The sequence below is a fragment of the Euleptes europaea genome, chromosome 10 (assembly GCF_029931775.1).
Source record: "Euleptes europaea isolate rEulEur1 chromosome 10, rEulEur1.hap1, whole genome shotgun sequence".
Classification (NCBI taxonomy): Eukaryota; Metazoa; Chordata; class Lepidosauria; order Squamata; family Sphaerodactylidae; genus Euleptes; species Euleptes europaea.
Genome location: NC_079321.1, coordinates 72,915,398 through 72,987,486, shown reverse-complemented (window position 1 = coordinate 72,987,486; position 72,089 = coordinate 72,915,398).

Genomic DNA, 72,089 nt, shown 5'->3' with positions numbered 1-72,089 from the left:
CCTTACTGAAATCAAGATAAACTATGTCTACAGCATTCTCCTGATCCAGCAATGTAGTAACTTTCTCAAAAAAGGAGATAAAATTAGTCAGACATTACTTGTTCTTGAGAAACCTGTGCTGGCTCTTAGTAATCAAATCCATCCTTTCTAAATACTCAAGGACTGATTTTGATGATTTGTTCAAAAACTTTTCCCAGTATAGACGTCAAGCTGATGAGTTGGTAGTTACCTGGTTACTCCTTTTTCCCCTTCTTGAGGATGGGGACAACATTTGTCCACCTCCAATCTTCTGGCAGCTCACCTGTTCTTCAAGAATTCTCAAAAATAATGGCTGAGAAATTACATCTGCATGTTCTTTAAGTACCCTTGGATACAATTCATCTGGCCCTGAATACTTTGTTTCATGTAAAAAAACCTAGGTGTTTGTGCATTACTCCAATGCCAATCCTACACTGCAACTCCCTTCCCTCATCATGTGTTCTGTTTATGCCATGTAGAGCACCATTTACCTCGCAAGAAAAGACTGAGGAAAGGTAGGAATTCAGCAGTTCTTCCTTCTCTTCATCTCCTGTTACAATTTCACTTTCCAGTCCCTGCAATGGGCTTAGCATGTCCTTCATCTTATTCTTACTCTGTACGTAGGAAGAGAAACCTTTTTTGTTGTGTTTAGCATCTCTCACTAACCTAAGTTCATACTGAGCTTTAGCTTTCCTAACGCTCTCCCTACAAGCACTATGTAGCCTAACGGGTTGCCAATCTCCTGGACTGGCCATGACAACCCTGGCAGATGTGTGCAGCAGCCTCTCCAGACCAAGCGGCAAGCCTGTGCCGCCATGGAAAGGACTCCTCTTAATCCCATGAAACTGGCAGTCAAAGAGCAGCAGCCAAAGTAGTCCCTCCAGTGAACCAGAAGGCATCCATGTTCCTGTGTATCCTGCTCCAGTGGAAGCCACATTGCAGGGAATACGTCCAGGCATGTAGCCTGCACCAACCGCCCCCCTTGCAACATTGGACTAGTTCAGCAAAGCCATTCAGCAGACATTGAGATAACAATGACTCGCTCTTCAGCAACCATCTCCAGACATTAGCAGCGATCGCACCTTTTGTTTCAAGCCATTAAGCCAATCAGTGAGACTCCTGACTTCTCCTGGGGTTGCACAAGCCATTGGAATCAGAATAGATTTCCAAATTCTCCTCACCCCACCCAGGTAGCAGACCATTAAGGTTTTTTGTCACCCTTTTGTCACCTGGGAACCTAGCAGGGTTAATCCAATCATCCTGCCCCCAGAGAAACAGTATAACTGGGGTAGCCCACACCCATAACTCTACCTTAGGGCTTCCCATTTCATACAGCCTACCACTCTGCCGGAGTGAGCAGCCATGCTAGAGTACGCAGGGGGCTACCCCTGCCCTCTATTTATTCCCCATGCCCCCCCCCTATTTATTCATCTTGATCCTATGGAACTCTGGACTACAGGAAGGTATCATATACCTGCGTAAAAATATTCCCATCTGCCTTACGGCAAATGTCTCTGTACTTCTCTCTCTTATTTCTTAGATTTCTCTGTATGTCTGTGTATGCAACATTGATCTGAATGAAAAGGACATAAACATTATTTAATTTGGAATCCATTGTCTGTCTTTATTCAAGGTCTCATTAAACCGATTCTGGTATAGCTGAGTGTGACCCTGCTATAAAAATACATAGTTACCGATTGCTCAGCTAATTTCCCCATATTAAAGGAGCAATTCGGGTAACAATTAGTTAAGTGTTTATATTCCTCTTTGGTTATAAGGCCCTCCTTCCACTTCCTAAATGAGTTTTTTTTATTTCTCAACTCTTTAAAAAGCTGTTTATGGAGCCACCGTGGCCTCTTTAGGCTCCTCCCATTTTTCCTTCTTATAGGAATGGTTTGTGATTGTGCCTTCAGTATTTTATTTTTAAGAAACTCCCACCCTTCTTGAACTCCCTTCTTCTTAAGTATTTCTGACCATGGGATTCTACCCAGGATAAGTTTAAGATTGTTAAAATTTGCTTTCCTAAAGTCCAACCTATATGTCTGACTACGTACAGTTTTTCCATTCCCCAAGATTGTAAATTCCAAGATTACATGGTCACTTTAACCTCATCAATCAGTTCTTCTCTGCTGGTGAGAATCAAGTCTAAGATAGAAGATCCCCTTGTTTCCCTGTCCACTTTCAGGAATCGGAAGTTGTCAGCAAGACAAGTCAGGAAGTTATTGGACCTTGCATTTTTAGCAGAGTTGAACTTACAACAGATATCTGCGTAATTAAAATCTCCCATGACCACAGTGTCCCATCTCTTTGAGAACTTTGTAATCTGGTCTAGGACTGTCTCATCCAAGTCCTCTGCATGGTTTGGTGGTCGATAGCAGACCCCCCACCATAATATCACTATCATTTCCTTTTTATCCAGAAACTCTCGACTGGAGTTTCATGCTCAACGGGACTTCTATGTATACACATCTTGAACATATAATGCTACTCCTCCCCCCTTCCTTATCTGTCTATCCCTTTTAAACAAGTTGTACCCTTCAATCTTAATATTCCAATCATAAGTGATATCCCACCAAGTTTCAGTAATGCCTATTAGGTCAAAATCCCCTTCTTGTATTAGGACTTCAAGTTCTTCCTGCTTGTTTCCCATACTCTTGTGCATTAGTATACATACACCGGAATCCATGGTTTATGTGCCCCAAAGTTTTCATTTCTGTACTTACCTGCGAGTTTATGTTTCCTTGCATAAATGCCTCTCCCTGCAAATGTTCTCATCTCCAGTTGTTGTCATCATACTAGCCTTTAAGTTTTTGTCTCGCTCCCCCATAGGATTTAATTTAAAGCCCTCCTTATCAGGTTTGCAAGGCTCTCACCAAGCACATTTTATCTTACCCTCGTGAGGTGCAAACCATCTCCTGATAGAAAAGCTTAATCTCGAAAGCATAAGGCATGGTCCAAAAATCCAAACCTTTCTTGATGACACCATCTACGCATCCAGTTATTAATTTGTAGTATTCTTCTTTCTCTTCCTAAGACATGACCTTCAACAGGAAGAACTGACAAAAATACAACTTGCACCCCCAGGTCTTTCACTTTCTTACCCAGAGCCGCATAGTCTCTTTTAATACATTCTGGGCTGTGTTGGGCAATATCATTTGTTCCCACATGAATGAGCAATAAAGGGTAATAATCTGTGAGCTTGATGAGTCTTTGTACCCTTTCTGTCACATCCTGGATCCTGGTAGACAGCACACCTCTCGAGATGACAAGTCTGGTCGACACACTTCAGACTCTACCCCTCTCAGTAGGAAATTCCCAATTACCAGAACACTCCTCTTCCTAAACTGGGGAGCTTAAGTGCAATTCCTCTCATTCACAGGAGCCTGAGAAATTTCTTTCAAACTTGGGGGGGGGGGAGTAGCTAGTGGTCCAGAATCAATATCTATGGGTAGATCCTGTAACCGATTGCTGAGCAACAGAAGATCAGAATGACTTCAGATTTTCCTGCTCCTGTGGGTCACATTCTTCCATGCAGCCTCCCCCTGTGTAGGTTGTGCCTACATTTGTTGAGGTTCCTTTCTCTCCTCCTCCTGTTGCCCCCTAAAGAGTGCTTCATGTGTTCTGTCCATGAACCCTTCACATTCCTTTATAAAATGGAGTGGGGACAAGCATGCCTCAAGTCCCAGTACCTTCTCCTCCAGCAGGGCTACCAACTTACACTTGCTGCATGTGTAATTATTGTTACCCTCAGGTAAGAATACAAACATGCCACAGACATTGCATGTTACTGCTTAAGTTCCCTCACTAGCCATGCTGCTGCGATACATTGCTGTATTTTCCAAAGCAAGCAGAATATGTACTGTGATGCTGAATGTATGTGACAGGACACTGACATTTTGTCAGAAAATCATAACCTTACTGTGTAAATTGGCTGTAAGCATCCATGTGCAGTGCTCTGCTTTATTAGACCTCTCTCTTAAAACAATATTAAGTGACATATCACATAGATCCTACAAATAATGTCTGAGAAAAGTCATTGCAAGGAAGACTAGTTCCAGTGAATGCTGATTCAGTGCCCTAAGGAACTCCATGGAGATAAAACTCACATTGTGGTCACTGTTCCCAGTTGGTGCAACAATAGCTACATCTTGCACAAGGTCTAAAGCCAGGGCAAGACCTGGCAATCAGCAGAAATAAAGGTTCCTCCATGTAGTGTTATAAAAAATAGGAAAAGATTGTGCGGAAAACTGGAGCACACCTCAACTGATAAAAGACTCCTTTGGTTGTGTTAGCCAAAATGCTCGGTTATGAATATTATGGGGAAATTAGCGTTCAGTAACCGGCAAGGGCATAACCTAGGGATCTTAACCAGTGTTTACGGGAGTCCAATCTGAGACCCAATAAATGAGACGAAGGCAAATGGATTTTAGTTTCAAGCATTTACTTATCAATAAAATATGTGCACAAGCACTCAAATGTCATACACACACCAACGTACAGAGTCTAGGAGCAAAAGAGAGGAGTAGAGAGACAGTTGCCAATGTGGCAGGCCCCGATGATGGGTTATACAGCACCTGTCCTGAAGCGGAGATGTCCTGAGTTCCATAGGCTAAAATACTGGGAAAGCGGGGCAAGGAAGAGGGGTTCCCGGGGACTTGACCAGCGAGGCGGGAGGGGCTGTGACCAGGCTGCGCAAAACCCAAATCACAGAGTGATGGCAAGGAAACCAAAGGAAGACCTAAGGTATCCTATAGACGGTGGGGACCCCAGATATACCTTTTTCGTGGGGCTGGGTAATGGGATTACCCTCGTGGTTCCATTTGTGAAACAAAAGGTGGCAAAGGGATTAATGATCGGCTGCCAGGGTGGGGAAATGGGGCAATTGAGTAAACTATGCTGTTTCCATTGATTTGTGCAATTCCAGGAGGATCGGGAGTCGCTTGTAGATGGGATTACTGCTCATACACAAAGATGCACATCGCTGTCTCCGGGGCGCGTTATTTTGCATAGCCGGAGGAATGGTGTTTCACTGTTATCTCAACGTCTCTCGATGACTCGCTAATCAAGTTGATGAGGCAAGGGGGGTGTTGATGGTGGCTGCATGCTGACAGCTCCCTGCAAGATGGCTTTCACTGGAACAGGGGGCACACAGGAAAAATGGATTCTCTCTGGTTCACTCAAGGGGTTGACCTGGCCGTTTGTTCCTTGACTGCCGGTTCGCGTGATGACGGGGTGCCCTTTCCCAGGCAGCTTCAGGCTTGCCACTTGCTCTGGAGGGGTAGAGGCACGCATCAGCTGGGGTTACCATGACCAGTCAGGGAGACTGGCAACCCATTTCGTAACAGTTGATTAAAAATATATATTTGTTTTTCTTATGTGGCCCAAGTGCGTTGTGGCAATAAGGGTGAACTTTCAGAGAGTTCTGCCTGGATAGAGGAGTGAAACAAGGTTGCCTTTTGGCAATCTATATCTGAACGAACTTTCAGTTAATAGAACTTTCAGTCTCCTTAGTAGAGTTTCACCCTCCATATCTATTTTCAAAAGCACTAACTTTACTCCTTTATGCAGATGATGCCACTCTTAATGTCTCGCACTCAGGTAGGCTTGAAAAGACTTTAACATCGGTTTTCAAAGTATTGTAAATCAGAGGAACTTAAGATCAATTACTCAAAGTCCAAAGTTATGGTGTTTTCAAAAGCTAAGAAAGTCAGCTCCATAACTTGGAGAATTGATAGTATTCAATTAGAACAAGTCTCCAAATTTCCATACTTGGGTGTGATTTTTAATTGGAACCTTAACTGGAAAACCCATCTTAAATTTATAACAAAAAATAATAATCAAACGTTCAGTGACAGCGATAGAACATTTTTTCTTCCATAAGGGAGGTAAATACATTCAAGAGGGATTGCAAGTGTTTAACATGAAAATTATCCCACAGCTTTTATATGGTGCTTCAATACGTATTCTTCAGATCAATGAGAAAATTGACCTCCCATTGTGTCAGTTTTTGCAGTGAATTTCCAGATCCCCAAAATGTGTAGCTAGAGTAAGTTTAGGTTAGAATTTGGCCAATGTTCTACTGAACCTAAAGCATGGCTACAAGCCATCAAACATAGACTAAAGGTCATGTTTTCAACTGGCCTTATCTGCAAATTAAATCAAGACCAGTTCCACTCCTGCTGGATGCAAGAAACTGACAAGAAATTATCATACCTAGGCCTATTTAAGGATACCTTACTAAATATGGGGAAAAGAGAATCTATATTAACCATCAAGAATTATATTAAAAAATTCAATTATTCTAACTCTATAACGAGTGCTCAGGGAGTATGCTCTACCCAATTTTTGGTTATCCTTCCATTTTGTCGTCCCCCCCACCCAATAGTCAACAGAGCCAATGCTGGTGTAGCATGGATGGTTTGTCATTTCTAGAAATATTTTCTCAAAACTGTGACACTACAGGACATGAACACAGCATATGGTTATATTCACCTTGCTGGTTGCAATTTCTCCAACATTTTGTATTATTTGTTTTGCTTATTCTTGCAAGACACACCAGAGTAATATACCATTAGTGTAGTAGTTTTAAAGAATTTTCCCTAAGGACTTTTGATATATTGGTTCTTGTAGGTTATCCGGGCTGTGTGACTGTGGTCTTGGTATTTTCTTTCCTGACGTTTCGCCAGCAGCTGTGGCAGGCATCTTCAGAGGAGTAACATTGAAGGGCAGTGTCTCTCAGTTTCAAGTGTGTAGGAAGAGTAATATATAGTCAGAAGGGAGTTGGGTTTGAGCTGAGTCATTGTCCTGCAAAAAGTATCAAAGGTAATGTGCTAATCATTGTCCTGTAAGTATCAAGATAATGTGCTAATGAGGGTGTGGTATGTTAATGTGGAACCATTGTAACCTGAAGTGATTTGTTAACATGTGGAATCCAAAGCTAATCCGCATGGCTATTGTGGACTGTAGTCTTTGTTAGTCTGGAGGTTAGTCTGATATAGTTTTCCTTATTTGAGTCATCCATAATGTATTCCATATATTTGGTTCTATTTCTATCCTGATATCTTCCCATATTATTTTCAGTCCGTTTGACACACTTGTATCTATTTCGATTAAATGAGGATGTATTTTAGAATATATAGAAATTAACCCTTTTGCGCTTTTCATATGTTCCATTAGGATCTGTTCAAATTTCATCATCTTTCTGGTCACACTTTGCCTACTGGTGTTATCTTCAAGGCTCAAGGACTCAGATCCCACACTGCAATGGTAGCATGAGGAGGGAGCCTCATTGTGTAACTTGCAGAAAGGCTTTACATTGAAAAGATCCCCCCCCCAAAAAAAAGACAGAACTGGGATGCTGAAGGGACAAACAACTAATATATGTACAGAATTCATTTGTATAATTCAGATAATGACAACATTATCTTCAAAAGTACTTTTTCTAAATTATTTCCCTCTTTGAAAACAGGAGGCAATTCAGTTTTGACCGTTATCCAGCACTCTTACTGACAAAATGGTTACTGGTTACTAATATGTATGTGTTACCAGTGCAATGGTGATATAGCATGAAACCTCTCAAGTGCTGGATCTGTTGAAGACTGTAGCATCGGGGTAAGGCTCCTTGTTCCAGACATCACTGGAACAGACCCACTGCATCCAATCCAATGTGCCTAAATGGCTATTCAAATCAACATCTGTGAGAAATGGAGCGTAACATTTTTTTCATAAAAAAGTATAAAACCAGAGCATAACCATTTGCTTAGAGGGTTGGATCATGCTATCTCCAAAATAGTGAATTAATGGAAGTGGATCTTTCCTACATTCACCTCCTGCTGAAACTTGAGGACTTTCCAGAACAGTGTGCTTTGCAACATAGGGAAGCTGCAGCAACAAGGGGGAATTGGCCAAAATCACCCTGTTAAATGTGCTGTATAGTAGTGACTATGGGGAGGGGCATGCCCCAATCTAGAAATTGTTAGTAAATGAATTGAAAATAAAATGTCCAATTTTGTAGTGCCTTTGTATAAAGTTATGGTGTGGCCATATTTGCAGTACTGTGTACAATTTTGGTAACCTTAGCTCTAAGGACACTGCAGAGCTGGAAAAAGTACAGAAGAGGAAAAACAAGATAATTAAGGGTTGAAACACCTTTCCTATGAGGAAAGGCTGAAGAGTCTGGGACTTTCAGTTTAGAACAAAGTACCTAGGCAGGGGGCACAACAGAGCTTTATAAAATTATGCATGGTGTGGAGAAAGTGGGTACCGTGAACTCTTTCTGCCTCTCCCAGAGTACTAGAATTTAAAGGTAAAGGTCCCCTGTGCAAGCACCGGGTCATTCCTGACCCATGGGGTGACGTCACATCCTGACAATTTCTAGGCAGACTTTGTTTACTGGGTGGTTTGCCAGTGCCTTCCCCAGCCTTCTTCCCTTTACCCCCAGCAAGCTGGGTACTCATTTTACCGACCTCGGAAGGATGGAAGGTTGAGTCAACCTTGAGCCGGCTACCTGAAACCAACTTCCATTGGGATCGAACTCAGGTTGTGAGCAGAACTTGGACTGCAGTACTGCAGCTTACCACTCTGCGCCACGGGGGTACTAGAACTAATGGGCACCAAATGAAATTGTTAGGAAATAGGTTCAAAACTGGCAAAAGGAAATACTTCTTTAATTAACAAGTAACTAAACTGTGGAATTCACTGCCAGTGGAGGTAGATGGCTACAAGCATAGATTGCTTTGGAAGGGGCTAGAGAGATTCATATAGATTCATGAAGGAGAGGTCCATCAATGGCTACTAGCCATGGTGTCTGAAGGGAGCCTCCATATCCAGAGGCAGCAAACATCTAAATCCTAGTGCTGGTAGGATTTAGCCTCTATGCCCTGTTTGCCTCCAGGACAATTGGTTTGCAGCTTGTGAAACTGGTCTGATCCAGCAGGCTCTTCTTATATTTGCTGTGGAAAGGGAGAGCAGGGTAATCCAACCCTGCATCAATATTTTAAATAGTATCTTTTGAGGATGTGGAATGATATAGTAAAGTCTGATCTTATCAGGTCTCAGAAGCTAAGCAAGGTCGCTACTTGGATGGGAGACCACCAAAGAAGACTCAGCAGAGGAAGGCAATAGCAAACCAACTCTGCTTCATTACTTGCTTTGAAAACCCGATGGGGTCACCATAAGTCTGCTGAGACTTGACAGCCCTTTACCACACATAGGACCTTTCACCAAGTAGAATCTATATTTCATCTGCGTGGCTTCTATGCAGTCCCACATTGGGATTGCGCTGGCGCAGACCAGCCATGGATAAGATTTGTCAGCTTCTAGCAAAATCTAAGAGACTGCTCCCCCTCCCCTTGGGGCATGCAATCTTCCCGCCCCTCGGTCACATGACCCAAGGGGGAGGGAGCACTCTTTCCTCCAGTTCTCTTTCTGCCGCCACGGAGAGAGAACGTGTTAGCTTTGTCTCTAGCCATGGAGCCCAAGAAAGCTCCACTTTTCAAGAAATGTACCTCCTGTGGTACCAAGATGGTGAAGAATGATCCTCACCTTGAATGCCTCCTTTGTTTGGGGGAAGGCCATATTCCTGAAACTTGTAAAAGTTTCTCCAAACTCACCAACAAGGCCTTGAGGGTTCGGTCGACTCGCCTGCTCTCTCATCTTTATAAGGAGTCTCTTCGCCCACGAGGTCAATCTGCTGAGCCTGGTCCTTTGACCGGTAAGCTGCAATCCGAACCAGGTCCCCCAACAAAAAAATCCAAGCGGGGTGGCCCTTCTAAGAAGCCCTCGTCGGTCATTGTTCGTCCGGCAAAGTTTATTGCTCCGGGCTCACAAGATGGCCACGGCTCTTTGCGCCATGCGTCCCGCTCCAGATTACCTCGGCGCCGATCACCTTCGCATTCGCCGAAGTCTCTTCGACGCCGATCACCCTCGGCTTCTCCTCGACGGCGATCTCAAACCAAAGCATCTCACCCATCGGCGTCGCTCGCCTCCGAAGTAGCTGTGCAGCAGCCCATTACCATCAAGGACTCGCCTCCTCATTCCCTGGCTACCCCCTTGGTTCCGTGTACGAGCAGGGCCAGGAAGACTCGGCTGAGTTCAAACAGCACCTCCTTCATCTCTATAAAAGTGTGCCTCCGGTGCTTACAAAGTCCCCACGGCCTGATGATAAAGGGCCTCGGGCAGAACCTGCAGAGCTCCAGGTCGGTGCCGATCAACCACCCCCTCCTGTGAGCGCTCAACAGACTCCCAGCAGTCTGTCGAAAAGAACCAAGTGGAGTCTCCGAAAGGTTCGTCCCATCTCGAACCTGGCCAACGGCCTCGGTGTCGATCGACTTCTTGACGCCACTCTCGAACCCCAGCTTCGTCCAGATCCAGTCGGCATCGGTCGAACTCACACCATCGCCGCCCTGACCGTCGGAGCCGATCCTCTTCTCGACGTCGATCTGATCGTCGGAGTCAATCCGCTTCCCGCAGACGCCAGTCATCCTCTCGTCGGAGCCGATCTACTTGTCGGAGCCATTCTTCTCATCAGAGCTGATCCCGTCATCGGAGCTGTTCCTCTTGTCAGAGCCATTCGTCTCGTCGGAGCCGATCCATTTGTCAACGCCGCTCCCAATCTCATCGGTCTTCATCCAGACAGTCTTCTTCTGGTCATAGCCATTCATCCCGCTCACGTACTCCAGCTGGTCAGCAACACCGTTCATCATCTAAACAGTCAGTCACCGGACATAGCCATTCACTTCGTTCACATGGTCCAGATGTTCAACCTCGCCGTTCATCATCCAAACAGCCAAACACCGGACATAGCCATTCACTTCGTTCATGCAGTCTGACCATTCAGAGGCGCCGTTACTCCTCTAGGAGCCGGTCTCCCTCTCGTCGGCGCAGAGATATTTCTCGACGCCGATATCCTACTCCTTCTGTCCACTCGGGCTCTTCGGTCGACCGTCGTTGTCACCGACGCTCCCATTCACGTTCGCCTTCTGGAGGCTCTCGTCGGCGTCGACACATGCCGTCTCGCCATCCTGATGATAATTTCAATGATTCCATCTGTCCAAGGCAAACATCGCTTCCCAAGCCTCCTCTGTCCAGGTCTCCTTCTATGTCAAGGGACACTGATGCCTCCTTCTCCCCTGATGAGGATGAGGAATCCCGCGCTTCAGTTCCCTCACCCAAGGACACTGTTGAAGACTCTAAACCAGTTTCTCCTATGGGGGACGTTCGCTTATACGCGGAACAATTAATCCGCATGGCAAAAGCTCTTAAAATTTATTTTAAATCGGAGGATTCCGGTCCTATCGATGATATAATGGATATTCTCCATAACCCTGATGTAGGCCCTGTGGCCCTCCCTATGATAAAAAGCATTCTCAAAGTGCTCTGTACCAACTGGGCTAAGCCTACCTCAGTCCCCTCTTCCACCAAAAGAGTAGAGAATCTATATAAGATTGGCAGAGAAGGTGGAGAATTCCTCTACCAGCATCCCCTTCCTAATTCCGTTATAGTGGAGGCTTTGCCTGGTAAATATAGGTCAGGAGCACATTCCTCTCCACAGGATAGAGAGGGTCACAAGCTAGATCTCCCTGCTAGAAAAATTTATAGATCTAGTGTGGTAGGCCTCCGCATTTCCAACTTTCTTGCAGTCATGGCCAGATATCAGTACTCCCTTTGGGACCGTGTATCCCCTCAAATTTCCATCCTTCCTGTCGACCAATGCCCTTTGGCGATAGCCATTCAGTCCGAGGGTATGTCTTTAGCAAGGCAACAGCTCACAGCAGCACATAAAGCCATTGCTTCCACCATAGTCATCCGCAGACACGCTTGGTTGCGTCAATCTGCGCTCCTCTATGATACTAGGGCACGTATCAAAGACCTTCCATTTGAAGGGACGTCCCTATTTAGCGACCAAACAGATACCTTCCTGGATCGCTTGAAAAAGAATAAGACAAATGCAAAGTCTCTAGGGATTGCCCCTCAGGCACCTGATTTCAAGTGGCGTTATTTTGGCAGACAAACCAACCAACCTTCCCGCCCATACCGTTTTCCAGGGTCTTTCACACAACCTTCATTCCTCCCTTCCTTTCCTCGCCCTCAGAATGAAAGGAAGTTCCAAAACAAACCTAGGGTCCGCAAAGGCCCCAGAGGGTCTCCGGGCCGCTTCAACAAACCGAAACAGGCATGACTAGATGTGTCCGTTGTTTTTCGTGATCGCCTGTCTGATTTCTTCCATGTGTGGTTTGCAATTACCAGTGATGTATGGGTTCTGAAAATAATAAATGTTGGTTACTTCATAGAGTTTCTTACATTACCTCCACATAGGCCCTTGGCCCGCTCTCTGTCACCGGCCCCTGACCTACTTGTACAAGAGGTTGACAATCTCCTCTCTAAGGGGGCTATTTCAGAGGTTCCATCTGCCGACCAGAACCATGGGTTTTACTCCCACTTTTTTTCTTGTGGATAAAAAGGGGGGAAGCGCCCTATCCTGGATCTCCAGGACCTTAATGCCTTTATTAAGACCAGAAAATTTCGTATGCTCTCGCTCCCAGAAGTGCTTCCCCTCCTGGACAGGCACATGTGGTTCGCAGTGCTAGATCTCCGCAACGCTTACTTCCACACAGAGTGTCGCCAATACCTGAGGTTTGAATGTAACGGAAAATGTTACCAGATAACCCTTCGGGTTATCTACGGCCCCCAGGACCTTTACAAAGTGCCTTGCGGCTGTGGTAGCTCACCTTGCCCTGAAGGGTTGTGTAATATTTCCTTACCTCGACGATTGGTTAATCGTGGGTCCTTCTCAATCACAGTTGGCCACGCAAGTGGATTTAGTCCTTGCAGTCCTTAATAATCTGGGTCTTTTAGTAAACTTTTCCAAGTCCAAACTTGTCCCTGCACAGGTACAGACCTTCATTGGAGCACGCTTGGATGCCAAACAAGCCAAGGCCTTCCTCCATGTTCAAAGAGGTCGCACCGTCCAAAAATTGGTGGCCAAGTTCACTAAGAAACACTTTCAGACAGCCTACCACATTCAGCAGTTGTTAGGCCTCATGGCCTCCACCACGGCTGTAGTGGAGTTTGCACAACTTCGTATGTGCCTGCTCCAAAATTGGTTCCTCTGGGCGTTCAGACTCAATGTCAACTCCCAGTACAAACGCCTATCCATCCCCAGATATGTCATTGCTTCCCTGCAGTGGTGGGCATATGACATCAACATCCTCTCAGGTGTCCCCTTTCATTGTCCTTCCCCTGAGAGGTACCTGTTCACAGATGCTTCCCTTTCTGGATGGGGCACTCATTGTGGTAACCTTACGTCACGGGGTACATGGTCACATTTAGAATCCCGGTTGCACATAAATTTATTAGAGCGTCGTGCCATCCGTCACGCTCTGTCTTCATTTGCAGGGCACCTGGACGGACATCACATTCAGATCGCTATGGACAGCTCCACCGCCCAGTATTATATAAACAAGCAGGGTGGCACAGGGTCTGTTTCGCTCTCCAAAGAGGCCAGCAACATTTGGGAATGGGCCATAGCTCATCATGCTACTCTCGTAGCAATTCACATCGCAGGCAAGAGCAACACATTAGCGGAAGCTCTGAGTTGCCTTCCCAATCAAACACACGAGCTCACCTTAAGTGACAACTGTCTCCACCAAATATTCCGACAGTAGGGTTACCCGCAAGTGGACCTTTTTGCAATACACCTCAACTCCGTGTGTCGCAGGTTTTATTCAAGGGTGGGAGCCAGCCCGGGCTCATTGGGGGATGCCTTTCAGACGATTTGGAATGGGGCTCTCTTTTATCTCTTTCCCCCATTCCCTCTACTTCACAAGGTCCTAGCCAAGTTGAACCACGACAAGACAGATGCCATCATTGTCACTCCCTTTTGGCCCAGGAGGTTGTGGTTCGCAGTGCTCATGTCACTTGCGCAAGGGAACTACATCCTTCTCCCGAAGGATCCCTCCCACTTCCTCACAGACCTACAACTCGCTGCCTGGAGGGTGCGGCCCCAGGGCAGCGGTCTGACAGGGTAGCTAAGGTCTTATTGCACTCTTTAAAGTCCTCCACGAGATGATCTTATGATGCAAAATGGAGACATTTTTCTGATTGGGCTAAAGTCAAAGATGTTTGCCAATTACTTGCCCACTGTCTATTGTGTTTGATTATTTGCTAACCCTCAAAGATGATGGTTTATCTAATTCATCCATTAAAGTTTATTTAGCCGCAATTTCAGCTTTTCACCCAGATATCGACTCCTTTTCAGTCTTTTCTCATCCCCTTTCCAAAAAGTTTTTGAGAGGTCTCACTAATTTGTATCCTCCTGTCGTACTCAGGCAGGAATGTAGCGTGCAGGCAGTAACCAGGCCCGAGGCTTGGCCTCTGGTTTCAACAACAGCAATGGGAGTACTGCGTTGACCAGAGCCTGACGCAGGCTTTTCTCTTCCCGTGGACCGGGCTAGACCAAGGTAATTAGCAGGTAAAGGAGTAGAGGCATTTACCAATCCAATCTCCTTGTTTCTCAGATCAGGCGTCAGCTTGCACGCCGGGGTTGACTGGGATAGCTTCAGTTACTGGAGCTTCTGTTTGCTTCTCTCAGTCAGTGGCCTTCAACATGTGTTGAACCCACAAGAACTCTGGCAATCTGCCTGGCCTTTTATCAGCCTTGCGGTTCCAGCGTTTTCCACTCCTCCCTGATTAGGCTTGATTGTCTTTGCTCTATCTCTCAAGGCCCACCTGGCCTTTTGCCTTCGTTCCCTTAATTGAAGCCGGGCCCTGATGCTCTGCTTCTCAGCTGGCTTGGGAGAACTTGCAGGCGAGGAGTCCTGCTCTTCTTGCTGTTCTGTTTGCTGCCAGAATGAGCAGCCCTCATCCCCTGCCATGGGTCTTGGTGGCTCTGATGCCTGTTCCTGCTGTTCCAGTGCAGTCCTTGGAGGAACGGGCCCAGGTTCCCACTCCTCCTCTTCCTCAGAGGAGGAGGGCAGCTCAGGTTGGCCTACGACACCTCCCGTCACTCCGCCCGTTCCTCAGTGGAGTCTCTCCTTAGTACTTTCTCAACTCATGAGACCTCCCTTTGAGCCATTGGCCACCTGTGAAATGGCTCTGCTATCGTTCAAGGCGGCCTTTTTGGTTGCAATTACCTCAGCAAGGAGGGTGAGTGACTTATCAGCACTCTCACACTCCCCTCCTTATACTAAGTTCCACTCGGATAGGGTGGTGCTGAAGCCAAATATCTCTTTTTTACCCAAGGTAGTATCAGCCTTCCACCTTACCCAGGACATTGTCCTCCCGGTTTTTTCCCCTCACCCATCCTCAGATGCTGATAGGGCATTACACTCCCTCGATGTCCGAAGAGCCTTTTTTACATTAAGAGGTCTCAGAACGTTCGTCAGGATGGTAACCTTTTCGTTTGCTTTGGGAGACACCGTAAAGGCCGTCGTGCTTCTCCTCAGACTCTCTCGAGATGGATCATGTCTACCATCAAATTGGCCTACGATCGTGCTCACCAAGAATGCCCTCCTATGATTAAAGCACACTCTACCAGAGTGTATGCAGCCTCCATCGCCTTTTCTTCAAAGATAGATCTCCGGGACATCTCTAAGGCTGCCACCTGGTCCATGCCCTCCGCGTTTATGAAACACTACGCTGTGGATGTGGACTCTGCGAGAGATGCAGCCGTGGGACATGCCATACTGCAGTCTTTATTCCGGTGACTGTCCCACACCCACCGTTCTGGTAAGTGAGCTCGCTACTCTCCCAATGTGGGACTGCATAGAAGCCACGCAGATGAAAAACAGAGTTTCACTTACCTGTAACTGTTGTTCATCTGGTGGATCTTCTATGCAGGCACACATCCCTCCCTCCTTCCCCACTGTGGGACCTCTCCACTAGACCAGTGGTTGGTTCCGTGGTGGAAGGTTGAGGAACTAGAGGGAAGAGTGCTCCCTCCCCCTTGGGTCATGTAACCGAGGGGCGGGAAGATTGCAAGCCCCAAGGGGAGGGGGAGCACTCTCTTAGATTTTGCTAGAAGCTGACAAATCTTATCTGTGGCTGGCCTGCGCCTGCGCAGTCCCAATGTGTGCCTGCATAGAAGATCCACCAGATGAACAACAGTTACAGGTAAGTGAAACTCTGTTTTTCTTGCTTCTCCTTTACTACTCTACTCTAGATTTTGTGTTCACCTTACATTAAAACTGGTTTTGATGTTTGTGTTTTTATTATTTTTCCTTAAAGGAAAAAGTTAGAGTACTGTATTTTTTTTGCTCTACTTAAATATTGTCTGAAAAAGAAGCAGCAAAGGTATCAATCTTGAAGTCTCTTATTTTAATAGAAGTTGATTTCATTGGAATTTACTTATTTCAGTGTATGATTTCCAAAGCAGCATGTTTTAGGATTAGGAACTGAAAACTGGAAAACTCTTTAGATGGGTTTATGTGGCCAGTAGAAGTTATATATGGGTAGCACATGGAAAAGTAGTGGTCAGGAGGTACTTCATATGCTGGGTATCTTCCAATAACCCACAGTTTTATAGAGATCTCACTATATGGCAATCATAAAATTACCTGAGAGAAAATATGGCTATGCGAACGCAATCTCAATTTGATTTATTGATTTATTGACTGAGCCTCCAGTCTGATTATTTTCTAAATAACCTTGAATCAGAGACAAAAAACATTTGAATAATAGTATAAATAATTAGTCACACATAGGAAAAAAGCAAAATAAACTAATTAACAATGAATGTTGAATGGGAATTTTAAGTTAAAATGTTTTTATTCTTCTTTAACCTCGGAACCAGCCATAAAGAAAGAAGCAAGCCCAGCTAAAATAGGTAATGGGATGACTTTTTAATATCTGGTAGCAGAAAATACTTCATAGAAAGTATGATAGTCTTTTAAGTAAATTCTTCTCACATTATGCTGGTGCAATTAAAGGGCATACATGTTAGTTTGAAATGTCCATGCATCTTAATTATTCCTAGATTTCAATTAAAATATAGCTAAAACAATATCCAGTTCGTATTACCAATAATCTCTCTGTGTGTGTAAAGCCCTACTCTCATACAAGAGTATTACAGTGTCATCAGCATATAGAAGTAGCGGTACAGTAAGATCTCCTAGTTTGGGTGGGTGACAATTTACAGATTTAAAACTATGTAGCAAAACTATTTAGCAAATAAGTTAAATAATAGCAGGGCCAAAACACAGCCTTTTTTGACACCTTTCGCAATTGGAATTTTAGATGTCAAGGATCCTTTTGAAGAGTATTTAATTTTGCATGTTGTGTTGGAGTGAACTCTTTTTGTGAGCATCAGGAGTCTGTCTCTCACAGCTACAATAAACCTACCATTAAAATTATAAACTGGTCATTTCTTCGGCAGAGGGCAAACGGGCAAATTTAGCAGGGGATCAAATACTTTTTTCCCTCACTGTATAAAGTTGTTCATCTGATCTCAAACACATGATTCTCTTGCACAAGAGGGCCTTATTGCCATTTCAATGGAGGGATATTTCTCTGCACCTGTGGAACTGGTCTCTGCATAAACGTTAACAGGGCATCTCTTGCAGGTGCTGTCAGAGCTCCTCTAGCTGAATCCAGTTAATGGATTAGAGCAACTCCCTTTAAGATTATTCAATATGTAAAACTTTTGGAAGAGTGTAGTAAGGGAGACAAATAAAATGTTAAATATGAAGGTTAAAAAATCCCCAGAAATGTGTTTACTGGGACTATTCAAAGCAGAAGTAAAACGAGAGGACAAAGAAATTTGTCCATATGGTTATGCAGCAACAAGATTAACAATAGCTAAATCTTGGAAGGGAGATAAAGATTTATCTAAGACAGATTGGAGAGAAAAAAGTATTGATTATATACAGATGGCCAAATTGACTAATGGGATACAAGGTAAAAGTAATGAAGATTTTGAAAATAAATGGAAATTGGTATTTGCATATATACAGAGAAAGACAAAGATAGACTTCAAAATAGCAGCAAGGGGAGTATATTGTGTAAAAGACAACATAGGTAAACAAAGATAGACGAAGAAAGCCAGAAAGTACATCCCGGAAGTCACACAGGGGTGAAGGAGGGGGAGACACATGGGTAAGGAAAAGGGAACTTTTCCCTTTTTCCCCCTTTTTTTCTCTTTTTTTTTGGGGGGGTGTCTTGATTTGATTGATATGGTTGTTTGTTTTTGTTGTGTTTGTAGTTATTATTCTATAAATATTTGAATTTTTTTTAAAAAAATACACACACAAAGATTATTCAATATGTTCCAGAGTTTTGTAGTATTGGAATTAAAAACAAAAAACCCTGCATCTATCAGCAACTTAATGAGACCTAGCAAGAACTATGCCATCAGAGATCTAATTTATCTGTAATGTAGACTAATCATTGCAACATAGTTATTCTCAAATGAACTGTTCTAACTGTTCTTGTTGGTTTTACCTCTCTGCTTTCATTAATGACTAATGGATACACCCATGGCTTCCCATTATACTACTTCAGAAATAGGAAAGCACAGATAAAGTCATGGTAATGATTTTGATAGCATTAAAATTAAAATGCATTTTATAAGAAATGATGCACTTTTCTTTATACTACATGCACATGTGAATGTGAGCTTTAAAACTTACAGATCAAATAAACAATATAAACAGCAGTGTAACCTAACATGTCATATTTTTCATTTCAACGGAGTAAAATTAATGGCTGTACAATAATTGCTGTTCTGTTATAACAAACACTCTTTTTTATTTTCACTGTGTGCACAAAGCCACCCATGAACATGCCCTCCCGCTTATACACACACACATCCACTCTGTTACATCCCGTAAATTAGTGTTAGACTGAACAGTTGACATGCTACTGTAAATCAGAAAAAAACATCTGTTTTTAGTTCTACTAGTTCACGGTTCACTTGGCAGAAAGATTTTCATTCTGAATCCTTATCGGCAGCCAATTTGCAAGACTGCTGCATATAATTAATACCCTTCTGGCATTTTGAAAAGCAGGCAAGACTCAATAGAAACTTGAAACGTTTATAAAAATAGTAACTAATGACACCGAGCCCAAGTACTAATATCTTGGCATAAAAGACTATGGTATCAACTATGTCAAGAGACTTCTAGCTAGCACACAACTGATGTTCTCTGTTTGACAACTTTCTGTGATATGCCTGATAGTAAATAGGCATGGTAGGCTACAATTTCCCAGAAATCACGGCTGTATATTTTCCAACCATTTTATTGAGATTTGCCTCCTTATGACATATAAGCCTTATAACTTACAAGAAACAACATCCTAGAGGAAGGTGCCCCCTTTCAGCTTCGGGGGTGCTGGTATGCATTTTTATACAAAACCTTTCTTCACACCTAGGGCTATCCTACCAAACTCCCATGATGTATGATGGCATTCCAAATGAGATGGAATAATTGCTGGGATTTTTTTTTCACATGGTAGGAAAGCTGTATGTATTTCTATACAGCTTGCTAGGCAATTGCTTTTTGTTACACAGTAGATGGTTGCTAGAATATGCTTTGCTTTTATATTCATATTCTTTTATGTACCATATTCAGAGCTCAAATGTGTTTCCTCTGCAGCTTTTATTATTTAATTTTATAGAGGTTAGATGGAGTGAATGAATAAAACTCATTGACTTTTGTTTCATATTTTTAGGCAAGAAAGCTGAGGATAAACTGCCAAGTATGTTGCTAAAACTAGAGAGCAGATTTTTTTTAAAAAAAAGCATGAACAATTGTCATAGTATTATTTGGACAATGGAAATGTTCTACCCTAGAAGCACAATGCTTTGGAATATTATGTTACTAATTTTTTAAAATATCCTTTTGACATTGCTGTTTTTTCTTAGAAAAATAAAACACTACTATTATTTTCTGGGTCCTTACTTGTTAAACAATACGCCTGTTATTGTTTGTAACTTCTGTTACCCCTTGGTAATTAAAAAGGACTGTATTTTGGCTGCTTTGTTTCCATATCTTACTACTACAGGTTGAGCATCCTTATCTGGACTGTTTGGGACCAGAAGTGGTCCATATTTCAGATCTTTCTGTATTTTGTAATATTTTGGAATTTTTGCATATACATAATGAGATATCTTGGGGATGGGATCCAAGTCTAAACACAAAATTCATTTATGTTTCATATATTTTTATATATACTTTATACACATTGCCTGAATGTAATTTTAAACAGTGCTTTTTATAATTTTGTGTACATTGAACCATCAATGAGGGCCTATGAGTTATGCCTTCATGCTGGCTGAGAAGGTCTGGTTTTCAGATCAGTCTGGATATCAGATGTCTGGATAAGGGACACTCAACCTGTAGTTCTTTTAATTCCTTTTCATATTACTTCTTATAATTGAGGGTACGATAAATGAATAAATATATACACATATGTACAAACATGCACAGGGAGGCATAAACACACACATATATCTATATAACAAATATGTATCAGGGATTTTTCTGCATGGCTTTGGAAATCAGAAAGTTCAGCTAGACCCTTCACTTCTGGACTTCTGCTGAACTATACAAATTGATTTATTTTGGAGGACTTTTGCTGAGTGGTATTCAGGGTTTTTTCTGCCTTGTCTGCTTAGTGAATAGCCAGACTCTCACAAAAATGCAAGGAACTAGTCTGGCATGACATATACATGTAAACAGGTTTATAGAATATTAGGGGTGTGCATTTGGCTAAAGCTGTACTGAACCCCCCCCCCCCAATACCTTATTGGTATTTTTCGGGGGGGGGGGAGGTTAAAGGGAGCTGAAAATCATATCCTGAACAATACCATTTTTTTCCAGCATTATTCAGGGCTGCTTTGACCCCACCACCATTTTAACCCCCCCTCTCCCCCTCACTTACCTGCTGGCTGGGTCTGCTGCCACCTCGGAAGTCCACATAGACTTTGGAGGGGGCGATGCAGAACTGAATGCTGGGCTTGGCCAAGCCCAGCATTCAGTTCTGCACTGCCTCATTCAAAGTACTGGATTTTGGAGGTGGTGATGCAGAACTGCGGTGATGCAGAACGCAGTTCAGCTCTGTGCCATGTATTTTTCAGATTCAGGTTTAATAATCCTGAATATTTTCAAATCTGAAAAAGCCAATATTGTCACTTGGCTTTTTTCAGATTTTTCTGCACAGCCCTATGTAATAAAATAGATATTAGGCTGATAGATGTTTTTTGCCAATTTTTGGCTTTATTAGAACAGTATTTGGAAGTCGATCTACTCCCTCATTCCTCTAGAGCTGGAAATCCTATCACTGAAAACTGCAAACAATTTCAGGAGTGTGTCAGTACCATCCTTACATCCTTCTGAACCCATTAATGTCAATGGGATCAGAAGGGTGTATCTCTGCTGAAGATGGCACTATGTTTCGTTCTTCATTTTGTCTGCAAATTGAATGAATGGTGCTGATTCAAACTCCTAGACCTGTAAGTGCTGCAGGGATAGAATCTACTGTACATCTGATCCCTTTTAAAACACCTTTACTGTTGGTGAGATCACTATAGCTTTTCTCATTAACATCATGGTATGCCTCAGTTCTTCATCTCTTCCCTTTCCTTTATAAGTGACAGCGGATGCAATTCTAAAATCAATTTCCTTGGAGTAAGCACCATTGAATAAAATAGTACTCAGCTTCTGAATAGGCCTCCTTAAGGTTGATTCCTAAGTCACCAATCCTACATGGGTCTAGTAAGAATCCTACTTTGGTCTATTCAGTGGGGCTTGCTCCAAAGAAAGTGCCCCTAGGATTGCCCTATAGCAATGCTGGAGTAACTCTTCATAGGATTGTACTGTAAATGGCTGAAGAGCAATGATTTAACCTCTCTGGAGACAAAATGCAGTATTCTAGGAACAGATATCTTTTTCTCCAGTAATGGAAGGTAGCATTTTCTCCAGTTCTTAGGAAAACTATACAGTTCTTCCTGCATTTGCAATCAGTTAAGATTTATGAAATATTTTCTAAATAAGATTGCTCTCTAACCTCCTTCATACATTATAAAGAGCAGTACTTCTTTATGCCATCTAAAGAGAATTCATGTGGTAAATTACCAACAATCAGTTTAATTACTAAATGAAAAAATTAAATCATACAATGAAATACCATAGAATGTAGCCTTTAAGAAGTTCTCACAACTTTTCTGTGAAAATGGTCTTCATACATGGCTTTCTTTTACACAAGAGTTTAGAGGCATTATGTAAAATTATTCTCTATTTCTTACAATGGGTATAATTTCAAGTGTGAAAATAGAATATTATGAGGCTAGATGAGAAAGTGCATTAAATATTCAAGTTAGTAATGCATAAATTGTCTTATCTCTCTTTGTATAGCTACAGCTGAGAAGCATCATGTACATAGTAAGTATATGTTATAGTAAGTGTGAATAGATTTGTTTTATTCTTGTGTTTCTTATTGGGGTCCTTGGTGGTACTACAAGAGCATGAAAAACACCAATTCACATCTTAAAGGAGACTGTTAAATGTTGAAAATATACCAGGTGTGAAGTGTCTTTGCACCTAAAGTAGTGTGACTAAAGAATTTGTCATATGTGATTCCAGTTACCCTACAAAAATAAATGTATATTTTTTCTGATTTTAAGTCTTCTCTCCCCATGTTTGTAAGAGAGTAGCACTATTTGTTGTTATGCATCCAAAAAGCCATTTTTAAAAGAACATATGCATGAAATCTAATTATCAATTCTTTTCACCTGCAGAACATGAAACTATAAAACAGGAAAAGGCTATTATTTCCAAACCAGGTATACTTCCATCCATTTCTTAAAGCTTAAATCACAAGACTGCTTGGAACTAAGTATCATTTGGATTGCTTGCATGCAGGAGTGTGTATTTTTAATATGTTCTTTATAGAACTTGTGGTAAACATATGAAACTGTAATCAAGCTCTAAGGTTACACATAACTGTTGATAAAATTTAGAAAACCCATTCTAAAATTTATTTGCTATATCTGCTTTTTGATTTGGCAAGGTATTATCTCATAGACATGGCCATCAATAATACCATCACCATAGTGTCGGATTCCATATTTCAGTGCTGCAGAGTTCCTCATACACCTTAGAGAGGCTCATAACTTTCTTCAGATTATAGGGCAGGGGCTACTTGGGCTGGCATTCGATAAAAACCAAACTGAAAAAAATACCAGAAAAAATGCCATTTTGGTAAATTTTGGGTTTGTGTTTATCAAGTCTGCAAAATCTGGGAGGTTGGCAAAGCCGAATTTGCCATTTGCCCACAGGCTTTATTGGGTCCAATTTTTTTGGGAAACCTGGAAAAAAGCCAAATTCCCATATTTACCGGTATGGGAAATGGGGCTTTTGGGTTTTCCCAAAAAAAAATTGGGACCAATAAGATACCCTGAAAATTTGGGACCTCTACCTGCAAAAATGTCCCCAGGAGCTGAAGAAAGCCCCACAGGCTTTATTGGGCCCGAATTTTTTGGGAAACCCGGAAAAAAGACGAATTCCCATATTTACTGGTATGGGAAATTGCGTTTTTGATTTTTCCCAAAAAAAATTGGGACTAATAAACCTGAACCCGAATTTCAGCCTTAAGACAATGATTGACATCAGCTCTTAATTGTTTTTCACTCAGTTACTAGCAGTCTGATCCTAAGGGACTAGTTTGGCAGCAGTTTTGCAAAAGGCTTCATGCAGGACAATTGTGTTGTCAGTTCCTGGATTGCACGGGCGGGTGGATCATAGGTTCTTGGTGGATAGATATACCAGATCTCCCACCTTGCAATCCCACCCCGGTGATCGGTGTTTGTCAGCCTAAGCCTTGTATTTATGTTTGGCTCGTTCCAGATTTTTAATCAGCCATGGCCAGGTCGTTTGAATTGTATGAGACCATTCAGCTACATCAGCGCCACCCTCCTCCCCTGAAACATCAATATAGCCAATGGGACCAAACTCCTTACCATACACAACTTGAAAAGGGCTGAGTGCTGTAGACTGGTGCACAGCATTATTGTAAGCATATTCAGCAAAAGGTAGTAGGTCCACCCAATCATCCTGATGGTGATTGACATAACAGCGTAAATAACATCCTAAGACAGCATTTACCCGCTCCTTGACCATCCGTTTGGGGATGGAAAGGACTCGATAGTCCCTGCTCTACCCCCACCAATTTCAAAAAGGCTTTCCAAAACGTAGGCACATAGGTACCCTCGCGGTCGCTCAGCACCTTGCGCAGGAATGAATGATATTTGAAAACATGTGACACAAAGAGGCGGGCCAACCATGGGGCGGAGGGAATACCTGCGCAAGGTATGAGATGGACTTGTTTTGAAAATAGATCCGTGACCACCCAAAGTACAGTCTTCCCCCTGCTGAGGGGGAGATCAGTCATGAAATCCATTGCAATTACTTCCCAAGGACCTGGGGGGGGGGGGGTTTCTAAGGGCTGCAATAGTCCGAGCGGCTTTCCTTGGGAACGCTTAGCGGAAGCACAAATTGGACAACTTCGGATGAAAGAGTCAACATCCGAACGTATGCCCGACCACTAAAACTGTCTACACAATAAATGCAATGTTTTGATAAATCCGAAATGCCCCGCGGTTTTAGCTCCATGGACCAGGCCCAACACCTCCCTGCGTAAGCCTTTTGGTACATACAGTTTAGCATCCTTGTACCAAAACTCCCCGTGCTTAGTTAACTGAGGCGGGAGGGTCTGGGAAGAAAGTTCTGTTTGATAGTTTTGTAGAAGGGCTTCCCTGAAGGATTCCGATAACCCCTCCACTCCCCGCACCTCAGGAGCAGCACCTGCAGATTTCTCGGGTGCAGGCGGAGGGGCGGAGCAGGCGGCTCGGCCGGGCGCTGCTCAGCAGGCTTCCCTGGTGCTGATGGAGGGAGCAGAGCGGGTGGCTCAGCTGAACTCTGCACTTCCTCCCCCGCGGAAGGTGGTTGCTGTAGGGTTTGGGTTTGAGAACGAGTTTGTACTGCCAGGGTGGGTAGCAGCCCCCGTTGAGCTGGGGTGAAAAGGGATTCAATGGGCTGATTGAGTTTACTTGGGTATTGGGGAAGCCTGGATAGAGCATCCGCCAGTAGGTTTTGCTTTCCAGGAACATGTTTCAGCACAAAACGGAACTTGGAAAAGAAATCCGCCCACCGCACCTGTTTCACGGAGAGCTTGCGAACTCCTGTTAGAGCTTCCAAGTTCTTGTGATCACTCCAGACCTCAAAGGGGACTTTAGATCCTTCTAGATACTGTCTCCATAGTGTCAAGGCATGTTTAACTGCTGCTGCCTCCTTTTCCCATATCGGCCAATTGAGTTGAGACTGGGCGAACTTCTTAGAGAAGTATGCGGAAGGGTGCAGCCATCCTTCCTCCCCCCTCTGTAGAAGCGCACCCCCATTGCTACTTCAGAAGCATCTACTTGGACTATGAAGGGCTGTTCGTAGTCAGGGCGTCGCAACACTGGTTCAGAAGTGAACAGTTGTTTAAGATTGTCAAAAGCAGTTTGGCATTGGGGGGTCCAATCCACTCAGGCAGAAGGCAGGGTCAGCTGCACTCTCCTTCCCCTTCATTTTGAGAAGGTCAGTGATGGGTAGTGTAAAAATTTGCGAAGCCGAGAAATCTTTGCACCTGTTTTCAAGTTGTGGGTCGCTCCCAGTCAATCACTGCCTGCACCTTCTCCGGGTCCATAGATAACCCATGATGCAAGATAATGTAGCCTAGGAAAGTCAATTGCTTTTGGTGAAATTTGCACTTAGACACCTTAGCATAGAGTTGATTGTCTCTGAAACATTGTAATACTTCTTTAACCAGAGCAACGTGCTCTTTGTAGGTTTTAGAGTAAATTAAAATGTCATCTAGATAAACCACCACCCCCTTAAATAGTAAATCGTGTAGGACTTCGTTAATTAACTGCATGAAGACCCCCAGGGCCCCTTTCAAGCCAAAGGGCATCACCAGATATTCAAACATCCCAAAGCAACTTGAAAAGGCTGTCAAGGGCTCATCCCCTTCCCGAATCCTAATGCAGTAGTAGGCCTCAACTAAGTCCAACTTGGTAAAAATGCACCCCTCCTTCAGTTGCCCCAAAAGATCGGAGATCAGGGGAATAGGGTAAGCGTTTGCTTGAGTCACTGCATTGAGTTTTTGAAAATCAACGCACAATCGTAAATCACCCATTTTCTTACAAAAAAGGCTGGTGTCGAGTACGGTGCTGTGGAGGGGCGGATGAAACCACAAGCCAAATTCTTGTCCAGGAACTCGCGGAGCACTGTTCTCTCAGTAGGACTCATGGGATAAATTCTGCTTTTAGGAAGTTTGCCATCCCCCACCACCTCAATTGCACAGTCTGTAGGGCTGTGGGGGGGGGGGGTAGCACGTCGCATTCTTGTACATTAAAAACATCTGCAAAGTACCTACACTCGGGGGGTAGTTGGGACAAATTGGGCGTTAAAACAGCTACTTCTCGACGGTGGAGTTCACATTGCGGGCTGTTGAAAGCTAAGGTTTTGGCCGCCCAGTCTGTGGTGGGACTAACCAGTTTGCCCCCAATACAACAGTGTAACGAATCCCGGGGACAATAGTAAAATAAATCTGTTCCCAGTGCTGACCTATACCCATCGCTACCCCACTTTTTATTGCCCTCCCCCAAAACCACTGCCATCCATTTGGGCGAACTGGACTGGCGCTGGTAACGGCACAGCTTTCACTTTTAGAGCTTTAAAAGTGTCTTAATTGATTAGAGTGCGAGCACACCCTGAGTCTACTAAGGCTTTCACCTGTACCTGGGGGCCCCCTCTATACTTTTGCAAAATCACATCCAAATATACAGTCTCTTCTACATCTGTTACCATTAATGGAGCCTTGGGTCGTGTAGGAGGATCTGCAGTGGTCTGCAGTGTCGCTCTGTCTACTGCAGACCCTGTCCATTTTTTGGCTGCTCGAGGGGCACTACGAGATTCAATGCAGGGGAGTCCCACTGTCCACCTTCCTCGGATGAAGCTGAGCTGTCCCCGCCCGGGGGAGTTGTAATTGTAATCCTGGATCCCGATGGGTCCGCCGGCGGAGAATCCTTGGAGGCCTCCTCGATGTACATTAAAGGCGCTTGGGGGAGCTATCCGCCTGGGAGCGATGCTACGATCGGCTGCAGCACTCCTCCTCCGAGTATTTCCCCTCCCCCGGGGAGTCCCCTCCGCTTGGGGGTGTTGGGTTGGCCGCTCCGGGCGCGACGGGCAGGCTGCAGCAAAATGATCCATGGCACCGCAAACGAGGCAGGCTCCCTTCTGGAAGCGGGTCACCCGATCCTGCGAGGTTTGGGCTTGCCTCCGCGGCGCAACAACCGGAGGTTTGGTAGGGAGCTTGGCCCCTTCCTTAGCCCAGCATCGGGCAAGAGACATGAACTGGCGGCGGCTCTTCACTTCCAGCAATTCTGGTGGGATGATAACATTGCTTCCCAGCCACCCATCCCACCTAGCTACCCAATGCCTCTGCCACCTAGAAGCTAAAACAGCTAATTCTCTCAGTCCTGTTTAAAAGCACAATGGCAAGCCATACAAACTGTTTAGAGTTCACTTAACTCAGCCATCAATTTGGCTGCCTGTGCAACCATGTAATTGTCAGAGCTGCCAGGGCAGCTAAAATTATGGCCAGATTTCAATTGAGAAATCTGCCTTGCCAAAGTTCAGGAAGCATTATAGAGAATATACAATATGTCTTGCCACACTATTTTTAAAGAGGGGTGTCGACTCTGGTGTAGGGCTGGAGTTTAGGCCTGTCTCCTTTCCCAGGGTTCCATTAGTAGGGCTTGCCTGGGGGAAAGAGCCTCAGAAGAGAACGAGGAGGGGGGTTTCATAGCAGTTACCTCTCCCTGGTTGCCTTAAGTGAGGTCTGGCCCTATCACCCTGGTTCTCCCAGGGTGCACCTTTTAAGTAGCTGCTTGGGAGTGTTTTCTAGTTAATTGAAGGGTTTGAGTGAGCAGTTATGGCAAGCAGTTTTCCTCTTCTTTGTTCCATGAAGAACTAGCAGGCTGCTTCCATAGGGTTGCCAACTGCCAGGTACTAGCTGGAGATCTCTTGCTGTTACAACTGATCTTCAGTCGATAGAGATCAGTTCATCTGGAGAAAATGGCCACTTTGACAATTGGACTCTATGGCATTGAAGTCCCCCCCAAACCCCGCCCTCCTCAGGCTCCACAACAAAAACCTCCCACCAGTGGCAAAGAGGGACCTGCCAACCTTATGCTTCCATCATCTGTTTCTCTTCTTTAAGTGTGTGTGTATGGAGGGCTCAGAAGGAATCTTTCTTCCAGAGGCCCATAGTGGGCCATGGCAACCAGGAGCAGAGGCTTTGGGCAGCAAAATGTCTTGAGGCAGCAATTGAAGTTAGCTGTATATTAGAAACATCCTCATCTGAACTTTCCTGCTCAAAGAAGCTTTCAGGCTTTGCAGTAATAACTCTCTTTGTCAACACCATCACACAAGCTTTGCTTCATCCTTATCTCTTTGAAAAATGCATATAATCATAAAGTGAATCTCAAAGCACTGAAGATGATAGAGAACAGGCTAAAATGTAGCTGGCGTGCGACAAAAGCTTCAATATGTAAAGCAGATGCATCTCCATATTCTTGACTGTGTCCAAACTGCCTTGTCGGTTACATATGCAGCTGTGCAATGCGGCTTAGCAGTAAGTTTACAGCATGCGGTTCTTTCCATCTGACAGTCATGTTTGAAAGGAAAACAGCAGTAATTCAGTAAGGAAAGAAATCTGGAGGAACACAAATTAAATTGATGCTTTCTCCATGTCATCCATGACACTTAGGGCACTTTCACACATGCCAAATAATGCACTTTCAATCCACTTTCAGTATGCTTTAAAGATTGTTTGCAAGTGGATCTGGCCAGTTCACACAGTAAAATCCAGCTTCAAAGTGCATTGAAATTGGATTGAAAGTGCATTATTCGGCAAGTGTAAAAGTGCCCTATGACTTTCAGTCAAAAATAGATATATTAAGATATATAAAGATTAATTGCACCAGTATAAACATTGCTCTGTCTTGAAACCAGCTATTGTTTTTTGTTATTCATTTATGGGGAAATTGTTATTCTTCCTTTTTAATTATAAGAACATGGTATGTGGAACATTTTCTTTTGCCAAGCTCTTTCAGATCTTTCTCTTCCCTACCAATACCCCCTTTATACATCATATGGAAATTGGCCTTCTCAGTCTTCTAAAAGGTGTTTGTCATTGTCATAGAGAAGTCTACAACCAAGATGTCACGACTGGTCTCTACTACATCAGAACATTTAATAAGAGCACAGAGATGTAACACTTGAGTAAGCACAGCATAGGTCACTGTTGCTGTGGCATTATTAAGGAAATGTGAAAAAGCAATGTAAATGTCTAATTTGAATGTATCCTCATGGATCATAAACAGGTGGCTGTTTCATTATACCATTATTAAGACTTACTCTGACCTGGATAGCCCAGGTTAGCCTGATCTTTTCAGATCTCAGAAGCTAAGTAGCAACAACTGCTGTTAGTACTTGGATGGGAGACCACCAAGGTAGTCAAGAGTGTTTGTCTCTTGCCCTGAAAACCCTATGGGTCACCATAAGTTGGATGCATAAGTTGGATCGCAAAAAAAAATGTCCTCAATACAATATGCTTGGAGTCAGTAATGGGCTGGATGAGGGTGAACCTGGACTAGAAAGAGACTATATGGGTTAGTAGAAAGGCAGACCAAGACTAGAAAGAGACTATATGGGTTAGTAGAAAGGCAGACCAGGGACTTCAGATCTCCCCTGTCTTGGATGGGGTTATATTCTCCTTGAACAGTTAGGTTCACAACTTGGGAGTGCTGCTTGAGACGGCCACCTTAGAAAACCAGGGGCTTCTGTGACCCGGAGAGTGTTCGCCCAGTTCTGCCTGGTGTGTCAGATTTGTCCATTCCTGGTTCAATCAGATCTAGCCAGTGCAATCCATGCCTTAGTTACATCTAGACTGGACTATTGTAATGAGCTCTAGGCGGGGATACCTTGAAGAGTGTTGAGACGCTGCAGCTAGTGGTCAGTGCCAAGTATAGGGAGCACATGTCCCCATATTGCAGCAATTACAATGGCTACCAATCTGCTCACAAACCCAATTCAAAGTGTTGGTTTTGTCGTTTAAAGCTCTATGTTGGTTGGGTTGTGAACAAAGTCTTTAGAAGATTCCTAACTCAATTGTCTTTGGTTTACCACAGAGGGAAAAGTCAAACAGAACAGAACAGCTACTGTTGTAAAAGCAGGTAGGTTCTATGTTTTCTCTAAAAAATTTCATAGAGTCATTACATATACATTAAGATAGTTTCAGAGAGTACCCATGTTGGTCTGCAGTAGAACAGCTAGATTTGAGTCCAGTAGTATCGAGTATCAGGTATGTATATATACATTAGTATATGTATCTCTATTCTGGGAAACCACAGTTGCTTTGAAGGAGTTCCCAGGTATTAAGTAGGCTGAGGCATACTTCACTAAGAATGTGACAACATTGTGTGAGAGTGTGTTCTTAGTTTCAGATTTGCAAAACCTGTCTGTGTAGATTTCCCATGAAGTGGGTTCTAGTCCATTTGTTTCGTTGTAATGAATGTTAATCTATAAACCTCTTTTCATTTAACCTCTCTTTCTACTGAACTTCAGTTACAGACAATCCCTATATAAAATGATAACGAAATATGGTGTGGTTCTTCGCTGTTATTTTTCTTCCATTTGTCAGGGTTAACTTAAGACTTTCCTGCTAATAGCATTTATATAGGAGAAGGAGGAGTGAGAATGATCTATAGTTAACACCATTTCCTTATGCTCCATAGACCATTCCCATTTGCAGAATTGATACTTAAAATTTAGTTGTGTTGGAGGAAAGAGGGAGGTAGGAATTGATTACTTGTTTCTTTTTACAATTCTGCAAAGCTTGTAGCAAGAGGAGAGGATGTATTACTCTTGTAAGTGAAATTGCTTTTTTTTTTTAGCGTGACTTTGGTTTGCCAAGATCCTAAGGGAGGCAGTGTATTCAGTGGTGGATTATTCTGTTGCTGAAATCCTAAAGACACTTTTGTGGGTGTAAGCCCCATTTAATAAAAACAGGACTTAATTCTTAGTAGACCTGTTTAGGATTGCTATCTTAGCCATTTCTGGTGAAACTCTAGTATGGCTGTCCGATGTATAGAAGAAAAGGGTTCTTTGCCTCCCTCATCCCAATTTTCACAAACGTTTTCTTGTCTTCACCGGGTAATATTAGACATTTTTCTTGAGAAATCCCTAATAAAAATTCAGTCTTAATTATTAAATAGGGATTTTTTGCTTACCTTTGGTCTCACTTTCAGGGGACATTAGGAGCAGGGTGGTCTTCCTGTCACTGGGCCTGGGGTGATAGTTGATAGATCTGTCTAATTTGTATTTATCTTGAGGAAGCTCTTGATGTCAGAATCTGACCCTTTGCTTTTTATTTCATAAATATATACTGTGAGTACCATAATTTATTACTTTGACATTTCAATTATATAGACATGAAGGCTGGATAATCTAAGCAAATATGTGGGGAAAGTCTATTTAACAATAATAGATCTTTACATGTTGTATTTTATCTTTTCTCTTTATAGTGAAGCCTAAGCCAGCAAGTATGTGATATATTCCTTAAACAAAATAAAACCTATGATGTAGCTGATCCTGTGTGATAGTTCTGGCTTTAATATATAAAAGCGATCTGTGTGTTGTTGCGGCTGTTGATTGCTTAGCTTTAAGCAGCATGATTAATGAGATTCATTCTGATTTAAAGCACTTGTTCCTAATTGGCAATCCATTATGATCTCCAAAACCAATTAACTCTGAAATCCTTCTTCACTAACTTGACCCTTACATTTGAATGTCAATATGGTGTTTAACTATGTATGAATATATTTTTAAAAGCCTGTTCCTTTCCATCATGTGAGTTTTCTGGAATATTTATTTATTTCCATTTGAAAATACATTTCCCATTCTCTTCTCCATTCCAAGAAGCTCACAAATATTTATTAAACAAATATTATTACCATAACAGTGTCATGGCTATAGTCAACTATTTATGAAACTTCAAAGTCTAAATGCAAATATGCACTGAGCTTAAAGAGCAGCATTAACTGGATTTATTCTCATTAAGGGTTTTTTTTGGAAATAAGAGTGAAAGATGGACTCCAGCTACAGAAATAAGCTTCAGCTAATTCTTGACAGAAATAATTGTTGGGATGGGGGATTTACTAAACTGCTTCAAGAATGCACATCAGGATGATAGTAATTATTCCGTTGCCTTTGATAATTACAAAATAAATACTTATAAACTCCTCAAAGTGTTCCACAGATACACTGGCTTTTGGTAAATAGAGATGTAGTAGTGGAAAACTCTCAATATCAAGAAAGGTTTGATCTGTTCTATTTCAACTGCTATTGTTACCCTTCATAAGACTTTAGAATGGGGTCAGGTACAAATTGTGGTAGAATACTTTGAGGATCATGCCATGTCTCCTTTGCTGTTGCATATGTTTTGGATCTCTGACTTTAATATTTAAAAAGTGCTTTTAGATTAGCACAAGGGCATGTGTACACTGGAATTTACTTTCCCCCTCCTTTTGAAGGTAGTTCCTCATGATGCATCAGAAGCTGCTTTCCCTGAATTTTGGGAGTGATAACCTGTCCAGGCATAAAAGGGCTTTGCTTTCAGGAAGTGCCTGAGAGCTGTTTCAGATTATATTTAAGACAACTTACTCTTGCAAAGTACATTTTTTTTATCATGAAGAGGTCCTGAAATGCTACTAAAGACTTGTGTTCAGTTATTAGGCTGCTTATAGATCTGAGTAGGATCCTGAATAGACCTGCTTAGGATTGCAGTCTAGGAGTCTAGTTGTGTTCATGTTTTATTTTCCAAATATTGATGCGATGCTATTGGATAATCCGGTAGATCGCTTTGTGACCACTCCACACCAAACATATCCCAACCACCAGGAACTGTAGCCAGCCAGATGCTTGATCATTCCACACACCCTTTGAAGTCACAAGCATGTAGCAAAGCTAGGTTTGTTTGTGGAGCCTCTGGCTGGCTGACCTAAGCAATTGCTGTGCTGTATCGTCTTAAGGTTGGAGGGCTACCAGTTCTGCAGGCTTGAGAGAGATGGCAGTCTCTTAATTCCCTTCCACAGTATACACGTGTGAAATCAATGTACAACATGGAATATTGCTCTTGAATTTAGCAGTGCTGCTTCTTGGGGTACCATTCTAGAAGCACTTTCCTCTAGAGATCTCCTGCTCTTTTGTTTTAATGCAACAAGCTGAGAGTAGGCTGGGCTGCACAGATCTATTCCACTAATGGCAGCCCTTTCCTCCAGGGCACAGAGGCTTCTCTGATTCAAGAGTTTTTCCACAGGATCCAGCCCAGTAAAAAAAAAAAAAATTGTCAGGCTGGGCGTATACAATGGCAGAAATGACTCTGGTTAGTAAATTGTACTCGTTCTGCTTTATAGAACAAGATGCTGTTAAACGTGAAAAAGAAGTTCCTCAAGGAAAACCAGGTACATGTTTAACATTTTCATCTGCACCAAACTACATCATTTGATACACAGAAAGCAATAACCCTATTGCTGTACAAAGCCACATGGCAAAAGCAGCAGAGAACTGACAAACTCAGCAGAATATTATGGCCTGGAAGCATCTGGCTTGCAGCCTGTTCCACATTTATGCCAAAAAAAAAAAATTCCCAAAAGGCTTATTCGTTGTTTAAGACAAAATTATCCTTCCCCATGTCTAATCAAATCAGCAATGACTTCCATAGAGAATTTTGATACGACTTCCAGTAGAGACGCTGATCTGAGTGCCACGTTCCTTGGGGGCTCCCAGGGGACCCAAGAAACGTTTGAATTTGGGGTGCACCCAGCCCCCCCCCCAAGTTCCTAAATAGTGGACTGGGAAGCAGGAACTCCTCTGCAGCCGTGAAGAGCGGCTTGACCCCCATTTTTTCTGAGAGAAGAAGTCTCTTGAGAACATTGGGTGCAGTCCCACCGGCAAAGGGGAAATACTTCGCCATGAACGTTTTCTTGAATTAGACACAGGTCTCCTCTATCTATTACCATCTAAGCAACTACATGAAAGCAAGAATACCTACCCTTCTAAAATCTGAGTAAGTTACAAGATCTCTTTTGTTTTACCTGGATTTGGAAGCTTTGAAGGATTGTTAAAAACATCTATTAAATCCACGTCTCCCCACCCAATGTATAAATGACTCTTTGAAAACAAGAAAATATCTGATAAACCGGCAGGAACCTTATCAATTTGATCGGTGGGTAGACACAACAAACAGGATCTTTTGAAAGATGCTACAACTACCAATCAGATACCGCAACGTAGCAAGGGAAGGGAGGAGGAGATACCCCCCCACCCCAGAGGTGACGTCTTTCCGATTTAAGTAGGTCCTCCAGCCACAATTTCCCTGGAAGTGACTTGTCTTGGAGAACAGGAAGACAGTAGATTTGTTGTTCCTTAAGGTGATGAATACCATCGTAGCATCATTGATCGTAGGGCTGGAAGTATGTCTCCTTGTGCAACTGGCAAATTTCTCCCAAGTTCCTGGATACCAAGAGGAGGTAACGGAAGGTCCACAACTCTGAAACTCCTTGTGCACACTATGTTTCCTGCAACGTCTCCATGCTAGAGTGTCTTCAACTCGATGGTATTTTAATTTTAAAGTACTACTCACATTACAAGAATCCTGCCAAATTATCTACACTTTTTTTTACCTTTTCAGTGTATTTGTCTGACTGAGTTTTAACAGAATTCCTAAAAAGCAGCAACCATGGAATGTGCAATGAATCAGCTTGATCATCTAATTGCTCTGTTGAACTCTCAATTTCAACGTATCGACCAGAAATTGGACATTATCTTAGACGTACTTAAAGACACAAATAACCCAGCTACTACAATGAAGCCAGATGTGAGAGCAGTGGATTCTCCAACTGAAAAGACAGCTGAAGAACCAAAAAACCCTATAAAGGAATTGGAAATCCACGATGAACAACCAGAAGCTGTATACCTTCAAGAAGAAATAGCAATGGATTATCTGGCTACAATGTATCTAAATGTGAGAGACTTTGATTTTAGTCTTTACAATCTGCCTGAAGAACTCTTTAATGTCAGCTTGGAGGACTTGAAGGGTGGAAAGGCTGGAATTACTGGGATTTCTCTCTGCAACTTTGGGATGGAAGAAAATATGATGCAGATCTACTATGAGAACCCAATGTCTGTAGAGGGAACTTTGCCAACAATCTCCAAGGATGCTACTCGAAGTTTGGTCTTAAAGAGGAAAAGTGGAAGACGCTGTAAATTCCGGACAAAGGGACTGGTTAAAAGAGTTTAGCTTTTCTGGAATAAGAAAGGATTTGGTCAAAAGGTTTTGCTTTGGGGAAAATGGAATGATTTTTTATACTAATATTTTAGAAAGATGATTTGTAGTTATGGGTGATTGGGAGACATGGAGGGTTTATATAGAAATTGACTTTTAAAGGAGGTATTAAATGTTACCGATTATTTTAATCTATCTACTATTAAGGAGACTTATAAGAAAGAAAGAAAGAAAGAAAGAAAGAAAGAAAGAAAGAAAGAAAGAAAGAAAGAAAGAAAGAAAGAAAGAAAGAAAGAAAGAAAGAAAGAAAGAAAGAAAGAAAGACCTGCCAATAGGACCCTTTTCTATAAGAACTTGGGTAGAAGGGGTAGGATCGTAGGGGTTTTTCTATTACAGACATAAGAAAAGCCAATTTTGGATCAGACCGAGGCCCATCAAGTCCAGCAGTCTGTTCACACAGTGGCCAACCAGGTGCCTCTAGGAATCCCACAAACAAGACAACTGCAGCAGCAATATCCTGCCTGTGTTCCACAGCACCTAATATCATAGGCATGCTCCTCTGATCCTGAAGAGAATAGGTATGCATTATGATTAGTATCCATTTTTATTAGTAGCCATGAATAGCCCTATCCTCCTTGAACATGTCCACTCCCCTCTTAAAGCCTTCCAAGTTGGCAGCCATCACCACATCCTGGGGCAGGGAGTTCCACCATTTAACTATGTGTTGTGTGAAGAAATACTTCCTTTTATCTGTTTTGAATCTCCAACCCTCCAGCTTCAGCAGATGACCCCGTATTCTATTATTATGAAAGAGGGAGAAAAGCTTCTCCCTGTCCACTCTCTCCATATACCATGTATAATTTTATAGATCTCTATCATGTCTCCCCTTAACCGCCTTCTTTCCTAGCTAAACAGCCCTAACCACTTTAACTGCTCCTCATAGGGCAGTTGCTCTAGTCCCCTGATCATTTTGGTTGCTCTTTTCTGCACCTTCTCAAGCTCTGCAATATCCATTTTTAGGTGTGGTGACCAGAACTGTAAACAGTATTCCAAGTGTGGTCTCACCACAGATTTGTACAAGGCCAGTTATGATAGCAGCAGTTTTATTCTCTATTCCTTGTCTAATTATGGCCAGCATGGAGTTTGCCTTTTTTACAGCAGCCACACACTGGGTTGATGTCTTCATCGAGTTATCCACTACCACACCAAGATCCATTTCTTGATCTGTCGCTGCCAGCACAGATCTCATCAGTGTATATGTGAAGTTGGGATTTTTTGACCCCAATATGCATCACTTTACACTTGCTCACATTGAATCTCATTTGCCATTTTAGTGCCCATTCCTCCAGTTTGAAAGATCCTTTTGTAGCTCTTCACAGTCCAGTTTTGCTTTAACCACCCTACATAACTTGGTGTCATCTGCAAACTTGGCCACCTCGCTGTTCACCCCCAACTCCTGGTCACTGATGAACAGGTTGAAAAGCACCGGTCCCAACACAGATCCCTGAGGGACCCCACTGCTCACATCCCTCCATTGTGAGACCTGACCATTGATTCCTTCTCTCTGCTTCCTATTTTTCAGCCATCTCTCAATCCATAATAGGAATTATCCTCCTATCCCATGACTATGAAGTTTGCCTAGCATTCTTTGGTGGGGGACATTGTCAAAAGCCTTTTGGAAATCCAAATACACAATGTCCGCAGGCTCATTCCTGTCCACATGCTTATTGACACTTTCAAAAACTCTGAAAGGTTAGTGAGACAGGACCTACCTTTACAGAAGCCATGTTGGGTTTTGCCCAGCAGTCTCTTTCCTCTTTCAGGGCCATATTCTGTAATGTTACTTCAGGTCACATTTACTCCTGGAAACACAGTTAGGAATGCAGCCAGTCACAATAAAGGAGATGGGGTGGGGGGACGGAAAGAAAAGGCCCCCTTGGTGGGTAAGTAAGTGGGAAATTTAGTCTGATTGTTCCCCTTCTTTACAAGGACACTTTCTTTAGCCTCTGGAATTGGGCCAGAGTCTGGGGATTTATACTGCCAGCTAAAACCTCGCCTACTTTTTGTGTTACCTGACAACTGCTGCATTGGCATTTTGCAGTACCTTTTCCAGGCAGCTGCTCTGACAGTTCCCAGATACACCTGACATCGAATGAACTGCTCCAACGTCTGGCAAACTATCGTGGTGATATAGACAGGAAGGTGCTTGTTTCTGGCTCCCAGAATTGTTGATCCAAGGCTGCTGGTACCTGACACAAGGATCAGAATGTGTGCATGGACAGAACTGTTCCCAGGAACAGTGTGCAATATGTATGGCAGGAGTTGCAGCTGTACTCGGGCAGGGGTTCTCTGATCTGTCACTACTAAAGGAAAGGGTTTGTCTCACCTAAAGGAAAGAAGGTTCTCAATATTTTTTTAAAGAGTCATTAAAATTATGACTGTCACTAATATCACATATATTGTATCTGTCAATAATACATTCAGTTTTCAAATAATGTAATTTGAGTCAGGACTAAAACCATTGCCCTAAGCTCTTTTCTTTCATCTCTATTTTGACTCTTCTTTATTCTTCACTTTCTAGCCAAATCAAAGGAAACTACAAGTACGCACCATTCCATTTTTCATACCAGCGCAGGCTTGGCTTATATCCATGAAATCTTGGTCTTTAAAAAAAAAATTGCTATGAAGTACAATAGTCATACTAACCCAACTTGCTAATTATGCTAGTGGTTTCACTGCTATTGTTCCTTTTATGAGCTGGTGATATTTACTTATTATGTTTTCAACCTTATAATCAATTAACTAAATGTCATTTACTAAATACTGCCAGCAGATTATTTTGCATAATTTACTGCACCATTTTGAGGCAGTGAGCTTTCAGCCTGCTGCCTTTTACCTGTTAGTTTTTGACCACAATGGGAATTGCACACAGGGAGGCAGTATGTGCAAGGGACAGAGCACTCCACTGAGCCTGGGAAGGGTCATGTTATATCCCCGTTCAGCCATGAAGTTCACTGGTTGATCCTGGGCCAGTTCCGGGTGTATATCATACCATTTCATGAGTGTGACACAGAGGTTTCCTGCCTCCAGCGTGGTGTAGTGGTTAAGAGCAGTGGACTCTCATCTGGAGAACTGGGTTTGATTCCCCACTCCTCCACATGAGTGGTGGACTCTAATCTGGTGAATCGGGTTCAATTCTCTACTCCTCCACTTGAAGCCTTCTCGGTGACCTTGGGCTAGTCACAATTTTCTCTGAACTCTCTCAGCCCCACCTTCCTCATAAGAGCCTGTTTGGGGGTGGGGAGAGAAAAGGGAAAGTGATTGTAAGCCTCTTTGAGACTACTTAAAGGTAGAGAAAAAGTGGGGTATAAAAACCAACTCTTCTTCTTCTCCATCCTGCTTGTTTTTGCAGCCTCTTCCAACCCCTGGAAAGATCATTCCTGGGGTCACTAGACCTGCATGGAAGTATAGCCAAGTGGGTTGCAGGAAGCTCGAGCGAGGAAGGACAAAATTGCTCTCCTTCTCTTTTTGCTAAGGAAAAAGGGTTGATTTAATCCCCTTGTCCCTTGTCATTCCAGCTCACTGACTCACGTGGCTGTTCCTCCACATGAATATCCACATAAAGATCAATCCCAGGAAGGATATTTCCAGGGGTTAGACGGGGCTGCAGAAATGAAGAGGAACCTGGGGAAACTCTGTGTGCCTTCCATGGATGGATGTTTGCATATATGACACTATGTTTCAACCCAGCCTATTTCACAGGGTTATAATGAAGATAAAAATGGGAGAATCCCTATGTATGCTGTGCTGAGACCCCTGGAGGCAGGATAGTATAAACCTAATGATGAACATTATAGTCTATGGTTAAATTTGAATGCTTTGACTGCATTCCTACTGAGGAAAGCCTGGATGATTTCTCATTTCCTTACTGTAAGTCATATTAAATAAAACAGAAAAATCTGGTAACATTGCAGTATAAATGTAATCAATAGAGGCTTTTGACAGGTGACATGAGAACATATGAAGTGCTTCTGTTTCAGGGAGGCACACTTTTTAAGATTCATGCCAACAGACCACATAGGAAGACACTGTGCATCCATTAGCAAAGTACTATTGTCAGGAAGGAGTTCACTGCAAAATAAATTATGAAATCCTGAAAGCAGAATGGCTGCTGAAATTTACAGGGGTTGTCAATAAGCTGGGTCAAATCCTTGGAAGTGTTGCTGGCCGTGTCTAATTTAGCCAGCAGGTGGCAGCAGTGCTTCTGCCTGCTCATTCAAACACACACTCACACACGCAGACACCCACACCCACACACACATACCTGCACTCTCTGTTCTCATCTGACCACACTATCGCTAGACCTCAATACAAGGTTGCTCATGTATCATGCAATACAACACGGTGCTCACTAACCGACCATAGTCTTGAAAACTGTTGCATCAAAATAATACCTTTGATCTGATACACCCCAGGAAAGCACGTTTGGTGTGATCATGTGCCCTTTATATAAACTGATATGAAAGCAGACATTTTGAGGGTTCATTCTGCAGCACTTTCAGATGGAGCATATCGGGACTCGAAAGAATGCCGCTTCGCAAACATAATATTTCATAGACCTGATGCTAGAATGACAGGCAGCTATTTCAATGCAGTGACTGTTTCTGGCAACAGGCATTCAGGAATTCCCTTTTATATAAATTCTATACGATAAATTAACTTTTAATTAATAATCTCTGTGACATCTTTGTGCTAGATCATGCAAAGATATTAAGAGTAGGAAACCCTAAATTATCTACACATAGATAACAATAGCAATCAAAAATAATAATTGGCACTGTATTTTTAAACTGATAAGTAAACCATTTTATTGCATTTATCTTTAATTAATTGCTTGTGGCAGGAGTAGATCATTTTGCAACATCAGATGTTTTATCTACTTTAAAAGAACTGTCAATGCATAGTGATGGTTATGTTATGACTCGGTGCCTAAAACAGAGCATAAGAGATCCCCCCCCCCCATGAAACCATTATCATCTTATTATCACAGAGATAATATTATGGATTCTATAGCATTATAACCTGCCCTCCCCCAAATCCCGCCCTCCCCAGGCTCCATCCCCAAAATCTCCAGGTAGTTCTCAGCCCAGAGCTGGCAGCCTTTACCAAAGCAAGGAACAGTGTCTAGCTGTTGAGCCTGAATACCATAATTTTATAGCTTGCTGTTTATTATAAAACAGTTGCCTTATAATTTGTGAATTGTACCAGGAGATTCCCCCCACCCCCAAAGACCAGGACCGAAGTTTTTATTAGGTCTGCTACATGAGAGGTTTTTTTTAAAAAATTAGAGAAAGGAAAACAAACAGAAAAAAAACTTGTAATTGTAAATGCTTATGTGCTATGGGATTCCTTCTCTTTGCAGGTAATATAACTTACATTTGCTTGTATCTGGAATTTTTATGGGCACTATAAGCTGCATTTGTCAAAAGACTCTGCATGTTGGATTGTAATCCTTCAAAGTATGACTTTCAAATGTAGCATTTTTTATGCATGAATCTAACCAAAGTGCATGCTGAGTTCCAAACTAATATATCCTGTTCAAGTAGTGTATTGAAAACCTGCCACATGAAAGGTATGCGGTTATTGAGATTTACTGCTTATTTTCCTTCGAGTTTCTATTTATAAATTACAAAATTAAACTTAATATCATCGACAATTAATGATAATCAGTCTTACAAAAATATCAGTAGTCCCACTGACCTATTCCAACATTGTAAAAACTGATTCCCATTTTCATAAAAAAAAACATCATAAAACATCCTCATCTTTCCTAAACTAAGTAAGACTGTGAGAACATGATTCTGTATAACAAGTTCCGGATTCATTTTAGCCAGTCTCTGAAGTCCTTCCAGTTCTTCGCCAGCTCCACTTTATCTGTTGTATTTAGATTGGTAACCATTCCTTTAACTTTCTGTTCCTCTTTTCCTGAAGAACCATCAGCTGAAATCACAGTAGCAGGTGTGTGTGTGTGTGTGTGTGTTTCTGAAATAGCAACCAATCTAATTCACCACAAAACTGACCAAGAATAACAAATCTAGATCTTGGTCTCATATATTTGTAAGCCACCTGGGGTCCACTTAGAGAAAGGCAGGGTAATTAATGATAAATCAAAATGAGGAAGCAAATAAAATGGCATACCCATTGACCTCCATGAAAACTTGGCCCAGGAAGGAATTTGGCTAAAATTGTCAAGTGTTCTGTTCCTCTCACAATCCTTATTTAGAGTTAAATCCCATTGTGATCTACTTCCAAGGAAATGTGCTTGGGATCAGGCTGTGAATGCCTGCAAAAGAGATAGAATGATCCAGGTTGGTGTGATTAGCGGCAGCTTGCTCGCATCTGAGCAGATAGCTCATGTGCTAGAAGACATTGAACGAATCTCTGTTATCGTATAGGATCATGTGGAGGGAACAATTCTAAGCAGACTGCCAGATAGCTGCTGCTGTCCTCAGCAGGGAATATTGGAATGACACTGATGCCTCTAGCGCTGCACCTTAGTTGATTTCAGTCTGTCTCCTTGTGTGAAGTCACAGCTGATTGACTCTATCCTTGAAGGCTGAAAAAGGATGCTGTAAAAGGACACACATGTGTACCAACATGTTTCAGATGATGTTTTATCCAAAGTCCACATGGTGGTATATACTGGGGTAGATATAGTAATTATGCTGTGTCAGGGCATATATGCCCTTGCTGTTGCCAATAGTGGGAAACATCTAAGTGTGTCTGAAACTGAAGATGCAAATATCTAAGCCTGCTAAAATTCAATCATGATGCCTTGGATATCTTTTTTAGACAAGAAGAAAGCAGACAAGCCTGTGAAGGAAAAACAAGGTAAAAGCTGGATTGCTTTTCTTAATTAATTTCACGATCATATTTTAATGTAGCATTACTAAGCTGACTTTCAGATTCTTATAACCTGTTGTGTTTTCATCTTCTTAACCTATATAGGAAAAACAGTGCAGAAGACACATTTGAAAGAGGAAAAGGCCAAAGGTAATAGAAGGAAGGATGTAAAACATTGCAAACATATAAAACAAGGGTCTCAGAATTCATAAGAACATCTTGACAATGTATGCAAGAAAAGCAAAGGTCTGAGTTCATATATTCAGAAGGACTAATTGGACTTCCTACATTCCTACAACGCATTAAGTCAAAATCTCCCAGAAATCATCAAGCGTGATATGGCTAAAGCCTCTTAGAGTTTTTATACTTACCACACCCAAAGGAGAGAACTTGTCTGCATCGCATCTCTTCTCCATCCTAGTGGAGATGAAAATATCAGACACATCATGCATTATACTTTTTCTACATGTAGAAAAACATATCTGCATCATCAAGTATTAAAAATTTGTTGTGCTGTGTATCTCCTGACCGGGCAGCTACTGGGAACATTGTGGCCCAATCCGTGTAGTCAGCTATCAGTCTTGAACAAGTCTTGAACCCTGGAGAAGGTAATGGGAAAGATGGAGGTCAATAAAGTGCTGTTGAGCAATGACAAAGTTGCTTGTGGACTGAGGAGTCTGCCTGGCCTGGAGGGGGTTGCCCTCTCCCTGAAGGAACAGGTTCATAGCTTAGGGATGCTGCTGGAATCAGGTCTGTGGCTGGAGGTTCAGGTCTTCTTTATGGTACATAGTACCTTTCATCAGCTTTGGCTGATATGTCAGTTTGAAAAGCATGTTGATCTGTGCTCTGATCATATCCAGGCTAGATTACTGTATTGTGCTTTTAAAACGGTTTGCAAATGGTCTAAAATGTGGCAGCCAGATTATTGTTGACTGGTCAGAGGGCTAATATCACCCTGTGCTGAAAGATCTGCACTGGCTACTCATATGCTCCTGGGGACAATTCTGGGGACAACCATTAAGGCCCTAAATGGGGATGGTGGTGGTAGCCAAGCTACTTGAAGGACTGCCTGCTCCCATATTGTTCCCATATTGGCCAGCCTGCCAGTTCAGGTCGTCCTCATAAGACCTGCTTCCAAAGCTCCTGAGCTGTGTTGGATGAGCTCCCTGACTCCATAAAAATCAGCCCAAGAGATTTTTGCATAGATCCTTCAAATCCAAGATTTGAATGAAAACCAAAAGAAGATTGTATAATTTGTATGCCTGTATGATCGTCTCTTGCTGAATTGGCTGTAAAAGCAGTATCATTAAAGTAAGTAAAGTAAAATATGGTTCAGATTTAGTTTAAACAGAATAATGCTCATAAGTACCAGTATATCCTTGGGCATGTTGGTTAGATAATTTCTCATGAAAAATGGGTCTTCTTATATGCAACCAGATTGTCACACGAAAATCCCCTTTTTTCATTATATCTGTTTTGGCTCTAGTGCAAGAAGTGCTGAAGAGCCTTTAAATTCTATTGATTCCATGGAATTTAAGTTAAAATGCATTTAATAGTAACCTTGTTTTGTTCCTGATTTAAAAGTTCTTAAAAATATTGTGATTGAGCTTACACACTGTCTATAGTGCTAATTAGATAAAATTTTAATGATACAAATGTGCTTTTAATGCTTAATTTGACCTTTGAATCCAAAGTTAATTAGATCTTTCTGTTTTCTAAACAGTTACAGCAGTAAAAGAAACCCATCGACATCACAATGCGACAACAGGTAACCACTGGTACTTTGTTGTCTGATACTTTTCCAAACCACCCACCAAGTCCTCTAATACTGCCTACTTGTAAACTGGTAAAAGTTCTAGGGGTCCCACGGGAATGGACACGAATGAGCCCATAAGGAATTATTTACATGAATACAACATTTTTAAACTACAGAAACCTAATTATGTTTAAATCCAATTGAGATGAATGGGATTAAAGTTAGGCATGACTATAGTTTTTATTTCAGTGGCACTAGCTAATTTTTTTCTGGATTGGCATCAAAGGTTGAGCATTTATGAAAAGATAACATGCCATCATGTACTTGTAATGCCTTGCTATGTTGGTCATCTTTATTTGGCATAGGGATACATGATGCTGCCTTGCTGTAGCTAAGCAGGTCTGCACCTGAACAGAGCCAGGATGGCGAGCCTCCTGCAGGTTTGCCAATGAGTTATCTACACTAAGTTAATATTACATATATAATAATCTATAAACCAATGATATTATTACTATTATTATTGACTTTCAACTGAAGTTGGCCCCATACTGCAAATACACTATTTGCTATAATTTGAATTAGCCAAAAATGTGGAAAGTATGTCCTATTACATGTATCCTAGAACATCGAAGTGTGTTTGTGTGTGTGTGTGGGGGGGGGTTTATAGGGCGTGGCCACTAGTCTGCATATATCTCTTCTATAACATGGAAGGATAGATTATCAGTTGGTGTCATTAAGTGTAGGGTTGCCAGCCTTCAGGTAATAGCTGGAGTTCTCCTGCTATTACAACTGATCTCCAGCCGATAGAGATCAGTTCACCTGGAGAAAATGACCGCTTTGGCCATTGGACTCTATGGCATTGAAGTCCCTCCCCTCCCCAAACCCCTCCCTCCTTTCCCCAAACCCCTTCCTCCCCTCCCCAAACCCTGCCCTCCTCAGGCTCCAGCCCAAAAACCTCCCACCGGTGGCAAAGAGGGACCTGGCAACCCTAACTAAGTGGCCACAAACCTGAAGTCATGTCCACATACCAACCTTTTTCATAATTTTTAATGAAGATTGAAATAAATATAGGTTTCCCACAGGATTGTTCTTTAAGTGTTGTACTGATTCTTTTTTTCAGCATGTAATTCCAGAAAAATTGCAATATAGCTGTAGACTACAGAAATGAGAGCTTTATATTTGCTCTTCACTCTAATAAGAAAAGTCACACCTCAGAGAAATGATGAATGATTAGATATCAAAAAACAAAGTCCATGTTATAAGCACAGCAGGCTATCCTTCTGCTGGAAGCAAGTCCCCCCCACCCAAATTCTTACAGTTTGCATTCATAGTGGTAGATAAGAGGATGGTTTTTTAGATGCTTGCCTTTGTTAAAAGAGATGTTCTAATTACATTATCAAATGTGTTCCAGGGCATATTGTAATTGCTTTGAAGTAAATTAACTATGTTAATAGCAAAGAGATTGACTGTTACTATTAAACAGTCTTTCATGTGAAACCTCTGACATGTGGATTTCTTTCCTTCCAGACAAGATTTCAAAAGCTGCAAAGTCAACAGGTAAATTTTGTTTAAGGGTTTAAATACATTGCAAGCTTCTTAGTTTCCAGATGACATAGTTGTCAGTAGCTGTACAAAACACAAGTTTGTGATCATAAAATGTTATCTTTTGTGGCCTATAGGGAAACATGTAATACAATGTGGTAACCCTGATGCTGCTATTTTGTGACAGAGAAAGGTAACCTGCCACCAAAAGGGATCTGATGGAGAGGTCAGTTTTGCAATGGGAACAATAGTGGAGCATTTCGAACTCTGTGGATGACTTTTTATACATTAGGCATTTATATGCTGCACACAATCTGGCAATAGTTTCTGTATTCCATTTCATCCCATGTTCCCAATAAGACTGCAGTTGTGCGGCATCAAATGCCTGGATTTTGCTGGTGTGGTGATCTTTCATTAACTGGAACCAAAAATGTAAACTGACATAAACAAGTTGATGCATCTCAAATAAGGAAGATGCAAATCAATCAGATATGGCAATAAGAACACTACCTTAAGGACCTGGATCTACATTCCGGTTTATCCTTCAGTGTATGCTATCTTTTTCTATTATTTGGTGAACTTAGCACAAACACCATCCGGCTGGAACTATGACATTTGACAGACTCTGGTGCCAAATAATGACTGGGTTCAAAGCAATGTTAAGATAAAGTTTATAACAATAAGGAGAGATCTAGAATATAACATTTGGGTGACATTGTCCAATGATGAAATTTCTATTGCTTTAAATAGATGAGGTTTGCATTCCCTGAGAAGCATTCATGAGTGTAATTTGATGCAGGGCTAAAGCTTCTGAACATGGTCCTCTAGTTACAAGACTAGCTCATACAAGACAGCTCTTGCAATGGCCTTGGCATTCCTTTTAGTATTTTCCTATCTGTACAAAACAGGGGAAAGCTACTCAACACCTCAACTAAAGTGGAGAAAAACAATGAACAGGAAAAATGCCAAGGCAGTGGGGTGGAAACCAGGTGGGGTGTTGTGACATTGAATTTCTTATACCTTAATATTCACACTTAAGCATAGTGCCATGAGAATTACTTCATCTATATACTAATAGCAGAGTCAGCCAAATCTTTGAATTTTTAAATCCGGTGACTAGAGCTGTGAACTGGCAAAACAGATCTTTCTACAAACCTGAAAAGGGCCCAGGTTTGCAGAAAAATGTGAAATCTAAAAAACAAAATTACATTGGGGGGTTTAAAAAACCAAATAATGATAAAAGGAGCACCTGCAGTTTAAAAACAAGGGATTCCCTCAGGGGCTGTTGCAAGGCAACCCCATTGTTCCAAGGCTTGATTCTGTCAGGAAAAGTAAGAGGGAAGGGGCAGAGTCCTTTCCAGGCCTATTTTGGCATTTGAGAGTGTGTGCCAATTTGAATGGTGACAACAGGCCACACAATATAGAAGGTAATGCATTAACATTTTAATATTAATTTTGCAGATTTTAATTGTCTAATTAGGGTATTTACAAAGCTGATATTGATGAGTCATAATTTTTTTCTTATTTCTTCCCCTCCCATTCAGACAATTATTTTAAGCCTACCTTTATATGTATTTCAGGATATGTTTCTAAAATATGGAAATGTATGTATGACCAATGAAGAAGGCCCCATAGGCCAAAACGTGTTTGGTTGTCTATTGGTCATTTACATATGTTTATGATCATAAACCATGTTTGTAAAGTAGCAGTTATATTTTTAGAGTCTTTTAATTGATCAGCCTAATTTTTGGGTTAGTATTTTTAATTGGGAGTACACTACATAATAAACAAATATCAGTATTTTGTATACATTTGCAGCTTAACTTTTAGGTTCTCTGTCTGTCTTGCTAAGGTTGAGGTTTTTTAACCTTTTCGTTAATTCCATTAATCCCCAAAAAGCCGAATCCCCATACCGGTATGATTTTTTTCCGGCTTTTTTCAGAAATTTGAATGTTTGGGGGTGTATTAAACCCAAACCCAAAAAATTCCAGCCCCCTGCAAACCCTACGTGGGTCTTGGAGGTGGCAGGTGGCGCAGAGCTGAATGGACCAAGCCCAGTGTTTAGCTCTGTGCCACCTGCCTCCTCTGAGATCCACATGGAGTTCGGAGGTGGCTGGAATTTTGGGGGTTTGGGTCAAATAGTCTCAAAAAATTTCAAATTTCTGAAAAAAGCGAAAACACACACAAAAAAACCCCCAACAACCATACTGGTCTTGTACCCTAGATAAGCTTAATCTCTTTCTGTATCTTCTCCCTGTTCCTTGTCCACATTGCACTGTCACTGCAGTGGCCTCCTCCATATGCCCCGTAGAGTTCCAAGGAAGAACATGTTGGTGACAGTATTCACTTCACTGTTGTCAGTCCAGCTGCCTCAGCTCTGACTTGCCACCTTTAGATTCTTACCCTTGATATCATGAGAAAGGACAGTTCTTCCTGCACAAATTATGTAGTTTTATTAAGATATGCTGAATAATTTCTTTTATCCAACTTTCAACAGTAAACATGGGCAGTGGTTTTATTTTTTTCATAATAAACTATCTGTATTTTCATTTACTTAATGAAAAATATCTGCTTTGTGACCTGTTCCTAACACTCGAGAAAAACTCATTACTTATTTTGCTCATGAGGGAAGAACATGGGGATTTTTTTAATGAGCAAATAATAGGTTTTGTATGCCGTTCAAGATGCACGGGTTAGCATTTTGTTTTATTTTTTAACCAGGCAGCTGGAGCTACTTTGAGACATTACATATAAAGACCAACATCAAAAATTTATGCAGGGGTAAATTGCTTCCCATAAGAGCACAAGCATTACCTTATTACCTAAAATCTCAGGCTGGCTTCTAATTACATTCTGTAGTCTGGGCCAAACTACGCATGACAGGGTCCCTGGGTCTGACTCATGGACACCTCCACCATTTTAAAGCCTAAGGAGGCTATTTTAAAATGTTGAGAGGATCCAATCCCAATTGAGCCTACAGCACCATGGGACAAGGCACTCTTGTTTTCCCCAGTTTGTCTTTTTAATTACTGTAACAGCTGTAGAAAAGAACAAGAGTCCAGTAGCACCTTAAAGACTAACAAAATTTCTGGTGGGGTATGAGCTTTCATAACAGCTGTGTGTGGGGGGGAGGGGAGTTATGGCCCTTTCATCACTTGTAAAGTTTCACTGGAACAAGAGCACATCATTCTGCCATGCTTTTAAATCATCTCATTAGGCTTTAAAATGGTGGCTGTGGCTTGGGTTGGACCAAGGGAAAACATCATGTCTACTTTGGCCCTCATCATTCTCTGGCCACTGTGTATGTTTTATGGGATAAGTGACAATTTACACATGTATGCAGCATATAACATATTGTATGTGATTTGGTCTGAGGTAGAAGAGTTAGATTCGAGTCCAGTAGCACCTTAGAGACCAACAAGATTTTTGGGGTATAAGCTTTCGGGAGGCAGTGCTCCTCTTTGTCAGATCTGACTAACGGAGCATTGACTCTGGAAAGCTTGCACCCCAAAAATCTTGTTGGTCTCTAAGGTGCTACTGAACTCAAATCTTGCTCTTCTACTTCAGACCAACACAGCTGTTCTCTGAAATTGTACTTGATACAGTTACTCAAGTACAAAATTAAGAATCACGTCCATGGCCTATGGATTTCAGAAAAAGGTCAACATTCTTGGAAAACTGGTTACAGTATGTCATGAAGAAGACTTGCTTTCATTGAGGCAATAAGAAGCTGAATTAGTGTTGTGAGCTTTTGTACAGATATTTAGGAATTCACTGGTTTATGGCCTGTATTTCAGTAAAGAGGTACTTATGAGAGCCCTTCAGCTTGTTAACAGACTCTAGATCTTGGTTAATGTTATGCAAGAGTCTGGAAGTATATATTTTGCATTAGAAACACAATGCCAAGGGGGAATTTCTGGACAAAGGGGTCTAATGTCACTCTGTCATTGGCATGCTAGTTTTCTGCATGCAGAGTGCTTTAGAATCATAGAATCATAGAGTTGGAAGGGATCACCGGGGTCATCTAGTCCAACCCCCTGCACAATGCAGGAAATTAACAACTACCTCCCCCCACATCCCCAGTGACCCCAACCCTCCCCCCGCCATGCAGGATCCCACAATCAAAGCACTCCTGACAGATGGACATCTAGCCTCTGCTTAAAGACCTCCAAAGATGGGGACTCCACCACCCTCCAAGGCGGGGACTCCATTCCACCGTCGAACAGCCCTCACCGTCAGAAAGTTCTTCCTAATGTTTAGGTGGAATTCATATCTAGCTGCTTTACATGTTTGTTTTGTTATTGTTAATGCCAATAAAGGTTCTGTTTTCTGTTTTTCTGTTTAGGTGGAATCGCTTTTCTCTTAGTTTAAATCCATTACTCCGTGTCCTAGTCTCTGGAGCAACAGAGAACAAGCTAGTTCCCTCATCAACATGGCATCCCTTCAAATATTTAAACATGGCTATCATGTCTCCCCTCAACCTTCTCTTCTCCAAACTAAACAAACCCAACTCCCTAAATGTCTCCACATAGGGCATGGATTCCAGATCTTTGACCATTCTGGTCACCCTCCTCTGGACACACTCCAACTTGTCAACATCCTTCTTAAATTGTGGAGCCCAAAACTGGACACAGTATTCCAAGTGAGGTCTGACCAATGCAGAATACAGTGGTAGTATTACTTCCCTTGATATAGACACAATACTCCTGTTGATGCAGCCCAGAATTGCATTGGCCTTCTTAGCAGCCATATCACACTGTTGACTCATGTTCAGTTTGTGGTCCACTAAGACTCCCAGATCTCTTTCACATGTACTGTTGTCAAGCCAACTATCTCCCATCCTGTACCTGTGCCTTATGTTGTTTCTGCCAAGATGAAGTACTTTACACTTCTCCCTATTGAAATCCATTTTATTGCTTATGGCCCAGCTCTCCAGTCTATTGAGGTCATTCTGAACTCTAACCCTACCCTCTCTATTGCTCTCTATTCCATGGAGATATTTGATTAGCATGCTCTCTAATCCATGGAGTGTTTTATATGGAGATCATTGTTTGAGAACAGCATGTGCTCCCCCAGCAATCTGAAATAATATACTTCCTTGTGAGCTGTACTATATGATTCTTGTGTTCATGTAGACTTTGTTTAAGTAACAGAGTGTGAGATTAAGAGGCTTCTAGAATATAATGATGGAAATTAGGGCTGTTGAAAAAAAAATTCGGGCCGGTTCGGATTTGGCCTAACCCGGCCCGACTTGGGTCTGGTTCAGGTGAATTCCGAACCACCCCCCATTTGGAAATGCCGAATCGGTGGGAAATTCGGCATTCCCAAACAAATTTGGTGTAGAGACCTGCCCAGGCAGCACTGAGCAGTTTAAACCCCCATTGCCCGCTTTCCAGGGAGTCCCGGGAAGGGGGGCGGTGGGTTTTTAAACTGCTCCGCGCTGCCTGCCCAGGCAGCGGGGAGCACTTTAAACTGCTCAGCCGGCTGGGTCCCGAAGCTCAGCTGTTGGGCTGGACCCCACCCAACAGCTGAGCATCAGGACCAGGCAGCGGAGCAGTTTAACACCCCCCCCCCACTGCCCAGCTTCCCAGGACTCCCGGGAAGCCGGGCGGTGGGGGGGTTAAAGTGCTCCGCTGGCTGGGTCCCGAAGCTCAGCTGTTGGGCTGGACCCCCCCCCACCGCCCGGCTTCCTGGGAGTCCCAGGAAGCAGGGGGGGTAAAGTGCTCCACGCTACCTGGGCAGGCAGCATGGAGCAGTTTAAACCCCCACCGCCCGCTTTCCCGGGAGTCCCAGAAAAGCAGGCGGTGGGTCTTTAAAGTGCTCCGTGCTGCCTGCCCAGCGAAATTCGGCGAACCTGTCCTTTTCCCGCCTTTTTTGAGTTTGGTTCCATCCGAACTGAAAACCCCCGAATCGGGGGAAATTCGGCTGTTTGTTCGGTTCGGATGAACCGAATCAACAGCCCTAATGGAAATTCTCCTGTGACCAAATACAGAGGGAACTATTGTGAATTAATTTATGCATTTATATGGGAACAATTTATACTTTGGCAAAGAAGAGGAAGAGTTGGTTTTTATATGCCAACTTTCTCTACCACTTAAGAATCAAACCAGTTTACAATCTCCTTCCCCTCCCCACAACAGACACGCTGTGAGGTAGGTGAGGCTGAGAGAGCTCTAAGGGAACTGTAACTAGCCCAAGGTCACCCAGCTGGCTTCATGTGTAGGAGTGGGGAATCAAATCCAGTTCACCAGATTAGCCTCCGCCGCTCATGTGGAGGAGTGGGGAATCAAACCCAGTTCTCCTGATCAGACTCCACCGCTCCAAAATGTGGCTGCTATCCTAAGAACTGTTTTCTGCTTAGGATTGTTCCCTTTGTTTTCCCTCATAATAATGCAACAGTGACTATGGCTAAAGGTTTGACCATTCCTTTTATTTCTTTCCTTCCCAGCTTCTGTCCGCTACTATCAGTGTGTCTTTCTAAATGGATACAATGGGTATACATCACAACATCCTATTACTCCAGCTCACGATTCCAAAGGGAAAGGCAGACAATCAAAGACAAGAACATTGAAACATTAGAGGCGACCAACTTGTGATGTTTTGAAAGTTTTGCACTTTACGCCTTGCATGGAGGGCAATATGAAATTCATTGTCCCATGTGTGGAAATATGCTCCAACAGGGCACATGGACTTGGAGATGTTTTCTGCTCTTCATCAGAGCAGAAGCAGTAAAAGATGAGCAGATGTACCAGTGTTTGAGGGAGTATCCAAGTACACCTTTTCTGGAGAAAAGGCTGTGGTGCTGAAATAGTACTTGACAGAAAGTAATATTTGTGTGTCTATGTTTGCATTCATGTGTGATTCTTTCTTCTTATGGTGTTTCTGGTTTGTTTTCTCAAGCCTTGTGGGAACATAAGCATTTTCCATGTAATTGTCTTTGGGACAAATGACCCACTTGAAACAAGAATCAGAAAAAATAATTTGTGTTACTGTTTGCAATCCGTTGGATTCAGCTAAATTATAGATTAATATTTCATTGAGTCACACACCTGTTTTAATAATATATTTATTGTTGTCATTAAGAATTCAGTAAATAATTCACTATACAACATCACAGTGATTATCTTGAAGGCAAAATAAAAGCCTTCATTTTTAGTTTCCAAAAACAAAATCAGGGAGATCAGGATCTGAAGCTAATGCCTGAATGAATGGATAAATAAAACGAATCAAAGATAAAATTTAGAGAATATCAGGAGTAGACTCAGTGTTTACGATCATCCATAAGAGTTTTTGCTAAACTGTTGCCAGCTGTATTCAGTATTAGTGTGCCATATGTTACACGGATAGAGCTAGATGCTGGAGAAGCCAATGTGGAACCATATTACTGTTAGTAAAACAGAAGTACATATTCTGGTTTAAATGTCTGGTTGACACAGTAGACAAAATATACATCTGGTCACTTTTGCTAGACAAAACTGAATCCTTTTCAAAGATTTTAGCCATACATCTTTCCAAACATTATACTTAATTGTTTTTACATTGGATACTCATATATAACTCCTAAACCATGTTTTATTTTTTATTTGAAAGGAATGAGCTGATTTCTCAGCATCAATAAAAGCCACACTGTTGATCTAGGTGAAGATGTGTAATACTGTATTTCAGCTGTCTGTAAAAATAAATGTTGTAATAATGTGTCCTTGCAAACTATGTGCTTAATATCATATTTATGCATTTAATCTGTGGTGTTTTATATTTGTATTTACCATGTCAAACCTCATGAATTATCTTAGGATAATTCTTTAAATACACCATCTTATATGAGATGGTATTTATTTTAATGAGATGGCACAAGGTTTCAGATACTCTAGGGCAGGGGTGTCAAACATAAGGCCCGAGGGCCTGATCCGCCCTCTTGAGAGGTCTTATCAGGCCTGCAAGCCAGCCGAGGCAGCCACCCCCCACTCTCAATCGGGGCTGGTGAGACCTGGCCTGGCCCGGCCAAGTGACATTTATGTCATGTCCAGCTCTCGTAACAACAACATTGTGTTCGACACCCCTGCTCTAGGGGCTCTAGCAGTTCACAACTGAGTAAGGATCTCTTTTGTTCATCTTGAGGTCGAGCTAGGAGTGATGAACTCATTGCTGTTCATTTTTTTGCATCTGTTTTGTGAGGAAGGGGTCAAGTCCACTATGTGTTGGACTGGTACCTAAATCACAAAAAGACAGTCTTGGTGAGAGATAGAGCAGAACTATGCGGGTAGCTTATCCTGGTGAGAAGAATAACTTTTTGGGAGTAACAGACTTATTGCATTGCTTCCTTTGCTATGGACTTTTCCATGGATAAGCAAATAATTATGTGCGTGTCAATGTGAAAACTTTCACCAAAAAGATATTTTTAAAATGAACTACAACACCATTTCAGTTCCTTAGTGAAATGGACTTCTGGTATGTCTCAGCACAAGCTGAGTGCCATGAGAGGTGACTGACCTCTACTTTTGCTATCATATCATTCAGTCTCGATGAAAGAATTCAGACTTTTTGAACATAATACCTCATGAGAAACATGAAGACTTTTAACTGTGCCTGATTATGTGGGGAGACCTCAGAGTTGGCATCACTTAATTTTGCCACCAGTCCACCCAGATCAGGAATGAACTATGAGAAACTATGAGTGTAGAGGTTTCAGAGCTAGTTATAGGATCTGGCCTGTTGTAGGTGAATGACATCTACCTCCAAACCTTACTGTACACAGAAACCTTTGGGTTCTGTCATTTTTTTCTTATACTTGGACAATGTGTCTATCAATTGTCATGCTTCATAAAATATAGCCGAATCTGCTTTCCAATGGCCTGTTTCAAATATAGCTTTTTGTTTAAGCCCAACAGCTCAAGACTTCCTCTGCATTTTATTTGAATATTGCTTATTATGGGGTGGCTTTGTTTATTTTTGAACTTTTTAAAATGTGGGTTTAGTGAAGCATGCCCCTTCTCAATGCTATTTAACCAAAGCAATAACTTATTTGGGATCCCATTCTCTGCCTTTTTGCTCCTGGTGTCAGTATGGAGCAGAGGAAGCAAACAGCTGGTTTTTATCACAGTGTAAATCAATCATCCACCATTAATCTGAGAACTGATAAATGTTCAGTTTTGCAGACAAGGGGAATGTTTCATCCTTCCACAAATTCAGTTATTCTGAAACCTTGGTAAGCATTACTTGAAGGGCATGCTTTAAATAAGCCTAACTCTTAAGGATGGGTATATTAGCTGCTAGAGATTTTGCAAAGCAAATTGTGCTAAGGGTCTGATAGTGATGTAGTAAATTTTATATCTGTTTTAAAATTTGAAGTAGAAATTTATTTGTAAAGGTGTAATGTCTCTTTTGCCTATGTTTCTGAGAAAATGTCTTCTCCGTCCAAAATATAGATACAGAAAGGAGTGGTATTTTAACTATTACTTAGAAGTAATCACTGACTAATATTGTTCTGTATGAGCCACGTTTAATGTGTGGACTGTCAGAGCCTCCCTTAGGATTCTAAGCCAAATCCTCCCCCCCCCCCATGTTTTTAATCCTGGATAGTGCTCTGATGTGAAGAGATAGACTACAAGCAAAATTCTAAGGACTATGCTCACCAGTCCACATAATGATCACGTTCTAAAACACAATCTTCAGTGCAAAAATACTGGTCCCAAAAGTTCTAGTGACTGGCTCTTCTAATGGAAGTATAAAGAACAAAGCTTTGCTGTTTATCTAAAAAGAAGAACAAGAAAGAATCAGCATTAAGTAAGCACTCCAGATTTCTCAGGTCACTCCGTTGTCCTCGGAAAAGCCAAGAACTGCTGTTGATGGCAATGGATGTAAAATTTTAGTCTGAAATATAGGTCATTTGTTTCAGTCTAACTGCAAGGATTGTGACTCACTATAATTTCTGTGTCTGTTTTTTCCTCCCTTGCCAATAAGTTAGAAGTCCCAAGAAACCTGTGTGAAGGGGGAGGGGAGTAGTTACTAAGACAAATGTTGTATTTTGCAATATTACGCATTAAACCAACATGTACAACGAGTTTCCTAAGTCACCCACTGTCTAAGTTGTTGGGTTGGATACAGACTAGATTGGCAGTTACCATCAATTCCTCCTTCCCACTGCAGACACCCCCCCCCCATGTCATACCTCAGAGTTAGGGTTGCCAGGTCCCCCCTGGCCACCAGCAGGGGATGGGGGGGTAGGGTTGCTAGATCCAGGCTGGGAAACTCCTGGAGATTTGGGGATGGAGCCTGGGGAGAACTGGGACTTCAGTGGGGTACAATGCCACAGAGTCCACCCTCCAAAGCATGCATTTTATCTAGGGGAACTGGATTCAACCTGTTGTGTGGCTCTCCATGCACCTAAATGTCCGAATCAAGGTACAAGCACAGAAGTAGGCACAGTAGTTCATGGTCAGGCAGAAAGAGATACTGTGATAGAAATTGTTTAAAACCAGGTAGACAAGGCTTGCATGCAAATAAATACAGTAGGCATGTTGGGGGAAGAAAAGGAAGGAAAGGAGATCTGAGGATTATTACATAGCAAACAGTAAAGGACATATTTTGAAAAGGGGGTTAAAGAGGAGTGAATGAAAAAAATGAAAATATAATTTAAAGGGGGAAATATGGGGGCCAAACCAGCCTTGGGAAATTGTGGAGGAATGCTGGAGAGATTTCAGATAAGAGGGATTGAATTGGGATGCAGAATGAGAAGCAGACCAAGAAAGGGGGAAAATGATATGTTTTGAAAAACAGAGCCTAACAGGCAAAAAAGAAAGTAGTAGATATTTTGTAGAACTTGAATGAACAGCTATGGAAAGAAACTTAACCAGAAAACTACTGGTACTGTTGGGGCTCACACAGTGGGTTTCCTGTTAAAGGACATAGAGTACAGTGCCTAAACATTGTTATTGAAGAAGTAGTAAGGAACAGGGGGGCACATTGGTTCTGATCCAGATCTTCCACAGGAGTACCTGGACACAGACAATTTCCATATTCCCACCCATGAATATTTAGTATACCAGGCTGTTACAGGAAATGAGGAGGCAAGGCTGCATCTCTGTCCAGCCTTTCCCAATCTGCTAATCTAAGAAACATTTCGAGTTCCTTGACCAAGCAGAGGGAGTGGGGTCAATGGGAATATGGGAGGTATACATTCTCCTTAACTTGGTGACTGTACATAAATCTATCGATGAGATCCAAAGGGGTACAACATTAGTGTGTGTGTGTGTGTGTGTGTGTGATCTCTGTTACAACTCATGGCAAGCTAACTAAATATAGACTGTGTGACTGTACCACAATGATGAAAACATCTGCACCCATATTGTAAAAAAAAGATTGAATAAGCCAGCACCCACACAACATAGCCAGTTGGGTAGAGATAGGCAGAGGAATTTATAGTCCGAGAAATCTTGCTGCTTGCTTGCCAGAAAAGTCATAAGTTTCCAATGCAGACTGAACAACACAATGAGTACTTATGATATCACCATATCAGGTCACTAATCTGCATGCCTAGTGTATTCTGAGTGCGTATTGGTGTTGGAATTTAAGCTCTAACATTGCATAGACTCAGATTGAAACTACCAAATGCTACATGCTGCAGAAAATTAAATAGTTCAAATATCAGGAGGTCATTCCTATCAGAAGCATTTAAGTCTCCTTAGAAATTTTATTTAACATCTTCCAGTGGCAAGCTATCTAGATCTATTTCTGTGGTAAAGAGTTACAAAGGATGATATGGTAAAGAAAGAGTTAATGCTTTGACTTGAGGCCATCTGCTCTGGGGAAAGAAGAAGCTGTTGAGGTGTTGTTAAAAGGCCTTCTGGAGTTGTAACAGTTAGGGTCTCTAGTCCCAATAAGGTTGCCAGGTCCCTCTTAGCAACAAGTGGGAGATTTTGGGGGCGGAGCCTGAAGAGGGCGGGGTTTAGGGAGGGGAGGGACTTCAATGCCATAGAGTTCAATTGCCAAAGCGGCCATTTTTCTCCAGGTGGTCTGATCTCTATCGGCTGGAGATCAGTTGAATTAGCAGGAGATCTCCTGCTACTACCTGGCAGTTGGCAACCCTAAGTCCCAAGTTGTATTATATGTAAATAAACCTGTTGAGTACCTTCACAAATGGTAGGGATCAGTTCTCTTGGGAACCTGGGGGATATTCTTATGTTCCCAGTCCACTATAACAATTTTTAGCCCTCTTGGAAAAATAATGGTAGTATGTTGGCCCTGGGATTAAAAAGTGTTATCTACCCTGTTTTCCCCTCTACATTCACAATTGTGATTTTATTTGGCTATTTGGTTCCTCAATAAGGCATTGGATATTATTTTGATGGAGATGGAATTCAGAAAGTTCTTATAAATAGAAAGTAAGCAAATACTGTAATGTTTTTCTTTTAGTGTATTCTCCACTTTATGTGATTCATATTTCAGCATGCAACTAATAAAATGTTTCTCTTTCAAGAGTGAACATGACTAGTTTATATTATTGCCCTTTAAAATATATAGGATGTAGCAGATATTTTGCTATGAACCTAATATATTGTAATAATTACCTTTGCGACACTTTTAAGAGCCTAAGGCATACAATTACAGCATCTCTTCCATTTGAAATGGACTTTCAAAGACTTGATATTAGACTTCCCTGAAGAGTCATTTAACATGTAAATGTACTTTTAGTTTATGTCAAACTACCTGCAGCTGTAAATTTTGTCTGAGGTTTCTATTTTAGAAGTCATTACCTTTCCTCATTAAAAGGGATTTTTTTTCACGATCGTATTTCTGATTTATTTTAGTTAAATAACATGGATTCATGCTACCATAGGCAATTGCGGACCCAGCCTAAAGGGAGAGACCATCAGTCTGACCTAAACATTAGGACACCCCCCCCCCCCCAAACACAAATGCAGGTACCATCCCCAATACACATGAACAACTCATGAGACATACCTGGAGTGTAAAAGGCCACAACTTTATTGATTACAGTGTTAGGCATTGGTGTAGCACAGGGGCAGAAATTCAGAGATCAGCTGACCCACCTGTCAGCTGATGGTACCCTGCGCCCAGCCTGCCTGCTGGGCACAGCCTAGGATGACAGTATGCTGGACCCACTTGGACGGAAGCCCACTGGGTGGTCCACAGCCACTTGAGAGGAGGCCATCCCCACAGCCCCTGAGCTGGGCTTTTCCAAATCCAGGCCTCCCCCAAAACCCCTATTAGGGTCTCCAGAGTGGGAAAAGGGGGCCCGCAGGCCGGCTTTCCCCCAAACTGGATCTGGCCCCATGTCCAAACCATCATTCCTTAAAGCTGTGATAAGAAAGAAACAAAAACCATAAACATAGGGAGGGTGGGCAGGACAAAAGCCAGCAGAGAACTGACCGGGGCTGGGAGAGGGCAGGCAAATATATACCCAGGCGGCAGACCAGTCACCAGAGTGAAAAACCCTGGTCCATTGCAAGCTGGCCGAGTTGCCTTTGGCTCTGCAGGGCCCTGACTGGCCTCATTTGAATCTGGAGGTGGGGCCAATGATGTGTGGGCCAGCTGGGGGGCAAGCAGCCATCATTAGCTTCCCCGCTGAGCTCCCACATGGAGTCAGGTAGCTAACCTCCTTGTCTGCCACTTACGGCCGTGAGGCCCGGAAGCTCCATGCTGCTTTGCCGGAGCCTTAGGGCTGCTGCCAACAGCCTCCCCACCTCCTGTCCCCTGTGCAGGCCCGCAAATTCCAGCTCTCTGGTAAGTCAGAGCTGTTGCTTTCATCTGGTTCTAAAATGAATCCAAAACCCTTCTCTGAACGCACTACTGCATTCTCCTAAGTTTTGATATCTGCAAATAAATATTTGTTAGGGGATTTTTCATCATGGTGGGATTGCCATTTGACATAATCCCAGCTCCCTCTGAATATGTAAAATCTGTTAAACTCTTTTTGAAATCAGGCAGAAATGAAGCAAGGTAAGAAGGGAGTAAGGAACACTAGGGGAATGGAAGTCCCCACATGTCCAGTGCTCAAGAGGCATTGTGCACCTCCTCTTCCAGTGCAAACTCTCTTCAGAAGAATGCAGGGCCTGTCATTTTAACTCTCAGAACCCGTTTCTACATAGCCTTTGCATCAATGTCAATTGTGTGGCAAGATTCAAATAGAGTAGATTCTTGAATCAGCAGTACCCGGCAGTAGTTATGCTATGAACATAAGAAAAGACATGCAGGATCAGACCAAGTCCCATCAAGTCCAGCAGTCTGTTCACACAGTGGCCAACCAGGTGCCTAATATAACAGACATGCTCCCCTGATACTGGAGAGAATAGGTATGCATCATGACTAGTATTCATTCTGACTAGTTGCCATGGATAGTCCTATCCATGGATAGTCCTATCCTCCACTGTCCTCTTAAAGCATTCCAAGTTGGCAGCCACCACCGCATACTAGGGCAGGGAGTTCCACAATTTAACTATGGATTGTGTGAAGGAATACCTCCTTCTATCTGTTTTGTATCTTTGAACTTTGACATGAACATGGTCACCAGGCAAAATAATGTTGCTTGACTTTCTTGATTAGATATAAGGTGAGCTCTTCATCGGATCATCTTGATGACTGTGGCTGACATTTGCGTTGAACAGCTTTGAGCCTGCTCAGGATTCACTTAGGTCATCTCACCTGGTTTTTGCTATTCCAGTTGTCAGTCTCTAAACTGCTTGTTGTGGTTGCCATAACTTTTTTTTAATTTTATTTTTAGATTTTTGAAGGTGATGCTATTACTCCATTGCATTATTTCTTTCATTAGGCAATATCCCTGGTGTCATGGCCAGCACAATCATGCAGAATGGGCAAACAACTTGCTAAATGAGCAATTTCCTGCTCACGACTGGCAAGCAGGATATGAACTGAACCTACAAAGCATACACAGAGCACAGGGTATGATGTGGAACATATATATATTTCTCCATGCTCATCTGTAAGGCCTAACCAGTCTGTATGCAGTGGAGAGGACAGGAGTGAGTCAGAGGCTTCCATGCCTCATTACAAATGTAATTTTGATACAATGACCATGTGTGAAATAACCCTCAGAAAAACACTACTGCTATATACCTGTTTGGTTACTACCATGAGCAATGGCGATCACCATTTTGATTATATTCCAGTGGTAATACCCATTATTTCTATAAACATGTGCAGTGAAGAGCATATCTAATTTGCAATTCCACCCTCACATATGTAGAACTCCTAGTCTAAAGGCAGGTCACAGTCCTGGGACCTTAAGGTCATGAATACTGCCTCTGTGGACGAGGGAATTCCCTGCAGAACAGGCCCTCCATTCCTTAGGACCACCTGGTATCTACCTACAAGTTATTTATTCCTGGCAAGTTATCATCCCTCCCCCGTGAGCAATTTCCCTTCTCCCTCTCATCTTTATTCTCTCAAAAATGCTCTTTGCTTCCTTCCCTTCTCTTTTGAACATCTTTTATATCTCACTGAACAATTCTGGCAACAGGGTGCAGTTTCTTTTACCTGAACTGGGAGGACTTTTGTTGCAGGTGGGCCCCCTTCAGCATAAATTGAGGATCTCCCTTTTTTCTGTAGGCAAAAGGTTATTTCCTAACTTGGAAGAGTGAGTCTATAAGTCAGGTTATTCTGTGTTTGATAAGTTTGTTGCACGATTTGAAGGAGAGACAGCAAAAAGAATGTAAGCAATAGCACTGGGGACAGCCCCCTTCCCCCACCATATGAGCTCATAGTGTGAGCCTATAGCTGCAATTCCCTCATCTTCTAAACTTCAGACCCCTCAAGGAAATTCTCCTCTTCCAGTTTTCATCTCTGCAGATCAGAAGAAGTTATTATTGTTATGAAGAAAGCAAAAATTAAATTAATAAGCATATTTAATTTCAGTTTCAGCCACTATGAACTTTGCAAATAACATTTATGCCCTCATTTTACTCGAAGACTTTCAAGTGTTGTTAAGAAAATCATGTTTTGGGCTTAGTTTGTTCTTTGACATAGCATAAATGAATTATGCATTAGACCATGCCCTAGGTACTAAACTGTCACAAAAATCAATATTTTGTATTTGCAAGCATATTTAAACTTTTCCTAGATATTAAATATTGTTATGTTCTGGGCCAAGTAAAGAAAAGAAAGGTGAGCATTTTTTAAAAATGCTGATTTGCTTCAATCACTTCTCAAGGATCCCTCCCTCCCCCCACAAACACACATACACAACAGTGTGTGATATTTAATATCTCTGATAGGTCTTGGTTTTCTCATAATAACATAATGTCAGCTGGATCAGAGCAGTGGTCCATCTAGTCCAGCATCCTGTCTCACACATTATACCTCAGAGGGTGCAATGCCTTAGTGTCCACCTTCCAAAGGAGCCATTTTCTCCAGGGGAACAGATGTTTGTAGCCTGTAAATCAGTTTTAATTCTGGAAGGATTTTCAGCGCCCACTTGGAGGTTGACAAGCCTACCAATAACAGGGCATAAAGGCTGTGGCCTTACCTTGATGTTGGCTCTTGGCACTGTATTCAGAGGTTCCCTTTAATCACCAAGGCTAGTAGCCACTGATAGACCTAACTTCCATAAATCTGTCAAATCCCCTTTTAAAGCTGTCTATGCCTGTGACTATCACTAGCAACAAATTCCACATTTTAATAACTTGTTGTGTAAAGAAGTATTTCCTTTTGTCTGTCCTGAATCTTCTGCCCATCAGCTTCACTGGATGCTTTTAAGTTCTAGTGTTTTAGGAGAGGAAGAAAAAGTTATCTTTGTCACTCTCTCCACCACATGCATATTTTTAAAAATATATATATATTTATTTATTATTTGCATTTATATCCCGCCCTCATTCCCGGCAAGCTGGGTTTAGAGCGGGTCACAACATAATTATAGAAACATCAATGACAATCTATATTAAAACATACTTTAAAATTCATATTTCATATTATAATAAAACAAGATGGCGTTAATTTCAGCTACTGGGCAGTCCTGATCAGCAGTGGGCCCCAAACCAAGTTGGGAGGGGGGGGAATGGGGAGGCCAGCAATAGGTGATAATGGACTTGTGGCTGCCTTCAGGTAATTTTAAAAACCTCTATCATGTCCCTCCTTAGTCATCTCTTTTCTAAACTTGAAAAGTCTTCAGTCTTTCCTTATTATAAGAAAGGTGCTCCAACTTCCTAGTCATCTTGGTTGCCCTCTTCTGTACTTTTTCCAGCTCAGCAATGTCCTTTTTGAGATACAGTGACCAGAACTGCACACAGTATTCCAAATGAGGCCTCACCATAGGTCTACACTGGAGCATTATTTTCAGTTCCTTTCCTAATAGTCTCCAACATAGTTTGCGCCTTTTCACTGCTGCAGCATACTGGGTTGACAATTTCGTAGAACTATATCTACTACTACCCCAAGATCTTTTCCCCTCTCAGTCTCAGCAAGTTCAGACCCCATTAGCCTATACTTGAAGTTGGGATTTTTTGTCCCAATATGCATCACTTTACGCTTAGCAACACTGAACTTCATTTGCCTCATTGTTGCCCACTCACCCAAATTTGTGGACATTCTCCTGGAGCAACCCCTAGTTTTCACCATCTTGAATAATTTTGTGTCATCTGCAAACATGGGCACTACACTGCTCACCACTAGTTCCAGATCATTTATGTACATATTAAATAGAACAGGCCCCAATACTGATCCGTGTTGGATCCCACCGCTTACTTTCCCCCATTGTCAGAACTATCCATGTATTCCTACCAATTTTTAATCCACAAGAGAACCCATTCCCTTATCACATGACTAATAAATTTACTCAAGGGTCTTTGGTGAGGTACCTTGTCAAAAGCTTTTGAAAGTTCAAATATATCATGTCTACTGGGCCACCATTATTTACATGCTTCTTCACTCTATCAAAGAACTCCAAAAGGTTGGTGAGGCAGGACTTCCCTTATGTTGATTTTCCTTCAGCGGGCTTTGTTCCTCTATGTACTCAACAATTCTATCTTTTATTACAGTTTCTATTAATTTGTCTGGGACAGATGTTAGGTTAACTGGCCTGTTAAGTCTTCTTTCCTCCCTAGACCACTTTTTAAAAATTGGTGTAACATTTGCTACTCTTCAGGGTTTTGGTATCGTGATAGGTTACATATGCGAGTTAGTAGATCAACTATCCCATTTTTTAGTTCCCTAAGAACTCTCAGGTGTATGCCATCAGGGCCTGGAGACCTATCGGTTTTTAATTTCCCCAATAGGTCCAGAACTTCATCTCATGTCACCTCAATTTGACTCAGTTCTTCAGACTTCCTTCCTAAAAATAATGGCTGTGGCATGGGCACATACCCTACACTTTCCACAGTGAAGACAGAAGCAAAAAAAAACATTCATTGAGCTTCTCTGTAATCTCCCTTTAGCAATCCCTTTATTCCTTTGTCATCCAAAAGCCCAACTGCTTCTCTGGCTGGTTTTGTATAATTGATATATTTAAAGAAATGTTTATTGTTTGCCTTAATTCTTTTAGGATCCTGCTCCTCAAATTCTATTTTTGCATGCCTCTTTATTAACTTAGATTTCTTTTGCCAGAGCCTGTTCAATTCATTATTGTTTTGTTTGTTATTGTTTCCTTTTCATAATTCCATTTCATTATTATTTCCATTGGTTTCAATGGAAGACACACACACCCCTTTCTCTGGCCTGTACCTTGATAGTTTTCCATCCAAATTTAAAATGGTTGTGGGACACCTACTTTCCCACATTTCAAACAGATACAATAAAGAGCCCCTCTTTTATGAGGCAATGAAATGCACCCATGTTAAACGCTAAAGTCTATGGGAGAATTGATAGGAAAGATTCCAAACATTAACACAGACAGCAGTGTTCAATGAGGGAATTTGGCACAATAGTCACTTAGCTTTAAGGACAGTAGCATAAGAAAGAGGCAAACTGACAAGGCAAGGGCATTTGGTGGCACAAGGAGGGCAGCGCATCTAGGCAGGCAGGCAGGCATGAGGAGGAGGGTGAATTTGCTTAGACAGGATACAAGGTTTGGAGAACAGCAAGCAAGCAGGTGAGAGCAGACTGCAAGGGAAACTTTGGCATGGCATTGGGAGGACAAATAAAGGCATAGTTCCACCCCAGATCCTTCAGCACTGGAATACCTCACACCTATATCTTATCTTAGTGGCTATCGTTTGCAGACAATTAGGAAAGCCCAGAGCCTCTCTCTCTCTCTGCTCCCCCTAAGGAATACTAGCCCTGTTCACATGTTACAGTGAAAGCTTGTGCATCCTGTCTGCATATGTGTACATCTGTTTGTAAGAAAGAGTCAATGTGCATTCACTTAATAAATGAAACTGGGGCCAGTACCTGGATATATCTACAGTATCAATCAGTACTATTCTGATACATGTGAACTGAATGTAACATGAGAATTATACAACAGATGTATAAAGAAAAATCAAAACACTGTACACAGATTGTACAAGTGTTTGCTGTAATTTGTTAAAAAGGCTACCGTGCTCTCTCTGTGCCATTAAGAAAATGTCTGCCTTGTAAAAGTGAAACCAATATAGGCTGCAACAATGAAAGAAACCAGAACAAATGAAAGAAAACCACATTGTTGTTTTCATTGTAGATTGTTTAGATGGATATTTGTTTAGTTTTTATATTAACTACAATAATTACAAAACACCCCATTTTCATAATTATTGTCATTAATAATGAAAGAAACACAGAATTATACTTGTATGGGACTGCAAAGCAGACGTGTGGCGCCTCGTCTCTCTTGCCATTCTTTGGGCACAGCTTTAGCTGCAGAGGCCCCAGCCTTTATTCTGCCACAGCTAATCCTTAGAATCAGGCTGCAAAGGCAGGTCTTTTTACTTGTGGCTTAATCCTTTCTCCTAGGCTGGGCCATTCACTCTACAAATAAGAAAAGGGTTCAAAAGAACACACATGAGATGAAGAGGCATTTGTGATTTGTGGGGCAACCAAGTCAGTTTCAGCACAGCTACAAGCATTGAAGTGACACATGCAAGTCTTCTTGCCCTCCAGAAATCCAGAGCTCGCATTTTTCATCATCCTGTCACTGCCACTTGGGTTTGGTTTCTTCTTCCTTTCGAGGAGCTTTATAAAAAAGAAAACATCAGATGAGCCTATAATGTCAGACAGCCAGTCTGGAATACAGGAACGAGAAAGGGATAGATGAGATGTGGATAGGACAGTAAAAGCAGAACATATGCTAGAAACAGACATTGGTGTCAAAGAATAGGAAAATTCAGGATTTCGTTTGCGATCCTAAATACACTGGTGTGGAAGTAGGGTAACTGCTGATGGAACTCAAAATAGAGGACAAGATGCGAAGAATGTGCTAGTTTAGGATGGGCTTTACTAGGGTTAGGAGATAAGTAACTGAAGAGTTGGGCAGCAAGCTATTTATGAAGTGGACAAAGCTTGTGAGGGAGAGATTTTGATGGGAAGGTGTCAGACGAACAAAGTCTAAAAGGAAAGGAAATGTATATGGAGAAATCAAAAGGAGAGTGTGGGGGAAGTAATCCAGCACCTCACTTTTGACAGTTCCCTCTAGTCAGGAGATCTGTTCGTCTACAGCCTGTGCATGCTCTTTTTCAGTGGCCGCACCCACACTTGTGAACAACCTACAGGATATGGTATGGAAGGCTCATAAGCACTCTCTCTTCCAGGAAAGGAGCAAAGTGGAACGATGTCTATGCACCTTCAGTGGAATTAATTAACAAATATCTTTGATTGGTAGCTGGTAGTGATGTATGTTGCAGGAGTTGCAGATAACTTAATGTATGCTGTTTTATGTGTTTCAGCTATGTTTTTTTTACTGTGTATGCTTATATTTAATGAGCTGTCTTGGGCATTGTGGAAAGGTGGGATATAAATATTTTAAATACATTAATTATATCCTTAGAGGCTATAAGGTGAGCCTTTAGAGGCAGGGTTATATTGTTTGAGAATGTTAAATTGGGAAGGGGAGTGGGGGGCAAGTGGAGAAGGGGCATACAGTTGAATAATTGGGTGGGAGAGGTTGTTGAAAGGGGAATGAAAAGAAATAATTCTAATATTCAATCATGTCAAACATATTTTTAAAATTGCATGGAACTCAGAAAGGAATTTGAAAAGTTACTTGGAAAGGGGAGGGAGGCATTCCCCCAAAAGAGTATACCACAAGGTGTTCTTCCTTTCAGCATTATGAGGCATGGAGACGCAGTGAGGCCACAGGGACAATTTTCTGGTAAGCAAGTAGCAAACCTTGACTCGAAGCTGTGAAAGAAAAGCAATATGCTGAGGCACTCTTACCGAGGATAGTGCTGACCACCACTGAGGTAGGATTGCCAGTATGCCTGGAGGGGGGGGAAGCCCTGTCCCTTTATGTGTGGAAATGAGCATGACTTGGTAAATAAGCCTGTATTAAAAGACAGGGCATTTTTTCTTCAGTCAACTGGCAACCTTAAACCCAAGGCCTTCAAGGCCAAGCTTAGCCTGTGGACTGCACAGGTCTTCTCTGAGAGCCAGCATGGTGTAGTGGGTAAGAGCGGTGGTTTGGAGCGGTGGACTCTAATCTGGAGAACCGGGTTGGTTTCCCCTCTGCTCCACATGAAGCCAGCTGAGTGACCTTAGGCTAGTCACAGCTCTCTCAGCCCCACCTATCTCACAGGGTGTCTGTTGTGGGGAGAGAAAGGGAAGGTGATTGTAAGCCGGTTTGATTCTGCCTTAAGTGGCAGAGAAAGTCGGCATATAAAAACCAACTCTTTTTCTTTGGCATTATCCGATAGAGATATGCCGTCTGCTGCCATATTGATACCAGACAGGGGAAAGAAGATAGGACTGTCCTATATAAAATGGGACCAATGGCCACCCTATTCAGAATATGCAAATGCATATCATAGTAGTCCAATGGCTGCTTAGGCTGTTTTAGCTGGGGATGATGGGAAGTGGATAGAAGGTGAGACACATGAGCATTTAACTCTTTCCTGCCTACCATATTCCTTCCAAGCAGGGTTTCCTCTTGCTGCCCCCCGCCCTCTCTGGTGTTCTGTGCCTTCACCTCAACATGTTGATTCATATCTGTCCAAACCACTGATGTGATTATCTTCTTTCCAATAATGTTATTTCCTATTCTCATGGCTGGCACCTGCCAATGTTACTCTCAACTTCTGCATTTGATTTGAAACCCCTTCCCTGGTTTGTTGCTTTCTGCTGTTTCCTTATATTGTTTACAGGTTAACATGCTGGAGACAGGTTGGTCTGGCTTCATTGCTCTGAATTAAAAATGTGTGGAAATAGCCTACAACAGCAATTTGAATGTAATTACATGAACGAACAATGCCATTTTATTGTTTGTGCTATTAGGAAGGAACCAATTAATATTTAGTATGCCACAGTATTTCGTTATGGAAATGGACACATCAGTATGTACTTAAATATTAAAATGCACTTAGTTAACTTCTCTGTTACTGTACACAATCATTCACATAGTAATTGCCTGTGGCTGATTTTTACAAGGAATTTTTTTTTCAAATGCTTCGTGTGTTCAGTAGCCTTTGAAAATAAATCTCATTCCCATGATAAACTAGCTGCATTTACCAATTCCTTTAATAAAGTCCCAAGTGTCAAGAATGCAGCTGATAAAAACCCCTATAACAATGTAATGCATATTGTGTTCTCTTTGATTTCCCAAGCAATAGGAAGTCACAGGGACTGCCATTTACAGTGTACCTACTCATGTGATAGGATTACCAATCCTCAGATGGTGCCAGGCAATCTCCCAGAATTATAACTAATCCCCAGACTAGAGATCAGCTCCCCTGAAGAAAATGACTGCTTTGGAGGATGAACTCTATGGCATTATTCCCCATGGAGGATCCTCCCCTTTCTAAACCGCACCTTCAGCAGGCTCCACCCCTAAATCTCCAGGAATATTCCAACCCAGAGTTGGCAAGCCTACCTGGTGAGGAGAGACGCTTAAGGGGAGATGGGAGAAGCCAGCACACACAGAGGCAGAACTAGCCATAAACCCCCATGCAGCCTAGAGTACCCTTGCAACATTTAGCAGACAATCTTGTTACTCTGCAATGAGTAGTATTCATCATGTTACTGACAAAAAATTAACTCTTTTTCAGGTTTTGAGCCTCTTCATCACTAAGAAAAAGGACAGCAAAACAAAATAGAACCTCCCTCTCAAATTCTACAGATTGAAAGTTTCAGGGAAACAAAAGCACAAAAACCAACAAATGTAAATTTACTAGTTTTATGGTTGGCCCCCATCCTCTCTGAGGCCGACTATGTGTGCAATGAGTAGTGACAGAAATGGCTGCACATTAGGGTTACCAACTTCCGGGGGGGGGGGATGTCCTATCCCCTTAATAGAGGCTTAATATGTGGAACTGGGCAGCTTTTTGTGTCATATAGGTAAATATCAGCTGGTAAATAACATCTTGTTAAAGCCTCAGATAAAGGGTCAGGACTTTTTTCCACCTTTGGGCTGTTGGCAACCCCTCTGCACAAAGAACCTAGCTCAGCAGAAAGGCCCATTACCCTGTTAAAAGCCCAGTTCACCGTACCTGCAAGCAGCTGTGTGGTGGCTGGTTGTTTGTTAGCTACCACCAGGATCCTGAGAGTAAAAGGAGGTGAGGTGGTGGCAGCTATGAGTGTAAAAGGAGGTGAGTGGGGACTCTAGTTGGTTTCATTTTGTTTTATGACTGTTACAAGTCAGTTCCAATTACTTCTCTGAATAAGAGATGTGTGAGGTAGGGTTACCAACAGGCCTGGAGAAAAATGGTTCTATCCCTTTAATAGAGGCTTAATGCGTGGAAATGGGCAGTTTAAGATTTATATGACATGAAGGTAAATAACATCAGTTAAACAAAATACTATTAAGCCTCTATTAAAGGGACAGGACACTTTTTCTCCAAGTAATGGGCAATCCTGGCAGTTTACCAAGATCCTTTTCTAATATGGAACACATACAAAAAGAATAACAAGGCTGCAAGTGCCATGCAATTCCCCTCCAGTTATACTGTGATGCTTTTGGGATCATTTCCAAAGCAGGACAGCCCTTTAGCCATAAAGTAAATCTGGTACATACCTGGATTATGTAACTTCTTGGTATTCTGATTACTGAGAAAACAATCTTTCAATTATCCCATTATATTAAAGCACAGTTATTTGAGAGCAAGTCCTACATAACTCAATGGGACATTTCTGAGTTAACATGCATTCAGGATCTTTCCTCTGACTCCCCCTCTTTTAAAAGGACTTTTTGCTTGTCTCTCTGTTGCCTGTTCAAACAAATCCAAGCAAAACCTGACAGCGGAATTGGATTTCACATAATGGCATCTGGTATGCTTTCTGGAGGCAAAATGTCTTGACAGTGACATTGTAAATAAAGAGCTCCCCACAGCATCTTATTCAATGTCTGCATAAAGCCTGACGAATGGGCAATGCATGAAGCCAACCAGCTATTAGCCTTATTACTATAGCTGTTATCCTAAACTGGGGGCAGGGGGGAGATGCAATTTGAATCAGAAGTCTTAAGTACGATCACTTCCCTCCTGGACAGCAACCTAAATCATTGAACAGGGCGAGGCCAGGACAGCCTGCCCATTACATAGAAGGCAGAAACCACTACAGTCAGGCAACAGATTTTGAATGCTATTTGAGGTCAGCAAATGACCCATTATTTAATTTGTTACTGGTGGGGGGAGTCATAATTTCACCTTAGCTGCCAAAATGGCAAAAGTGAGGCAAGAAAAGGAGGAACTTAACCTTTAACTAACCATGAGATGCCTTCGGCTGCTTCCACCCCATCAGCTGATGCTTGTATCAACTGCAGGGCAAGCACAATAGTTTTCAATGGAAACAGCTCACATGGCTAAGAGTCATGCGACCTCCAGCACTGAATACTTTGCATGAATCAGCCCTGACATGCTCAGAAGCTGTGAGTACAAAAGTATCTATATTTAGAAAGAGACTTAAGTACAGCCATGTGTAGTGTTTGGGAATTTTTCTGTAAAGCCAGTTGTCCAAAGAGGTCCTGAGGCTTTGGCTGAGATACAAAGACCTCATTTCCACCTTCGTGTGTTCGATCCTGGCTGGAACAGGGAAGAAAGGAGGCTCAAGCGCCCCTGCGTTTTCGCCCACTGTGCTCTCTCTGTGTTCTTATTAGGAAAATGCTGCCTGCCTTGTAAAAGTGAAACCAATACAAAACCATGGGTTCTTTGCATTGTAGGTGGTTTAGATGGGGAGTTTGTTGTGAAAACCCCATTTTGTAATTATGGCAAATAATAACAAAAGAAATGCACCTATCTAGTGAATGCCATGCCATGGGACTTCCCCAGGAAGCATTCATTGACAGAACTGCAGTCCGTGAATCAAGTCTTCCAAAAATAAAGCCATGGCTTCTCAGTTGTTGGAGCCATATCGAGCAACCTTCTACCTACCAAGGCAGCTATAAGGAGAGAATGTCATGGTTTTCAATATATTTATGGTTACTGACAAACTGCAGCATTTATCTAAACTCCAAGTAATGAGTTTAGGCTTCAAATCTGGACCTGCATGGGAAAGAATGAGTTGTTTGTGAGATGGGATGGCAATTTAAGGACCACAGAGCAAGGTCAGCTTTAATGTTCCCAAGGTTCGGATGATCATTTGAAGTCTGGGAATGTAGCCAAAACAAGGCTGTCAAGGTTGCTGATAGCAGATGTAGAGAAAAACACGCAAGTAGAGAAAAACACATTTATCTGCCGAAGGCTTTCACGGTCGGAGTTCATTGGTTCTTGTAGGTTATCTGGGCTGTGTGACCGTGGTCTTGGTATTTTCTTTCCTGACGTTTCGCCAGCAGCTGCGGCAGGCATCTTCAGAGGAGTAACACTGAAGGACAATATCTCTGTATTTTCTTTCCTGACGTTTCGCCAGCAGCTGTGGCAGGCATCTTCAGAGGAGTAAGACATTGTCATTCAGTGTTACTCCTCTGAAGATGCCTGCCACAGCTGCTGGCAAAACGTCAGGAAAGAAAATACCAAGACCATGGTCACACAGCCCGGATAACCTACAAGAACCAACATTTATCTGCCTTTGTGGTTGCTTTCAAGTCAAATATGAATGCATTATAAACGAGTCCAATAACAACTTTATTTGTCTTAGTGGTTAATAAGTCTTGAAGATGAAAGTGTGAAAACTGGGAATTTATTTTGAGAAAGTATATTGATATCTATGTTTGGGTATTATTTCCTATGTCATCTATTTGTCTGACATGAGATCAAGGTTAGGGAAAGATGTTTGTTAAGGGAAATTTTGTCTTATTATGTCTTTTAATGTCTGAGAATATTGTAGAATTCTCAAAACAATTTCTTACTGATTCTCAGAACAATTCTCATTGGTTCTCAAAACAACTGACCTCTGGAAGAGTATATAAAGGGACTTAAGATTGTAAGAGGTGGGGAATTCTTTGTTAGGCACGCTTGCATGC